The following is a 72,089-nucleotide window of genomic DNA, read 5'->3' on the forward strand; positions in this document are numbered from 1 at the left end:
AGTGAATCCAGACTTTTGTGTGAGAGTTTTATTTCTGACATTCCACGTTCTGAGAGATGGTCGTAGGTGAATAATTCTTCTACTCTGTTAAGAGATACATAGGTTTAATTGAATGCATTTCTGCAAACAGATTCACATTTGACACCCCACCTGCAGTGCCGCATCCAGCTCTGGGACCCCCAGCATAGGAAGGACATGGACCTGTTGGAGTGGGCCCAGAGGAGACCCAAGGGGATGATCACAGGGCTGGGGCATCTCTCCCATGGAGACAGCTGGGGGTGTTCGGCCTGCAGAAGGCTTCAGGTAGACTTTGCACCACCTTCCAGTGCTAAATGAGGTCTACAGGAAAGATGCAGAGACTTTGTACAAGAGCACGTAATCACAGGACAAGAAAGAATGGTTTTAAACTGAAAACTAGCAGGTTTAGGCTAGGTATAAAGAAGAAATTCTTCACTTATGAGAGCAATGAGGTACTGGAAGCCCAGAAAAGCTGTGGCTGCTTAAAGAAAAGCATCACTGACTGGACATGAAAGAAGCTCCACCTTCTGCTTTCAGAAGGGAGTAATATTCTACTGTACATCTTCCACACCTAAAATTTATCCAGTTTTTCTCCTCTCATCAATGGAGGCTCAGCTCTGACACAAAAATTACCTGTGCTATGCCTCTGGTCCCAATCATATTCGTAACAAGTCTCTAAAGCCTGCCATTCTTAGTCCATTCTGAACATACAGAGATTAAATATAAATCACCCTGAACATCTGAAAACTTCTCATTTGTGCAACTTTTAAGACCTCCCTGAAAACAGGACTCTAAAAATGCAGAAAATGTCACTTTAATCATGGCCAGCAGCCACAAGCTGTTTTCTAAACACCAAACCACAGGCATGAAAAAAAGTCTGTTATGTACCCCATGGTAGAGAAAATTCTTCCATCAAAATGCTGGTTTATGGTGATTCAGCTGCATATAAGAAGATAATACATTTATCTGTCTGTATAAAGAGGGAAATTTTTATTTCCAGAAAGAATTCAAAGTATAAAAAGCATTTGCAATATAAATTTATTTTGAAAAAAGTTTTATAATCTAGTGTGTGCGCTGAAGGCTTTTATAGCTCCTCAAGTTTTTAGTGTGGAGAACACACACTGGGAACCTTTATGAGACAACACAAACAGAAATGTAGCTGATTAAATCATTCCCCTGTTCAAAATGCTTTTCTACAATAAACAGTTTTACAATTGCCCTCAATTTAATTAAGCTTAATTTAATGATTAAGCTACTGCCCCAGTTGGAGCAAGCTGGCCTTGCCTTGATACAGTGGCAATGCTCAGTTAATACTTTCTGTTTGGTTGCCAGGACATGGCCCCAGGGCACAACACAGTAACAGCCAGTGTATTTCTTCTGAATTCTGTAACTATACAACACTCTCTCCCATACCAACCATAATTAGATATTTTAATATAGAACTAATAATATTAAATTTGAGATACCAATGTTACTGTTAAGTAGAATCAGCACAGTTGAGTTGCCAGTCACCAGCACCATGACCTGTTTGCCTCAGCAGCCCAAATTGCCTTTGAAATTAGCACCCTTCTCTTCTCACCTCTATGAAATCTGGTTGGCAGGAGTTAGAAGAGTGCTGTCAGCAATGTTACAGGCCAGCTGGACAGTAAAAGAGCTAAGGTATGGAGAGTCTTCAATACCAGTGAGTTATTCCAAGCATAGAGTGAGAAAAAAATGGGTACTTTGTCTTTTCAATATCCAAACCGGAGGGGAAAGAAGGGAAGAGAGAAAACAAAGAATGAACTAAATTTCTCATATAGATAAGATCTAATGGAAGAGAAGATCTAACTAGCCGTAACACATTTCTTAATTGTCTTAATCTCAGAAATGGTTATAGCTTAAACTAACTAAATAACAGATAATCTCTATTTTTTCTCACAAACATACATAGACTACCATAAGTAATTGCAGAATGTTAACTCACTAAAACTTGTGACACTTGTTAACATTTAGTTTAAGAACATTTAACTGAGTCTTTGACACGGTTAAGGAGCTTGAGTGACAAGTTGATAAAACAGAAGGAAGAAAAAATGAAACAATTCCCTAAAAAAAAAGTAAACATTTACCTTTATTGACATTTCAGAAAAAAAATTGAGGCCTTGAATGTATTCTTAAGGAAAGACTATCATTAAGTAAGTGCAGTTTTCATAAGTGTAGAATGGCAAAACACAGGCTATTATTTAAAAAACTCTTCCCACTGGGAACCAGCCTGAACCTCCACCATGCCTCCTTTTATCCCAGTTCCTAATTCTAAAGAAATATCGAGGATGAGCAGTAACTTCTGAGTCTCAGCTGAGTCTCACTCAGAGTAGGGATAACCTGTTAAGGATATATTCCAGTATAAACCATTTACTTTGTGTAGTGACCATTTTGAAAAGACATAGTTCTTCAACAACTGCCTCATAGAATTTCTCCCTCTTCTAAACACATTACTATCTCAGACTCCAAGGCTTTAGGGACAGGTTTCCTAAGTCTGAGGAAAGTAAGAACTAGAGAATTCAGGCTTCTCAAAGTTTGATGGGGGTGTGAGTTGTAGTCTGTTGCTCTAGATTTTTGATTCTGTTTTACAAGGATAAAATTTCACAAGAAAACGGTGAGCAAAATCAAAAAACAAATGCAGAAGAATAGACACCTTTAGCTAAAAGAGTTTCTGAGACAGAGATTATTTCATTCATGGGTGAGGATGTTTGGGGGTTGTGTTCTGCTTTCTTTAAGTAGCAGATGGGGATTCCTTGGGAAACAATGGCACCCCTTGGCACTTACTCCTGAAGGAGTGAATCAAAAAAAAAAAAAAAAAGGAAAAAAATCCAGTGAAATCCAGTGTATCTGCCTACCTTTTGCTGATGTAAAAAGCAGCACTACAGGTGGATAGTGTATTTATTTTGCTTATAGTTGGAAATACCTGCTAAGTATTATATCTTGTGTTTACCTCAGCTGATACCAGCAAGGTGCTAAGTGCTGTTATAATGTATTTAAGGCGTTTTACAAGTCACCTAAACTTTACATACATGATGACCACTCAAGCCATTCCAGTTTGATGACTCTGAATACCCCAAATGATGTATAACTGCAGCAAATGGCTACTAAAGAACAGTTTCCTCCCTCTCTCCCCATGCCTCACACACAACAAATTCCTTCTCCACATCACAGACCTGCCTCAGGACTCCTCAACCTCTGACACCCAGAGAGGATTTTTAGTTACATAGGGCCTGCCTATGCTAAACACTAAGAACATATTTCCAATGAATGTAGAGATACACCAATATTAGACTAAAATAATTATGGATATGCTGGAAATAACTGTAAGAATCCCTAATGTTATAAACACCCAAACTGCTGGATTAACCTTAAACTTACAAATAAACAGGCTTTAGCAGCGTGGAAATTAAGTGGCTTGGTTCACAGAGAATATTAACTAAATCCAGTAGTGTGGGTTAAAATTTTTGGAGCCATTAGTAGTGAAATAGAGTTGGTGGCTGTTTCAGAAATGGTTTCTGTTAAAAACAAGAAAAACAAACCACCACCCAAAACCTTTTCATCCTCCTCCTTTTTCAGACCCGACCAGAAGGGGATGGCAGACAGCTGAGAGGTTGGAGGAAAGTATTTTTACATAAAATTATCCAAGAAAAGAATTCTATTGATTAAAACTGTGCAGAAGATGAAATCTTCAGTTACTGGGACCAATCCAAAGTTATGTCCTTTGTTCCCTGAACAGCTTGTAAATATTATCATTTTACACAAAACAGACCACAGGTTTCTGTCCTAAAAGAGATAAGATCAAGACTGCAAGGAGAGAAAACCATTTGACTTGGGGAACTAAATATTTTGAAAAATGTGCACTTAACTAGTTTTAAATCTATAGTCTGAATTAAGTCTCTATTTAAAGGGCATATTCTGGAATTATGAAAACACAGTTTTATTCACAGCTAAAAAAGAGGTTGGTCAACCTTAATTTACATGTAAAACTCAATTAATTCCTAATTATGAGACAATGACCAGTTCTTAAATGATATATTTTCTCACACCCCCCAATTCAAGTACACCCTTGTAGCACTTGTTTCTTTTGAGAAATAGATGTAAACCCCTCTCTGTGCACTTAACAGCAGCTAAAAGAATGGCTGCATTCAGACACTGCCAGTAATGAGCAGGATTTAAAACACAGGAATAAAGAAAAAATCAATTTCATCACAACTGTCCTGTAGCTAAAACTACAGGAGAGGTCTGTACTTTGACCAAGTAATTAATATCACTGTTTGGTATGGGTTAATTTAATTTCAAAGTTTGTTCTATTTATTAATTTAATTCCAAATACTTAATTTGTAACTGTAGGAACTACTGGGAACTGGTTAGCCTTTAAAAAAAGGTCTCTGTGCTCCTCTGACTTGTATTGGCAGTGGAAAGTAATGCAAGGTGCCCCCTCTGTGAATCAAGAGGCCAAACCACCATACCTGGCCCCAGGGAAATACCAGTGAAACCACTTCAGGGACCATGTGCCCAGCCTGGTCAGCCTTCTGCAGCCACCAAAGGAGCAGGTTCAGACAGGGAGTTCATAACCTTCATGCCATTTTTGTTAGGATTGATTTACCAAACTGAGAGACCCAATCCAACTACATTGAATCTAAAGAGCATCCTCCCTCTGCTTTATTGACACAGTTGTTTAAATCTAAATTATAGTTTTAGAAATTCTTCTTGAACTGTAAAATTCTGTCTTCATTTTAATATAATTAAGAGATAATGTCAATGGAACAGAACCTTGCCAGGCGATAATGAGCTCATGCTGACAGACAAATATTAAGGTGAAAAAAGCATTTAGTGAAAGCATATTTTTTTAATCCAGTAATTGAAATTCCTGCTATACCAGCTGATCAGTGTCTAAGTACAACAGACCAACAGACTGGTGAGGTGACGAAGCTGGTACCATAAATGTTTGTTGATCCACATTCTCATTGTCTTTGAAGATTATTTGTAGCAGCCAGGAATAATGGTTTCCTCCACCTTGATAGAATGTTGTTCCTTTGCACACAGAGGCATCCTTTAGAACACTTCCTTTTGTAAACCTGGCAAATACCAAGAAAAAATCTCCTAGCTCAGTGCTCACTATTGTTCCTCGTACAGGGTCAGTTCTCCTGCAGCATCTGATCCACAGTACTGTCTGTGCAATATCAGCAGGATATTTTTTAATATCCTGGTGGAAGAAAGACTCCAAGACCTACCATTTTACATTGAATATTCAGCATCTATCGTAAAGGACCTAGCAGATTATAGAAAGCAATGATTCATTCCTCTATCTTCAGCCTTTTGTGCATAGCTTGCAATGGCAATATCTGCTCCTCAACTTATCAAACCTGTGGTCAAAGCAGCGGTTTGCCAGCTGAATTCTTAGGTACTATATCCAGGTATTTTTGATAAAATTGCTCTTTGTTTTGAGAAAAGTGATGTTTATTGGTCACTACAGAGGTCATCTTTCACCATCTGTGTACATAGTGGATCCTACATATTGTCCACATTCAGTCAGGCACAAGATGGCCTAAAACACTGATGATTAAGGTCAACTAAAAAAAAAAACTTTAAAAAAGAAACAAATTTGTATAAAAAGCAAATTGAGACCAGTAAGAAAAAAAATGCTTACAGCATAAATCATGAAATGTAACTATAAAAGTAGAACTAAATAGCACTTGCACTTTGCTCTCTAAGATACCCACAAAGGCAGAAGTGAAAAATTTACCATTTGGCTGCAGTACACAAAATGGGAGCATACAATATTATGAGCAAGGTCACAAACTAGAATTGATCTTGGATGAGTTAGAGGCAAAGTGAATATTTAGTAAGCATTAATAGCATTTCCCTGCTTAGCAATACACTACAGCTGGCTCAGGTGCCTGGAGTTTAGGAAAAGTGTTTAAAATATTAGAAGAAATACAGAGAGGCAATAGAGGAATTAGAGGGTAAGATGTGTGAGGAGAGACTTCGGGAGCTAAACTTACATAGTCTCAAAGAGAGAAGACTCAGGGGGCCTCAATCACAGTCTATAAATACCTTCAAGGTAATAATATAAATGAAGGAAGGGAATTCTCCGGTCTCAGAAGATGGCAGGACAAGGAGCAATGGCCTGGAGCTAAGGAAGCAGGAGCGTGGGGTAGGTTCCAGGGAACAGTTCTTCACTCTGGCCTCCGCTGTGCCGGATGAATCCACTGCAGGGAGGAGGAATTGCTCTCCTTCCCCCGGCTCGCGGGCACATTGCCCACACACATGCACACGCGGCGCTCCATGCATCCGAGACTGCTCCAATCAGCCAGAGCCCCCCAGCCCGTGCAGCTCCAAGCTGTGCATCGGCACGGACACAGACACACGTGCCGAGGGCTCCCACTGTCTGCATGGACCCACAGGTCTCACAGACACAGAGTGATTCCAGAGTGAAGGCTTCCATTAACCCAGCACCACTTCTGTGAACAGAGGAGGGACATTGGGCTTCTCCATGGCTGGATTTCACCACCCTGGGATGCGTCTGGCTTTAGAGCACTGTTACAAAGGTTGGGTTTGCACATTCTGCAAAGGGTGAACAAAGCTCAAATCACAATATTAGTAAATGTGATGGTTTCACTTTCATTTATCCACTTGGTTCGGTGGAGAACAAAAGCTCACAACATTGCACCAGTTAAACAGAATGAAATCTTGTGGCACTTGTTTACTCCTAGGATATATCCATGCCCTCAAACAGCAAAAAACTTTCCTCTTTCATTCTTTCAGGAAAATCGTTTTGCCAGGAGAGAAGACTGTCCCAAGATTTTCATCTTTTGCACTAGTTCATAACCAAATCCCAACTTCAGTTTCACTGGCTATCTTCTTATCCTCCAGCCTATCTGAAATTGTGATGGTGGCAATTCAGAAGCCCCGAAGCAAAAACAAAAAATCAACAAACAAACAAAACTGAATTCCACAGATGCAGAGAGGCACCTGTATCCAGCAGAAGCCAAAACACTGAGAATGAGGAAGGACTGAAGTGACTGAGACCATAACTTGAAGTTTCTGAGGTGGCTTGACTGACTGACATGGCTGGTGGCAGAAGAACACAAGCAAAGCACAGTAAAAAGTAATCATAGTAGCAGTCTCAAGTATTGTGCAAAGAGTTCAAACCAGAAGAGTAAATGGACACACTTCTTACTCCAGTGACCCACAAAGAAGGGTCACTGTTGTTCTTGTACACTAAAGGATGGCTTCCCAAAAAATTGGCTAATCAGCTTCTCTTCCAGGGACAGGAAGAAATAAAGCTACTTCACTTTATAGAAAAAGCCTTTCAGTTTTACTGCTGTCCAAATGTAACACTTAAACACAGAGCAAAACAAAGGCTCTGACACTTTATGATATCTTGACTGTCCAATCCATGTATGCTGCCCTTGCTCTGATCACAGGGAAGAACACAAGCAAAGGGATGTGATGTGTTTGCTGAAGGCACTAAGAATAATGATTTTATTTAACAAGCATTTCTCTGGTTCAGAAAAGATCATCCCTCCTGCATCAAGCTCCCCATCTACCAAGCGAGCATGTCAGCTGGGTGCCAAAGAGGAATCCAGGTTGCAGCTACTGCATCATGGTTTTCTACAGAACCAGATCACCCACCTGTAACCTGGTAAAATACATTCCTTTTTAAATCAACAGTAGAAAGATGTCAGACAATGCTTTGGATTTGTATCAAGCTGGCTTTTCAAGCTTCTCTACATTTTCTAATTCAATATGTCCTGAAATTGTGCTTTATGTTTGCAACCTTGCTGGGAGCTTGCATCTTGCCTCAGCCCAAGAGCCACCATGCCTGTTAGCACAGATTTATGTTTGAAACCACCTAAGCTGTTATTAACATCAGACAGCTTAATTACATTTGGACACTTCACATATGGTGCTTGGCACCTCTAGAAAAAACAGACCTCTCAGCAGGGCATTGACATACGTGTAAAAACTCCACAGACAGACTGTCCTGAAATGGTAACCTGTGAAAGACTCATTGCCTTGTTAAACACAATCACCTCCTTCCAGGAGGAAGTTAGAACTGCTGTACAGAGATCTATTAGTTTTAAAAGGTGGTGTTTGTGCTACTGCATCCTCCAAGTAAACACTGTTATATAAGAAAAAGATTTGGGTTTCTGTTAAGACAGATATGTTTGAGAGTTTAAAAAACTGTTTTCTACATTTATAATGGAACATACAAAGCAGTATCAGCTCCAGTGAGGGCTTCTCAACTCATATTTGCATCTGTGAGTTACAGCTTAAATGTACTAAAGCATACATTTGTGTAAGCTACGATACCACATATTGACTGAAAGGCTAGGCAGCTTTGTAAATACACATTGCAAAAATTATCTGTCTTATTTGTATGTTGTCAAGAGACTGGAACCACTTCTGGGTACATAAGATACATTTTTAAAACTATCTAATTATGTACAGTATTTAACTTGAAAGACCTGTAGCCATTTTGGCCTCTTAGGAAAAAGAACATACATGTTTTATAACTCTAAAATAATGATTTCTAATAGAATATTAGAAAGTATTGCAGCCTTGAAAATCACACAGTCCAAATTAGTCTACATCAAGCAAGGCACACATAGCATCTATAAGAGTTTAGTTGGTGACCAGTTTGCACTGTGACTTGCCTCTGCAGTAGCAATTCCTTTCCCCTATCTTTGTTTCCTTTTAAAGGTAGAAAGTAAAGCAAAATAATTTTTGTTTTATATATTCAAAAGCAGTGGAAGAAAATCTCTATTTTAGTATCTATCAGAACACAGTATCAGTGACCACAGTTAACATTTACACTCAGCAACCTCCAGAGATTTCAATAAACACAGAACATGTAACTCAGTAGTAGCTCTTAACAAAGGGCAATTTTATTTTTTTCACATACCAACCACTGAATAGTTGTCTGTCTTAAGTAGGTGTTCTGGAAAAAAGATAGCAAGAAAACAAGCATGCATTTCAAGGCAGAGTTCTTTGTTTTATTATTATACAATCCTGCTTCCGAACAGCAGGGATCCAGAGGCTATTGAGTGATGCAAACTGATGCAGAACTATGTCACTGTCCTTTGACATCCATTTCTATCCATCCTTCTCCTTGGAGTGGTACCCTCTGTGTATCCAGATTGGATTTTTATTTAAGACACATTTCTAAATTGACATTTATAGTCAGAGAGTATCTGTGTCTACTCTCTACAGAGCAGGGCACATTTCTGAAAACTGGGGGGCAAAAAGAAAAAAAAAAAAAAGGAGAGGAATGAAATGGGGGAAAAGGGAGACACAGAGAAAAGAATATGCCCAGTAAGTACTGAGGGAATCTCAAGCTCTGGAGAGATGTGTTCAACTCTCTGCTCTGCCAAATTCCCTGCATAAGGCGAGGAAATCAATTAGTACCTTATCTGTGAAATGGGGATACTCAATTACACACAAGGGGATTATGAAACTAAATAAATAGTCACAAATTTCAAGTGATTTAGTCAGTATAGAAGTAAAAGACAAACAGTACCAAGAGAGAAACATATTAAGATTTCTATTCTACACACATACGCACAACAAAATTACTCCAGTGATTCTTCCCCCTGCAACAGAAACAAACTCCTCTACACCACCAGTTTCAACCAGCATTTCCAGCGGCCCAACAAGCATTCACATTGTGTCCCAAATGGCCTGCACCTCAGGATGGGTATCAGCATCAACCACTTTGAACATGGATAAGAGTAGCTTACCCAAGCAAGAAGCTACAGCAATGTTTCCTTCCTTGCAAGCGTTACCAGAAATGGGAGAGAAGCTGTTGTAACCTCAGCTCCCTAGGCATGAACAAGCTTGCATCTCCAGGTGATGAAAGCTGGACAATGACCTCTGAAAGTGTTTGTAGCAAAGACAAATTTCAACAAAGACTGCAATCTGACCTGGAGAACTACTGGGCTGCAGATTATACAATTGTTTCTGTACAAGTAGAACATCTCAAAGATTTATAGTGAAAAAAATAGGTATAACGGGTGTCATTAACAACTCATGAGTTCCTAACTGAGCACACAGTGTCACATGAGCTACTGTATTTAGCTTCTGGAGTTAGCCTCAGAACCCACACAGTGCCATGTGCTGCTGCTGGCAAATGATCTTTTAATGGCAGCAGCTATATGGGGCTGCTTCCATTCAGCTACTTCACTCCAAGATGATGATTAATGATAATGAGAAACTATTACTATCAGAAGTATTAGTAAATATTCCTACTGCTTGGTATTATAAATCTAGAGAAGTCTTTGAGACTGATGTCAAACCACATGATACACACCACACATTTAATTTTACATTTGATAACTTGAATTTTAGGAGCAAATTTAACACTACTGGAAGAGTGTTGCTGCTGGACACAAAATAGGTCACATGAACACAGCTCGAGGTGTGGTGAAAGGAAGAGTGAACTTTATTTCTTCTCACAATTTATAGGTTTCTGACCACAGCCAGGGACTGGATGGTCAGGATAACACCTTCCCAACTGCACTGGCCATGAGAGATGTCCATCAAAAGATGTGTATCAGAAAGAATGTACACATATCTATGTTTACAGTTACTGTCCTGGGAAAGTCTTTAGAAACTATGTCAGCAAGCTCAAAAAGCTGAGTTTTCAGGGTGACAGAAGAGTAATATATTAATTCTTTAAAGTGTCATAACAATATTTAATCTATTACTAAAGAAACTTTAAATATGTGATACAGTACTCAGTACTATCTTGACAATAAAAAAATAGTTAAGGATTGCTGCACGTGCCAACTTTTCTTCCAAGCAATTTTTGTGCCCTTGTTCTATCACTCCCCCTCTGATGGCAGAAGCACACCTGTATTTTCAGTGACAGCTTTTAAAATCTTAGGAACATTGAATGATTTAGGTTATAATGGAACCCTAAAGAACATCTAGTGGGAGACAAAAAGTAAGCACATGAGCTCCTGTAAAGATTAAACTAAAAATAACAAACCAAGCACTTTCTAGACCCTTGCCAGCTCATGGATTTTAGGGAGGAACAGTGGGGACCTGGCCTGGTCAGTGCTGCTTCCTGCTGCAGCAGAGCCATGGAGAGAGAGCGCTGGCCCTGTGCTTGCCCAGCCTCTACTCACACCCTGTGCTCTTGGGGCACACGTGGGATGCAGTGAGAACACTTTCCAGATGGCTGAAAATTGTTTCCCTTAATAGTGTTGTCACTATGGTCTTAAATTTAAAGAGCCACTGTACAGGACTTTTACCCACCACGAAAGGTCATTTATTAGGAAGAAATCAAGGAATTATATTTTGGGGTGTTTTTGTTTTGCTTGGTGGGTTTTGGTTTTGGGTTTTTTTTTTTAAGAATATGCCAAATCCCATTGCCAAAATGTTTTCTTTTTTATTTGTATGGGGAGATACTTTTTCTTCTTTTCTTCTTCTCTTTTTCTTTAGTCAGCTAGTAAACCTTGAAGGCTTTTGGGGTTTTTTTAGTGATCTGATTACTCAAATTAAAATAATAAAAAATATAACCCAGCATTTTTGAGCACAAATAATTCAATTCAGGCATATTAATAGGTTACCTTTTTCTCCAAACACTACTCAGCATGCCGTAGGCAGTCATCTACTTGAAATTATTTTTGATAAAGAAGGATGTATGTGCCTACAGCACACAACTCAAGAAATGTCTCTAATGAGGCAATATGAAACCATTTAGTGACAACTATGTTTGAAAAAGCAAAGCAAAAATTAAAAACTACTTGCAAGACACTTTATTGTATTTTCTTGAATGCAGATATCTGGACCTATTTGAGAGCAGTATTAACGCTGCTCGAGTCAACAACAACACTACTCTCTCCTCAATACCTCAATAGCTTAAATTCTCTCAACTGGCATTTGCTGTCATTAGATCAGCTTTTAATTATCTGAAGTTATGACAACATATTAAATGAATTCACGTGTCTTTTGAGTCTTGAAAGGAACTCATGTTTTGATTGCTCTGTTATTTTAAGAGTGATTACCTCTTGGTCCATTACTACAGGGCTCTGTAATCATTTCTTTAATCAGAAGAAGCTGATAAATTATGTATTTGGTAAACACTATTCTTACAAACTAAATTTTCAACAGATTTTCAAACTATAATAATTATTGAAAAAGGGAAATGTCCATTTAGACTGGGATATTATATAATTAGCCAAAATTAGAAATACTTTTTGTAAGACTGTTTGCAATTTATCCCACACATTTAAAACTAATTCTTGAAATTGTAACAAATTTGAAATCAGAAAAAAAATTGGAACTTGTTTATACTTCTTTCTGGCCCCATTAAAAATAAAGCCCAAACAAAACTAATATAAAATAAATCTAAATATATTTTATATATATATGTAAAATAAAAATTATATACAAAATATATAGGTTTGTGAAAATTTTCCATTTCAATAAAACTCCTATTTTCCAGATAATACAGTTTTGATGAAAATCATCTTGCAGGGAACAATTCAAAAAAGCTAGGGAGTACACAAGGATAAACTGTTAAACTTTGCCATCCCTCTGTATACAGTGCTGCATAATTTGTCAAAGTTTTTATAACTTCATTCTGGTTATACTCAAAATACTCTAAGCCAAAGACTTACTCTCTGTAAAGTGTACTCTATGTGAAGGTGCATTATTCAAACTTCAGTGCCCACTATAAGCCATCAGTGAGATTTGTGGTCTGTTAATGCTTCTGTAATATTTCCATTGTTCTCAAAAATCTAATTCAACAGAAGGATAATTTATCCTGCCTGAAAGATGACACAGTGATTCAAGTTTAAATATTTTTTTTGATTTCCCAAACCACACCTTCCCTTTCCGACAGTCTAATTCTTTTCCTGCTAATATAACATCATCATTTAATTAGTTATTTCTTCTCTTAGACTTGATTGCACCCACTCTACTACTGCCCACCCATAAAATTTCTTTAAATACATGCTGTTGCTGCTGCAAAGCAACTTCAGTTCCTCTTCTACCTTCAAATTTTCTCCTGGCCATGGGTTACAACCACCTGGTGTTTCACAGCTCTTTGCTGTTACAAAAAGCATCTCCAGTTTCAACTGCTATCAATTATCGATTCAAAGGCAAACTAAAACTTAATACACCACTGATGCATTTACTAAAGTCTAAACCAGAAGTGGTCAACTTTGACCCCTAGGAGAGACATTGGTGTTATTTTTATTTTTAGACCTAAAATCTCAATGAAAAGCAGCTTTGATTACACAGTTGTAACCACCACAATTAACAGTTCATTAGCAATTCCATTATATAAAGAACACCGAAAAACTTCCACTTTCATTGCAATCGTGTTGGGTTTGCATAGCAAGGTCAAAAGAGAACAGTAAATACAGACATGGAAATCTCTGTGAGAAATGCTGAGTACTGCAGTGTGGAATCATTTCACTCAGCCTAGTCAGAGTTGAAAAAACAGCTTCCACAGCCCTCCAGCAAAGCGGGAAAAGGGTTAAGTTTACACAATTTGTACAGTGCAGGAAGGTAGTGCTGAAGGGAAAAGAAGGATCTCATAAAATCCCCATACACAAAGCTTCATGAAATAGCTTCTCTGCAGAGATTCACAGCAAATTCACAGCACCAGACAGCATTAAATGGACTAAATATTAGTTCAAGCGGGGGAGTGAAAGCCATAACTCAACATTAACTTAGCCATAACTCCATTTCTTGGCCTTTTAAAATGTTCTCAAACAGACAACCCCTTCCAAGTTTTTCAGAAGAACACAATGTGCATGAGAAGAGGCCCTCAAATTGGTGTTATAATTAATAAGAAAAGATGAAAGCCACGCAGACCATTACCAAAAATTAGAAGAACATGATTCAGCAAGAGCTAATAGAACTGTAATGGAAGATCTGAAAAAAAGAGCAGCTGGTACATTACCAATTAAGACTGTATGCCCAGCAGATTTCCCAAAATTTTATACAGAACTCAAATATGTAGCATCCTTTTCCACCTTGTTGCATGAATTCAGCCATACCTGTCCCTCTAACACATCAGGGGTAAACACAAAAGAAAAGAAAAACTCTGAAATAATCAGGCTCAGAAAAAAAGAATGCTGTATTGAAACAAGCAAAACCACAAGTGCGATGTTAACTTTAACCTGGTGGAAGAGGCACAACACACTAACAGCAAGTCACAGCCCCATTCAGGAGGGGGAAGGCCCCCACAGCACCTGACCTTCATCCCAGTGTTGAACACACCAACACAGTTCAGGCACTCCCTAATTCGTGTCACAACACAACAAACTGGAGCACTCATAACTGTAATAAACTTACCAACTTCATTTATGAGAACACAAAATAAAATAGATTTACATTAGGTAACACTAAAACCAATGTGAGTCATACAAAGCTGTGTAGCATGTATAGAGCTATAAACATCTGAACTTGAAAAAGGATATAAAAATATGCATATTTTGAGAAATAAATAAGAATTAAATGCCTACCAGTGGAATAACAAAGAACTGAAACTGATTATTTTGGATGTTTAATCTCAACTCAGATTTTTTGCAGCTAGAGAAGCTGGAGCACAGGAGCTCTTAAACCTCACACACCTAAAGTTTGTTCCTATATCCATTCCAGCCTTGCTTATTCACTGGTTTAAGACAGGAACGGGCAGACCTCAGTGAGCTGGCCAGCTGCACTCCAAAACCTGCCTACAGAGAGTGCCTGCTTTTAGTCTACAAGCAAGAAAAGGACTCTGGAACCTAACAGCCTGGTGTGGTGTATGCCAAGGGTCACAGTGGGCTGGCTCATGGTGCCACACAGCAGTCCCCTTTGTCCAGGCTACCCCAGCAGTTCTGTGCCAGCTCAGCCCACTGCAGCCAGGGCCAGCTCCTGGGAACTGCCCCTCTCTGAGCTTTTGCTGTGATGGGGAGAGTCCGTGCAAAGTTGGAAACCAAAATGTTTTCCAAAACCCACCCCTGGAGTCACAGCAAAACAGACCCTGCTGAGACAGCCCTTAACTCTTTAAGGATCACTATGAGCAACAACCTCGACCAACACCAGAGCAGAAATACAATGGAAATGCCCAATTTGAATTTCATACACATAGAGACTGTCAGGGCTTCCTTTCTAATTATTCTCCTTGTCCTCATTAGCTGGTGTACTGCTACTACCTTACACAACAAAACCAGAGGAGCTTTTGGTAATTAAGTTTTTTCCAGGAACTATTTGATTCAACAAACAAAAGCCAATTCAATATTGTTTTTCTAAGCTAAAGAAACTGTTGATGTTTATTTGAATCAGAAACGTGAAAAAGCTAGAACACCACAAGCATTTGCATGAAAATTCAATCTTCACAAAGGACAAAAAACACAACCTGTCTGCAAACTTTCCAAAAATACTTTTTTCATTCTTTATTAAGATATAGTGATTATTTTGTGCTGCAGAGCTGAGTATTTTAAAGAAGTGTCGTGATTAGATTGCACCTAGATGCATATATATAATTTATATACTTAAGGCCTCGATCTTTTGCAGAGTTTCAGAGATTTTTGTGCATCTTTTCCCTGCAGTTACAACTTCAGTTGTTTCTTTACATCACCAGCAGATGGGGCTCACTTATAACTGAAATCACTGGACATTACACAATTTTATATTACAGACACAAATTATGTTGTACACACACATATTTCTACTGAATGCACTTTCATTTTCACGGTATATTTGCACACTTTTCATCTCATGAGAAAAATCTATATTTTTAATTTACTGATACAACTGGTTATGGATTTTTAACATTATTTTTAATAACTGCATTAATCTCAGAACTACTTTTACATTGTAAGCCCAGTTTAGATCAAGTTGATAATATCGAGAAGAGAGGATCTATTGCTAGACAATTAGAGTGCCAGCACTGTAAGTAGTTATAGGTTCGTAGGAGCTGTGATGGGGACTATCTCCCTGAATGCCTTAGAATCAGAGTGCTTTAAAGCCAGCTGCATCCAGTTCCAGTGTAATCAACAGCAGCAAAATCAAATTCAATTTTCTTGGGCAGTGCTTCAATCTATTAAGAAACCTCCAATATTGTTTTGCCGTACTGACATCCTTCCCTCCCCTTTTATTTTTTTTTAAGGTCAAAAAAGGAGGAGTGAAACCTCTCGCTGTATAGCCTGGAAATTCAGTCAGGGAAATGCCCTATTTTTATCACCTACTTTCTCTCTTTCTGAAGGCTTTCCTCACTACATTATTTTCTCCCCCCTTCCCAGTTATACATGAGCAGTAATTCCCCTAGAAAATAACTGAGCTTCCATTTTAGCTATTCAAATTTCTCAGGACAGATTTTGTGAGTGCAGAAGGGCTTTAGCCTGCTCTCTCAGTCCAAGTAAGCAGCCCTGGGAACTCTCTGGTTGATGTCAATCAGAAACATACTGTGCTCAGGTTAAGCAGCAGCAGGGACCCTCAACTGCCTATTTGATAGAAAGATTCCATAATGGAAGACAAATAAAGGAGATAAGAATTGCAAAATGCAAGAGAATGACTTTGAGTCCATCAAATGCTCACCATCACAGTGGTGAGAAAATAAAACTAAAATTAAAACAAATGCAAATCTATTCATTATTCATAGTTTAGACCCATAGAAAATATATTTTAAAAATTCTGTGACTTCATCTTTGAAGACTCCAGGGAGATTACCAGACCTGGCTTCTGCACAGGCTAATCCTAATTCTGCATTAAAAACTGTATCTTAAACAAGAGCACCTCTGGCTACGTGGTCTGGCAGCACCCACTTGATTTACATGGTGCCTACTGCTGTAATGCCCTATCGATATTTTTCAACAGACATAATCACAAGAGTATCTTTTCAGACAGTGAAATTTTGGACAGTAATTGATTAGCTATCAAGACTCATCTGATTTTAAATAAAACCTGTATGCAGAAAAGAATCTTTCACACATCACTAAAACACAGTGACAGAAGTCAACCCTAACCAGCAAATTTTTGGTGCCAGTCTATTTCTTTAAATGGGTGACTGGACTTAAGATTTTCACAGTTTTAGGACTTAAAATCCCTCAGTCCTAAGACAGGACTCAACACAGAGTTTTCAAAACATATCACTTGTTAAAGAGTCTGAAAAGTTTATACTGCAAATAATTAGGTATTTTTAAAATATTATCCTGCCTCTGCAATATTTTCTCTTAGTGGATGCTGAATCTAACCCTGATACTTTAAATTTAATTTCACACTCGAATACTCCTAAAATAATCTCACAAACTATAACTATGGAAAGCAACTTAAGACTTTGTGGTGATGCTTCTTAATTTCTGCCTTTCACAAAATGTTGTTAGAGTTGCTACATTTTTAGAGATCTTCATTTCCTTCTTGGTACTGGAGAGACTTCTCTGGCTGCTGCTCTAGGAGGGAGGTGAAGCAGTTTGCCTGGGCAGCCCCTGGTCCCGTGCCCAGGCCCTGCCTATAGGTGGGACTGCACAGCCCCAAGGAGGAGGAACAGGAGCACAGTGGCCCCAAGTCACCCGGGAGAGGAAGCACACAGCTAAACAGGCCCAGTCTGTCACAAACATCACCCACTCACTCTTGGGCTACAGCTACAGCTGAACAGAGGAACAAAAATGGAAAATCAGAAACAAAACTCCTTAGGAAGAAAAGAAGAGAACTAAGGTCTGATCATCCAAAAGATAGGAGAAGGAGGGAAGAAAAGGATTTAGAACCTGTTTAGCCATGTCTTGCAGAAGGCTGAAGAAGTGAACACAACTACTTCCACACAAAGAGAGAACAAGAGCAATGAAGTGCTGGGACTTGTGTGAACAAGTAACAGACATCACCATGTACAGTATTGAAAGATATTCAGAAGCTTCAAGTCCTCTGGATTGCACTTGCTTTTTAGATGTTTATATGAACCAACCTCAGTTTTCCAAATCTTCCAGGTTCTTCCACTATAAGACCAATACCTGGCTTTGTAGGGTAATGTCTGGGCTAACACTGACTCACAAATATTCTGTTTCTCCCAAGAAATCCAGGGTAAGGAGCAGAATGATTTTAAATGTCAAAAGTTCCTGTATAATTCCTTGAGAGGCCAATTTCCATCACATTTCAACTCAACATAAGCAGGTGGTTAAAAAAGCTTAACAGTGACTGTCTCTTTCACTAGGAACACCATTTTAATGAATACATTGTTATTAGAATAGATTTGGATGGAAAAAAACCAAAGTTATTTTGTAGGTAGTACAGTAACAGAAAAAGCTGAACACATCCAGTATTTAATATTCAAAACTGAGACTAGCACCAAAACAGCTTCTATTGAGCAACTTGAGAAGCTGGATGAATTCACTCCACTGAACACCTTCGACACATAGCCCAGCTGATTTACTTCTGACTTCAACTACTGAATACAGCAACAGAAGTACATTTTTTTTCTTTCATGCCCCAGACTGGCATAAAACAGACCCCAAGGTACATCCTTGAAATACAGTTTTTGTGTGTTACTGGAATGTGCCTGCATGGTCATCGGATCAAATTGCTCCCAATTTTCATGACATATATTATAAGCACATTTTTCAGCTTTTTTCATGCTGATTCTATTGGTTCCTTAACCCTATGAACAATCAGAACCATTGCATGCAATGCAATCTGTCACAAATTTTTGTTTCACATATGCATGACCAAGACATTATTTCTGCCTCTAAAGGCTGCAGAGTCCTTGTAGACTGGGTGAGATCCAGGCAGCCCCATCTGTGGCTTTCAGAGTAAGGCTTGTGACCCAAATGCATCTGAAAATGTGTTGGCTTCTGCTGTAACAGCCCTTTGGTAAGGTGACCACCAGGAAAATGTTAAAACACTGCTGGAATAGTTTTACATTGCATTCATAATTTGGCAGTTAAAGCTTTGACATAAATCTTTGAATTTGCTCATTCTTGTGGCTCCAAAGTGTAGAAGAATTTTGGCACATCAAATAAACTTTAGTAGACTGATCTTGAACATTCATTTATTCTTACTGTACACCAGCAGATACAGAGAAACATATTTAAACATAAAGCCCTTCCCTGAAGAGCTTCCATTTGAATGCTTGACAAGACCATGACGAGCAGTAGGAAGGCAGAGGGATCCACACTGAGAAAAGGAAGAGTCTGTAATAGGATCACAAGACAAGTTCACTTAGCAAGGGTACAGTTTGCACGTTTGTGAGGTTTCCAAGAACTAATTGCTGCTCTTGTGGGTGAAAAAAATAAAAGGGAACACTTAACAGTTTTAAATGGAGCTGAATAAATGTGGAGAAAGAAATAATGTTTGATGCAAAGTGTGAAAAGAAAAAGGTCTCAAGGCTCATATAATTTACAGAGGAGGCAAACAAGAATTGACAGGTCACAGAGATAGGCCAGGACATAAATGTAAATAGTTCTGGAGAAGCAAGAACAAGATTCAGCGTTTTTCTTAAGCAGAATCTGAAAGGGTGAGAAAAAAAGGGTAAAAAGTTAATTTCAAGACAACATAATAAAATATTAAAAAGGCAAGTACTGAAATGTGGCATTTGTACTGAACACACTTGGTTGTCAATGCAAATGCCATAAAGTTTAACATTTTAGTTTGAACAGATGCTTAATTGTATGCACTTAATGAACCATCATAAACCAGGAAGATTCCTGATATGGTTGTAAGCAATGTGTTACACTGCTTAATCGCAGGGACAGATACAGGAATCTCAGCCTGATTACAGTGAATGGGGTATGGCAGACACAAATAACCAGAGCTGATAAGGTCCTGATTTTTAAAAAGCCTTTCAAAGTTTAAGCAGGCGAAATAATTTTGTCTGCAAATGACAGCGAAGGTTCTACAGTTCAGAAGACAGCACTGGCCTTCACCAAGGCAAGAAAGGGACCCAGGGATAGTTATGGCACAGCAGAGTGGTGCAGAAAAAGTAGTAACCCTAAAAAAGAATTTTCTAATGATGAAGAAATTATTTTCATTTCTGTCCCTTTCACAATGTGAATCATAAAAAAGGCTAATGACACTTAGAAAGAGACCTAGTATATTCTCAGAAAAATACGATTTATCACAGATTATATCAAGTTCTTTACATACCTATCCCTATCAACTTCTGGAACAGTTTGTCCTAAGATCATACCTAAAGAAAAAAATGTTATGGCTCAGAGGCTTCTGTCATTATGGGCTGCAGAGCAAAAGAAAGCAAGGGTACAAACAGTCATAGCCCTTATCTGCAACTGCCCCTTCAATAGGAAGCCATCAAGCAGCTAAACACAGTAAAGGAAGATGTTTTAAATGTATGGAAGGAAAACCAAGAAAGCCAATAGCTGCTGCAAACAAGAAAATAATGGAAAACACAAAATCAGCTGCTAACAGTGTATGAAAAAATAGGTACTTGAAAGTCTCGAGGGACTTAAACCACTGTGCATCACAATACTATTAATCTTTGTGAACAAGATGTTAATGAAGTTTCAAGGGCAATGGATGAATGTAGACATCTCTGGCTCTTTCTTTCCCAGAGTTGTCTGCACTGGGGAAGTCAAAACCCACTCTAGAAGTTCTTGCCATGGCACAGACAGAAAGGCACCTGCCTGCTCTGCCCCTCCCTCATGCACAGCTCCTGGATCCCAGCACTGCTTGTCCTCTCCACACATCTCCACTGCCTGGAGCTTCCACACACAGCTCTGCTCAGGCGCTTTTTAAGGGAGATGTCTCAGCAGCCAGTCAGGAGGAGAAAGAGTGCAGACAAGCAGGGACAGCAAACACAGCAGTCCCAAAGGCTCCACTGGCCCTCAAAAGTATGCAGGGAACTGGTGGGCTCTGCTGAGCACCCCTTTTCTTTCCTCTACTAAAGGACAGGCCATGCCAGGACTCTCAGTTCTGCGGAAGGAGGATGCACAAGAGCCAAGATATGGTAATACTGAGTAATGCTAAAGCTCAAGAGAGTCAACTCACAGGTTTCCCAGACAAGCAGCTATTACTTTTGGTGTTACCTAGAAGCTGTTGTGATATCAATATATTGCAAATTGCTGCATGAGGACACTACACAGCACCTCTGGGCTCCATCAGCAAAACCTTGATTTTTCCAACCTCTGTTACAGAAAGTAGTAGATTTGTATCATGAACACAAGCGCATTATGAATAACTACATTAATTATCTGAAGAGAAATTAATTGAAAGGTTACACACCACACTCTCACTGACATTGTTTAATTTTTATGTGCAGTATGCATGCTAAACAAATCTAAAGCTCCCACACCAAACAGCCAGAAATCCAGGACTCTAAACACAAGACTGCTGAAGTAAGATAATTTCTCATACTTGAGGTTCAGCATCTGTGCATTGTCTGAAATCTTCTATTCTTTTTTTTTTTTTTTTCTTTTTTTTTTTTAAAGAATCCAGCTATGGAAACACAGTTTGTCAAAGGACTATTGATCTGTATGTACACCCCTCCTTCAACTTAAATGAGCAGCAAGGGGGAGCTGGGGTGCCTGTTAAACCTAAACCACTTACATCTATTAAAAGGTAGCTTGTGACACGCACTTGAAGAAGGGCTGCTCTGCATGTTCCCCGGCCCGCAGCTCCTTGATGCTCCCGGCCATGCTGCAGGAGGCATCCAATCAGAGCGGCTGCCACTGGGGCCAGGGAGGCGGCCGGGAGTTTGATTTTCTGTTCCAGCGGCAGTGCAGGGGATGTAAGGCAGCGAGTGTGTACGGCACGAATAATGAGTTGTACTAATTCACAGAAATTCACTTTTTTTCCTGTCACACACTGCTCCTTTTTCTATAGACCAAGACTTTGAAAGTTCATTTTTATGTGTCATTTACTTCCCCAGGGTGTAGAGCCTGCTAAAAATATCACCATTTCTTCTCCTCTGATAACAGATTATTTATGCAAAGGCAGAATAATTATTCTTGACATACTGGAAGACTCCCCCTGCTCCCCCCAACTACCCCCAGCTAAGGTAGTTTTAAATGATACCTTCATGAAATACAGCAAAGGTCAATATTGTCAGCTAAAACTCAACATTGAACATGAGTCTTCCGAACTCAGGATGCTGGAAGGCTTGTTAAAGGAAGGAAATTATTTTGCAGCTGTACAGGACATTTGATGTGAAAGCATGAAGGGAACACGACTGGGACAATGAGGTTTCTGTAACCAGTTACCCCATTCAACCCTGAAGAAAATGAAGTAAGATCTGTATGGTGTAGAAATACAGTAGCAATTAAACCAGGCAGAAATATAAATGGGGGAAATCCTGACAACTGGCATCAAGAGGTTAAGTCTTCTTTTCTTTTTAATCAGTAACTAGTTCTGTCATCTTTTGGTTCAGTGCAAAATCTCCCCAGAGAAGCGCCTCCATTCTTTGAATGTCCATAAGGCAATTAGGTTTTACATTTTTAAAACTGAAGGGTTTTACAGGATGAGCCAATTTATATGTTTCCATAATAAGAAAAGACTCAGGGCTACTGAAGTATCTATTTCAAAATGGCTTAGGTGGTGCATTATTGAATCCTACAAAGCCAAGGGGCTTCCAGGTCCCAGAGTCTTTAACAGTCATTTTGAAAGAACTACCTGGGCAGAATACAGAACATCTTCATTTCTGGAAACCTGTAAAGCAGCTATTTGCTATTTGGAGTTCCTTCAACATGGACAGAATACTGTGAAGAGAAGCCCTGGCTTGAACACAGGAACCCAGAGGTGGAAGGGTGCTCCCACAGCAGTGGGTAGTTACATTTCTTTTCTCAAGAGCTTTTTTATTGTCTCAATAAATGCTGGTCGAGTCCCAGTCATAAAAAACAATTGGGTGGATATAGCTGTGAGCAAAAATGGGTGATAGCTTTCAAACTGGAATAGTGTAACAGCTCTATCTACCAATTAAAGCCATTCAGTGAACAAATCTGATGATTAACTGGATATGTAATTAAGCCTTTATTATTAGTCTAATTGGATGGTTAGGGGAATTATTAAAGCTGTTAAGATTCTGTGTAGCAAGCTGACTGTGCAGTACAGGCAATATGAAATTCAGCTCATTACAAGCAAGGCCAAATGAACATATTTGAGTGGAAATTTGAGACAGCTGCATCCAAGCCTTTCAAAACAAACCCAAACAAACCTTAAAGTCATGAGTTCAGTTCAGCAGAGAGAGATATAATGCCCTGCTCAAACATGCATGGCAACAAGCCAAGCACAGACCCATTCTCAGGAGGCTAAGGACAGGGGAGATCTGTTGGGATGTTGGCTAAGGTATCTTCCCTCAACTCCCATTCCCATAATTCCTGACACCAGGAGAAGGAGGAAGCCTTGCAACAGAGTCATCTGACCAGCCAGGCAGCTGGAATACAACTCCTGAAGTGTCACGAGGAACGGAATTGATTCCTCAAGAAATTTGGTGCTCCAAAATCTGGTCTTGGGAACGTAAAAAAGAGGGAAGGAATGTATAGAGCACTGCACAGCAAAACACTGAGATTTCTGTGAGCGCTTTGTCCACGTTCCACCTGTCCCAAAATGCACTCAGCAATAGTAACATGCTGAGATGAGAGTTGAGAACCAAGCCTTTCATGACCCTTAGCAACAGCAAAAGTCACTCTTCCTCGCCTATCCTTGCCACAAAAATTAATAACAAGGAAACTAATAAGGAAATTGTCAGGCTTCCTTGGTGACTGAGAAAGTAATTTAAGTAACATGAAGGCAAGAGGAATTATGGTTTTTGAAGAGTTATCTCCACTGGCTGGCACAGTTTGTGCCAAGGGAAGCCCTTCATTCCTGTGCATCAGCAGCCCAAACACAGCAAAATTCTAAAGACAACAGATATAGACACCTCTTCTGTCTGCAATTAACGTCAGTGGAGAACCCCACCACCACACCCCAGTTGCAATCAAACTGTTTTAAAACTGCCAAAAGCAAGATGACACACGATCACAATGATCACAATGATCACAATGATCACAATGATCACAATGATCACAATGCTGTTGCATGCATCCAGAATATATCTAACTCTCTGTGGAAACTGGTGATAGATCTGATATGCCTGAACACTCTGGATAAGATAAATCTTGTGACTGTAAAAATTATACAAAATGTTACAGAACTCACAGTGTGTGTTTTGAGTCTCATTTAAGTTCTTCTCTTCCCTGGTATGAGGTACACAGTATTACTGCTATAGTAACAATAGAACAATTTTCATTTGGGGTGATTTCCTTTACTCAGAACTGTACAACAAATATTATTCTGTGTGACAAGTTCTGTTATGGACCAGGCACCCACCTCCAATTAAATAAACATAACAGAGTGAAAGAAAACAACATATGATTCTATTAATTCAAAAATTTGTTTTCTAGAGTAAAACAAAGAAACTAAAATATATGGTAGCCACAAATAAAGTAGCATAAAGAGCATATGTTAACATTAATATTTGAAATCTAGAGATTCCATTTTAACTTTACATGTGTATATAGTTTCCTGCTGGTAAAGATCTCTTAAACTAAAATAAAATAGGAATGTATAAATAATTTAATATAAAAGGGGATGTTAGAGATAAAAAAACAACAAAATTTCAGTTTGTCTTTGCTATAAAGAATTGTATGGCTACAGATCTTAAAAGAAAATACCTTCTGTTTTCTGTCAAATTACACCAATTTCTACTTTTGGATGTCAAAATGTTTCCTTATTCTGTAGACTATTATGTCAGTGTTTAATTAATATACAAATAAACTAAAAAAAATCATTTCACAATTTGAAATAATTTACCTCATGGATTTAAAAGCACTCTAAGAACAAGTAAGTGAAAGATTTTCTCAAAAACTCCATTGTAATGCAATTTGAGGTTTTGTAACCAATTTGACATAAACATAATTAAATCTTCCACTTTGAAACCAGAACCTGTGATACAAGAAAACAGAAAGGCACTTAGTCACAAAAATATATACTAAGAGAACACACAGTAGAAAGAACCTTGGAGTAGCTGAAGTTAGAAGAGCAAATCAAAAGAATGTGCTTGCAGGACAATATGGATAGAGCATTGTTTAGACAGAATGAATCTCTTGCAGTCAACTAAATAACGTGACACATAAAGCTCTTCAAAGGTATGTTCCTCCTGTTGTCCTCAGTAAAACCTGGTGCACACAAAAGAGGTGGAAAACCATAGTGCACACAGCCTTAAACAGGGGAGAGTTCATCTGGGCCAGACCTCCAGATGTACCTTGTGTTACCAATTTTCCAAGAAAACACTGGAAAAAATATCTCCTCCAAGTTATTGCAATGTTTCAATTTTATTTATTTTTCCAGTAGTTAAACATTTCATGTTTATAAAATCCTTTGAAGTTTATATAAAATAAGCAACAGACTTGTGTGAAAACCACTGTCACAATGTTAATTATAAGCAGGCACTGAGCTTTTCCACAAACAAAATTGTTTGTAGTTCTTTTAGGCTCTGACAGGAAAATTGTAGGCTGATGAAAACCAGTTGGTAGCTCATAATCCCTAATGGGTTTGCAAATCTGTACTGGTGTGTCTTTATAGATCACAGTGTCTCTACCCACAGCAAACTGCTAAAATTGAACCTTAAACAGCTCAGAGAAAAACACCATCTTGTAGAATGAAAAGAACCAAAGGAAAAACAAGCAAACCAACTAACCCCACTAATATTTACATTTTGGTGATAATTCATCCTCTCTGGGTTGAGGTGAGTGTTTCTGAGGTCAGCCTTCCAAGACATTAAAGCAAATAGGAACACTTCCATATATTTTCATAAGTTGCCACATAAACTTCTTATGTTAGGAGAAGAAAAAGAAAAAAAAAAAAATCCAAGATCATTGGAAAAAGAAAATAACACTGGAATAAAGATGACATTGTGACTTATTGAATTTATTGCAACATCCTTCAAGGAAAAGGTGAATCAAACTCACTATTTAACTTCTTTCTTCTCCTAGAGGAAAGATGAAGACCTGTCATTCATCAAAGTAGGCTACTTTATTTTAAAGGAAAGTAGAGAAAAATCCTATCAAAAATATTCCAAAAGCAAGAAACTTTCCAAGTGTCATCAGGAGTTTTTTCCAAGAGTCATCCTCCCCTTTAATACAAAGAACACACAATACATTTGTTTAACAAGAGAAGCCACCCCTTGGCATCCTTGCACAGCAAGGGCTCTGCAGTGTCTGGTTCAGGGACAAGCCCACACTCTCTAAGCTGACCGTGGGCTCACAGACATGGGCAGCTGTGTGCTCCCAGATCCAGAAAGGATTTTACACTGGGCTGCTGCAAGTACACATCATGGACAAGCCTGGGTGAGTTCCTTCTGCCCCTCTATTCAACAGTCTATAAGGGACTGAGACTCCATAGTAAACAACAGGTTAATTAATTCTATCATCATCGTTTAGGAAACAAGGATTTTAAATTCCATTGTGCATCTTTTGGCTTAAACCTGATTTGCAATATTACACAAAATCTTTCTGAAGTGGAAAATAACTACATTAAAAATAATATCATATCTTCAATGAGGTAATAAAATTTAATTCTCAATAGAGTCTCTAAAAATACATTTGGTAATGCAAATATCCATGGCAAATAAAGTATACAGAACCAAAATTTCTAAGGCTGTGCAAAATATTAGGCAGGGTACAGGGCCAGCTGAAGAATGTCGTTCATTAAAAAATGTATGTAAAAATTCCCTGTCCCAAAGGCTTCTCATAGCACTTCTAATTTTATTAAAGTTAAAAGAGATTTCATTCATCTCAACTTTTGGAAGAAAGCTGTAGATGGAAGCAGTGCCTTAAGAGAAAAAGATAGAAAATATTTTAAAAACCTATTTTCATCCATTCATACTAATTCTAATTCATCTTTTTCCACATAGGAGTCTTGGAAAATCCAAGAACAAAGAGTGACATCCTTCTGCTGTATATTGTTCTGCTTTGCTTCCTACGTATAGGTATGGTCTTTAACTGATTCCAAACCTGCTCCTTTAATTATTCCCAAGAAAGTCTAATTTCAAAGTTTTGCTGTAATGCTTTGAGAACTACATTAAATGTCTTTTTCAAGCAACTTGCCTGTATTTGTCCCTTTACACTGCAAGGAGAGAATTAGTCATTATTGGCAGATATACAGGGCTCAAAAATAGAAGTATCTCAAGTACACAAAATAAAGTTATTTCATCAATGCTCGCAGTTTCCGATTTTCTGCAAAGTCTGACCTGCACGGTATGATACAGAAAAGGTATTAATATTTGAACTCAAAAATGACAAAACGAGATCTGTCTGAATGAAATAATCTCTTTGGTAACAATGCATTGAGAGTATAAAGAAACAGGATTGACATTGGGAAATTTTGTTACTTGGTATGCAAGAGCAAGCCATTCCTCAAAACGCCTTCCTTAAAACCATCAGTTTAACAAGAGAACAAGCAAATTATCCTTCTCTGTTAATTTTATCCGCTTGATTAGTAGGCTACTAGAACTTTTTGTATTTGGAAATCACTACTTGCAGCAATAAAAAAGCATAAATCTTACAGAGCTACAAAAAGCTACAAAAACGTTGAATGAGACACAATAACCTAACAAGTATCCTGAGGCACTGATGAGAGCTGCTTCCAAGCTCATACACTTTATACAGCCCAGTCTCTGTGCAGGACAATTATCAAAGCTCCCAGCTTCTTATTCTTTCCCAAAAAACATGAGAAAATAGCTAGTGAGAAAGTAAAATCAAGCCTGAAATAGGAATGCACAGTTCTTAAAATAACACCTTAAACATTGAAGACAAAATTGATTTTTTTATAAAAGAACAGAATTACAAAAAAAGAAACGTGAAATATTCATATATTTTAGCTGTCCCTCAAATATATTTAGAGCACTGCTTCCCCCTACACCCATAAAAATAGGTAACAATAGTAGTAAAAGATGAAAATACAACTACTGAAATAAAATTATGTTGTTGAGACACTATTAAACCCATGGAACATTCTTCACATAAGGAAGAAGCTTCTTCAAGCTCCTTCTGGGAGCTGTGACTTCCATTGGCAGGACTAGCCAAGCCTCCTGATATGTGTCTGCTGGTAGATGAAAAAGCTCTCATTACATCCCTAAAATCAAAAACAATACTAGTCACCCAGAGTATGACTAAAGAGGGATATGACAATCCAACCAGTTTAGAGATATTTTGCAGTGGAGAAACTGAAAAACCTTTTCCAAAATAGCACAATAGTAGTTGTGGGAAGCTCAAGGTAGGGTTTTCTAGCACATCTCTGGCTTGGCTATGTCATTCTCATCCCACCCTCTGCATCCAGCACTCTTCCCAGTAAATTTCTTCTCAGGCTGAACTCTGGAAGTAATTACACTTCACCCTTTCTATTCAGTGTCTTCACTGACTAAAGCTAGAGAAGTCTCTGCCCTTCTGTCTCTTCCATATCAGTTTTACAACCCAAGATCATTTGATGCCCATTCTTGCAAGAACACTTTTATTATTTATTTATTATTAATTAGACCAAACCACAATAACCCTCTGGAACACAGTTCAAGAATTTTGGCCAAACCTTTTCAGCTCTTACTTGCCATCTCCTAATTCAAACATTCAGCCAATATGTCAGAGATCGAAAAACAGTCTATAAGAAGAGACACGTACTGAAAAGTTTCTGTTCTGCAGTGTGGGGTGAATACTAAAGAGGTGCCGTTGGAATAAATAGTTCTAATTCTGGCATCATGTAAAAGTGTTTCTGCTTTGCTGGCATGGATTTGTAAATCATGTGTTTATTGCAGTCGTTACTGACACGTGAACAGCTTTCAGGATAAACACTTCTGTATGAGTGTGGTCTTCAAGCCTTTTACTGTGAAAGAAAGACCTTGCAAGGTCAACTGTAGAGCAAGGGCAAAACCAGCAGCTCCATGCAGAGGCATCAAGCTGCAGTATGAGTGGTTCACGTGCAGGACTCCAAGGAAACTCTGAAAACAGCGGGTCAAAGGAGAAAAAGGAAGAAGCATTACAGCATCAGCTGGGTCATGGTCTTAGCAGCTGAGCAGCAAGAGATACGTGAGGACTGCTGCGAATGAGAGGGGAAAAAAACACCACAGCAAAACACAAAAAACAAGCTTTCTGTCAGCTCTTGAATATGGTCTCAAACCCATCAGTGGCTTGTGACTGATTTTTAAAGAAGGAGCTAAATGTGCTTAGCAACCACAACCACCAAACACAGCACTGAAAGGTCAAGAAACATAGCATAAAAATAATAATCTAAATGTAAAGGGCAAATTCTCACTTGTGGTTTTTCTGCTGAACAGACCTACCCCTTAATCAAAACAGTTCAAATAAATGTACAGATTAGCCTCGATTATCCAGTCTCAAGTTATTTGAAATTCCAGGATAACCAGGATATATTGCCTTACTTATTCACTGAAACAATTTTTACTGAGAAATCTATTTTCCTTAAAGATTTTAAGAAATGTGGTATGCAAAGGCAGAATAGAAGTTGGAGATATACTCTAGTGTTTATCAATAATATTACTTAATATTACTACATAATGATTTCCAGATCTGTGTCAATGTGTTTAGAGAAAGGCAGTGAAGGGCACTTCACTGTTGTGATGTGAGAAACGTGCTCAAGGCCAAACACAGGACCCAGGTCTCCTAACTTTCAGTGTGTTGTTGCATAGATCATGTCTAAGCTGTGCAAGAGAGGACAAAGTCTTCAAAAGAGCACAGAACAAGCTGGGTACAAGCACAAGACAAGAGCAGCACCTCGTCCTGTGCGAGGCAGCACGGTGCCCGTGGGGCTCAGTGCTGGGCTGGCTCACCTCACTGATTTGGGACTGGATCTACATGGCACCATACAGACACAGAATGCTGGGAGCCCTCTCCAGCCACACTGCATCAAACCACACCGATGGTCCTCACCTCCTTGCTACCCAACAGAGCCATTGCCTGCATTGCTCACACAGCTACAGCAGTTACTAGCCCAGGCAACTTCAAAATAGGAAACAAGCACACCTAAGAGCCTCCATTTGGAAAACCTAAGTTAAATAAGTTAATTTTTAATAAATTACAAATTACTTCACCATTCTTGATGAGTTCAACACTCCCTTATTAGTTCAGCAACGCTTACAGCAGATATTTCAAACCACAGGGTGTTTTATGCCCTGCAAATTTTTTTTTTTTTTTAGGTTTTGGTCATCTTCCTCCCTAGCCTTTGAGGTTAAACAGCTTAAATGCAGTGTTAATAATCTCACTTGATGAAGTTAATGAGTACTTCACATCCTCATCTGAATCCTGCCTTTTGGGAAGGAATCCAAAACAGCACCTAATTTAAGGCTGCCACTGTAAAACTACCAGATTTTGGACTCATGTTAAAGTTCGTGTTTCAGTCTATGTACTCAATCTTTGCCTTTTCATGTTCTCACTCGATTTCTGCTACACAATTTTATGTGCAGAAATGAACTATCTGAATAAATCTGCAAGGCTCCTTTCACACACAGAACTATATTCCTCCTAAACCTCTATCCTTTCCAGGGAGACCTTAATCCATTTATATAATTTAACCTTACTTGTTAATCCAAAAATACCTGACTTGTTACATGTGTAGTTGTGAGCTCAGAAAGCAGATAGTCCATTCACAAGAGTCAGAAAATATTCCAGAAATACTAAATAAACAAGTCATTTTTTTAAAATTCAGAAACAGTTTAGAGAAATTTAAATTCACATGGAAGTACATAATTCATTTCATTGTAACATTAGGGCTAAATAAAAATTTAAATTGTTTGCATTATGAAGCAGGTATAAAATATATGCAGTAATTACATATCACAGCAGCTTGAGCCTCAATTATAATTTGATAGTCATATTAAAAGAGAGGGTTTATCACACAGGTAAACAAAAATCAGTTTTGAAACCATAATCTGTAAACATAAACACATGCAAATGCACACAAATATGTCTATGGTATGACCCAAATCATTGCTAGTTGGGTGGGAGGGCCAGTGAGGATGTTTTCATGGGCAAGACACGAACCGTTTGCTTGCATAAACCTCACATAGTACAGTCATGTCCCTCATGTCTGTTAACGCATTTCATTTGGTGACAGGAATGGGTACATATTTGGAACAAACAGATTTGGAAGCCCAGAGGGTTTTTGTTAATTTATAAATCTTTTTACATGAGGTCAGAATTCCTCAAACATATAACTTTCCTATAACTAAACAGATTCATACACAGATTCATTTGATGACCTGATTGAGTGCCAGGGTTCACATACAAACACAGACACAACCAAAATGAAGATAAGGTAGATTCTTTTGTCAAAGATGTATTTGAGATTAATGGCAAGCTGACAGACTGAATGGGTTCCACTGCACAGAGGCAATTACTGCAGTAGGTAAAGCAAGTGATAAAGATTTATTTAGTACAAGGCTGATATTCATTAATCTCTTTAAACCCCATGTTAAGGTTGTTTAAAGTACTGTAGTTCTTCTCTGGAAAGGTCTGTTGAATCTATGACAGAAAAGGCAGACCTGCATAAATGCAGTGCAGGTCTCCACGGACTATGACATTTCTATACCTCCACAGGGAGGCAAGTATTTTAGATTAGTTTGGTTAGCACTGCAGATGCAGCATGCTGATTTACTAAACTCTGATGCAAGTTCCAAAAATAATTAGCTTATCAAAGATCCACTTTCCTTCCTCTCTTTTATTAGTGTGCTAAATATGGCATTATTGCAAGGAAATCATTTCCCGAGTATTCAAACACTAAGCACAGACTTGTCAAAACTGAATCCTTTTTAAAAAGAGCTCATTTTTCTCTTTTGAAAGATTTTCATATTGCATGACTATCTAAACAAATGTCATTCAGCTGTGTAGCTCCTTCCATGCTATTAGGAAAGAAAAGGAATTAGCAAGTGTTTCTGAAACTCAAGTTATTTTATTGATCCAACATCATCAGAGCCAGGAACAAAACAAACAATTAAACGGACACAAGCTTTTCATGAACCAGCTTTGAGGTGCCACATAAGAAACTTGTTGAATGGAGAAGAAGCTAAAATTTTGTACTTCAGTGGTAAATTCTCTTTGTTACAGATAGTAATTTTAGAAGGCTTTTTTTTATTCTCTAAAGGAAAAGAAATATCATTTTGATTTGTCATACAGAAAATACTCCCTTTGAAATAGGTTAGTTCCTTCAGTGTGTGAGCAAGAGTTGTTTCTCAACACATCAGTAAGAAAGAATATTGTTTCAAAAACCACGGTCAAGGCTCCCAGTTACTACTTGCGTGCATATAAAGAATCAGCAAGACACCCACTGCCCCTCCTAATTTTTTATCTTCAGAAAGCATATTAAAATGATTTATTTCTAGCCTGCTACTCATAGTGAATGCAAGTCAACCTCTCCTTACCTTGCCAGTGACAGGGATATCAACAGAACCCCAGGTACCAACTCCCTAGTGAACTGTGCCTGGGGCAAAATCAGCTGCAATAATTCCAGCAACTGGAAATAAAAAGGAATGTTAACAGTAGAAGCTAATCCAGCACACATTGAAGTTACATCAACTGCTTACACTATATAGCAGATAAAAATAAAAATCACCAATTCCAAATGCAAAAATGCATTCTACGAGACCACAAAAAACCAGTGAAACACATTTTAATAAATTCCAATTAGGAGGTATTTCAAGCCTGTATTAAAACTTTCTTAAACTAGTAGAATCAGGCAGAAATGGAATTATAAAAAACAGATTTGCACATAAAAGGAAAGCAAGTCAGCAGGTGCCATCTTCATTTCAATAGTAATATATTAAACATTTTTTGTTACTGCTTTTTTTGTGGTATTTTTTCAATAAGTTTTCATACTGTAGGGTTGCTTAAACCAAGTTAGCAAAAAAAAATAACGGGGTTGGCCCACTGTTTCTCTAGCATTTTTTCACCCACACACTTCCTTATTTCTTCCCTGCTCTCCCTCTCTCTATGTGGCCTCTACAGTTTCGTATCTTCATTGAAATGCCTTCCAGAAATGCCTTTGTGCTGACAGAGTTGCCTTTTCCAAAAGAGCAAAATTCTCAAGAGACTGGGGTTTCCAGATCTGAATGATTAATTTCATATTCCAGCCCAGCAAGGGCAAGGATTCAAAAATACTGGATCAGGTGATCAAACTACAAGGGCTAGTTATGTTGAAATATTCCCTTATTTTCCAATGCTGTTTCAATATTAACATCTATCAAAATATTTTTGAAGAGCTGTATTAACATTTCATAAGCTTAATATCCAGTCTATCAGTAAATCTACCCACAGAACTCTGTGCCAGATATTAAATAAAACTAAAAATAATGTTTTTATCATGTTAAATATCTGCTTTCCAAATAATAATGAAACCCAACAATCCACAACACTTAAATCATAAAACAAGCAAGCCCCACTGAAACACCAACACTTCTGCCTCTCCAAAACCAAACCCAAAACACCCAAACTTTGCCTGTCAAACGGCAACAAATATTTGATAACCACCAGTTTCTTTTATCCCAGTTATTATTTGCTTTCCTTTCCTTGTCTATAAGGTAAATAAACTATTTTTTTCAATATACAGAATTATAAAAACACAAAAAAAAAACCCAAAAAACCCCAAACAAAAAATAAAAACTAAATCACTTCATTCTGAACTTAAGGGAAAAAAGTATCTTTGCATTAAATACATCACACCAGTGTTATGGCTAAATTTCATTGGGACTTCAGTTTACATTCAGCTTGGAGTAGCTCTAATCATGATTTTTTCTCTAGTCCTCTATGCTAATTCTCATATTTGAAAGGTGTCTTTGTTAGTATCCAGGCCAAAATCTAGAAACCAATTTATCTGGCTGAAACAGATGTATAAAAGAACTATTAGGTTCTTGCAAACTTGCAAAATATGCAAAATACTTCCTCCTCTTTCAGGTTATTTCTTAAGTGCTCAAGTATTGACTATTTCCATAGAATGAGAATTTTGTGTTTCATGTCCTCTATCTGCAATTTCAAACTGTTTCCAATAAAATCATCATATAAATATAATTTCATAAACAAATTTTATACAGTGGAATTTTCACCAATTCACAAAATCTATTGTTGTCTGTAACCTGCTTGTCAGTAATAATCAATGCATGTAAAATTTTCAGTTGTCATTAACTTCTAACCAAATTTCCTAGACATTTAGTTACTGATCTGCACCACTTGGGTCACTTTCCTGCTGTTTCAATACCAGTCACAGAGCCCTTTTATTACTTGAAATATCTACAATATCATAATTGAGTAAAAGTAAAAACATCAAGGCCAAAGAAAACCAAAATTTAAAAAAAACACCCAAAAACCATAATCTTTTCTACTTGATTTTTTTTTTTAACACCAACACCAAACCAAAATCCCAAAAGAATGTATTTCATCCTTCAATGATGCTTTCAGTATCTGGTATAAACAGATAGATATGCCAAGAAAATGATTTCTTAGCATTGCACCCTTTCCTGACAGATATCCTCCCCAGCATCTCTGCACTAACAATTTTGTCTTTGTAAAGGAACATGGGAGGGTTCTCCTTTGCTTCAGGATGGATGGGTTTCACAGGAAAGGTGGTGAAAGGCATTGCCATGGAATGCACACAGCCTGTATGGCTTTGCTGTCTTTGGGGTTGTAAGACACGGGAATGAGACTGGGATGGTGGAAATCAGCCACAGGCCTTGGGAAGCAGCTCCTGACCTCTCTGGCCATTTCCTCCCTCAGCCAAACAGAGCCCTTGTCCCCCGAGCCCAGGGCCCAGGATGCAGGACTCAGCCCCAAGGTGCACGAGGGGCTGCACTGGAGGTCCTGTGTGAGAGCAGGGTTTAAGCCTGGCTAACAAGGAAGAAGGACTCTGGATCTAGAGTATCTGCATGTGGGAACAGAGCAAAGAGCAAAACCAGGACATTCTTCTTGTCCTGTCACTGGAGACCAGCAAAAAGAGCCTTGCCCTGATATCTTCACGCCCTTCCTTGAAGGTACATTGATAAAGTCCCCTGAATTCTCTCTCCTCCAGTCCCCCCTGTCTCAGACTTCCCTCTGGGAGCAGATGATACAAAGACAATGCCTTAATCATCCTTGTGGCCCTGGACTCTGTCCAGTTGCTCCATGTTTCTCTTGCCTACACTACTGGCTTACACAAGAATGGGAGAATTCATGATGCTGGAAAAGTTGTAATGACAATTTAAACCATGGTCATGTTACTCATAAAAGGTGAAATCGCCTGTGAATTTATTCATATTCATCAAGAGTGCTTGCCAAACCACAGCACCAGACAATCATTTTTTCTGTGTGAACCAAATCATTTACAGAAAAGCTATTTTAAACACTGCTTATAAGAATTTCCAATATTTTCATGTCCCAATACCTCTCAAGTCAGGCTCCCTCAGTGCCCTTAGTCAAATGATATCAGCCTCAGAATGAGAGAAAGATTTTAACAAATACATTTTAGAAATCTCAAAGTGATTAAAGTAGTTTTTCTATGCATAGTAATGAGGTGGTTTTCAGGTTTGCTCTTAAAGGGCTCAAAGCAAGTTTGAAGATGTGATCTCAGAGCTAAAAGTGACATGCTCACTGGAAAGCTGGTAGTGTCCCCTTTACATTATTATGCAGGAGTCTAATGTTTCTGACAGACTGGATTTTAAAATACCTGGCATTAATCTCATCATTATCACTAAAACTGACCTAGACTTCTGGCCAAGGTATTCTAGTTAGAAATTCCACTTAGGGAAAGTGGAAAATATTTACTAGAAGGGGGATTTAAAAAGACCAAATAAAAATTCTTCATTTAAAGGCAAAACTAAAGGTTAATAATAATTCTAAATAACAACAGCAAAGTCATCTCTCACTAATGACGCCAAAAGTATTTGAGAGTAATTTTTCCATATGGCTGTGTAATTAGCACTATTTGTCTGCTACACAGGTGTTAAGAATTATGCTATAGAGAGGTATCACTGTACAACTGTATGTAAAATATGCTCAGTCCAAAGATTCAAAGGAATTGCAGAGGCTGGTTGCTCAGAATTAACTATACCTTCTTGGTAGAATTTTTGGTATCCTACATTTAAAATGGATTTCTTGAAATTGCTGAAAAACTAAAATAAGAAAAAACAAAATAAGAGAAATCTAAAAGATCCTAAAAAAACAGGACAACCACAGGCTTTCAGGTCTAGCTGTCAAGGTCAACTGATATCATTAGACTTACATGAACGAGTTACAGTAGGGAAATCATGCTAGGAAATATGGGTCAAGTCATCATGCAGTAATAAAGCTGTTACCTCCAGACTCAGTTTTTGAAATATTCTTTAAAATCTGTCATGGTTTAGCGTTTCTAAGATTACAGCCATAATTGAACAATGAAGTGTGCCAATGTTTATAAAGGGCCACTTAAATATTTATTTTGATGTTTAAAGAAAAAACCCAAACAAACAAAAACAGCCCCCCTTCTCCAAAAAAATCCCAGCATGTAAATCCAAAAAAATATCAATTTAGTCCACATTTACTTCGTTTCTAAACATGGAGAAATACAAAAATAGAAAAAAAATTATATATATATACATACACGAAAGTATACCATGTTTATGTATACTGAAACATTTAGGGTAAAGAGTTTCTTAAATGTTTGTGTGGGTACAGTGTAGAGCTGGACTCAAAAGATCATTACAATAAAAATACAAAAACCAAACAGACAAAAAGAATAAATCCCAGGTAAATAGGAATTACAGTGCCAAATTCAGACAAGGTGGCAAAGTGACATAATCAAGTAGATACAGCACTAAATCTAGGGCACTCTGTTACTACCATCACAAGCTCAGTCTAAAAATTAGGTTGCAACATTCTCAAATGTATATTCTCATTTACAGTTTAGGGAGGCATTTTCAAAGCACTCCGTGTTGGCGTAACTACTCCCACTGAAGTCACAAGGACCTTAACAATTGATTTCTAAGGAAGCAGGGTTAGGCTGAGCCCTTTTGAAATCCCACTGTAAATGATTTACATGGAGAAAATCGGAGCTTGTATGGCATCCTTAGGATTATAAGCACCTCCAAGGGCTTGAAAAAAAATGAATGATTAGATACAACGTGCTCAGTATACGCCGAGTAAGAGCTCACAAAAAACCCTTGGACATTCAAACCTGCTTAGCTAAGAAGAAAGCATGCAGATAAACTACCCCCCATTTTTAATAACTGCTGCTCACATGAGCAAACTGGTAGTTAAAGATTATCAAAAGACAGCTACAGAGGGACAGCCAAAAGCTCTATACGCCATCCCCACAGATCTTCATTCCCTCCTGCCTATTCCCAGCTCAAACACGCCTTGCCCCCCCTTGAAAATTCAAGCTTTAGTTTCTTTTGTCCCCTCTCAGCCCTGCGTGGGGTGGACAGAGCAGAACTGCCTGCAGAGGCAGATCAGGGGACAGGCAAACAACCCTGGGAGGAGGACAGGACAAAATATGCTTATACACTGTATTGCCTGGCCACAGCGTGGGTTTAACAGGGATGCAGCCCCAGCTCAAGTGTACAGAAAGATCCTGAATACTTCAAAATTAGGTATCAGAAATGCTGACATCATTTCAGTGGATCACAGCAATTAGCTGAGTAGATTTACCTATTTTTTGTTTATCTTTGAACTTTTGAAGAAATGTCAAATGTAAGATTTTTTTCCAAGTTTAATATGAAAGTACACATAAAAATGTTTTATATGTTGCTTAAATTGAGGCCTTGAAATAGTAGTTTGATTTCTTTTTCAGAAGCTAAATACAATGGAAGCCATTTAAATGAATAATGCATTTTTTTAATGGAACAGAAAAGTAATATAAGTGGGGCATGTTAATTCCCAGGCATGCGAAATTTATTGTCACTTAGGTGCCCACTGGGAATAATTTATGCATCCTCGATTAAGAAAATATTTTTAATTTGAATTTGCATATTTTACTCATTACAACTAACCTTGACACAGTCCTTTTTCGAGGTGCCATGCCCTTAGGTGGGAGTTTACAAAATGTCCACTTACCAAGAAGAAATAATGAAACAAAGGTGCACACTTGTTTTCTAAGGAGAAAAATAATGTGTGTCTGGACAATAAACACCCTTGTCTTGCAATGGTCTTTGCCATTGCGTACTACAATTAAAACTGGGTTAGAATTTATTCTTCTTTCTTTAAAGGAGACATTTATTCAAGACCTCAAGCTCATTTATTCAAGAAATCAAGCTAATGCAAGGATAGTATGGTAAATTCCAGCACAAAGCAAAAACTTAAGAAAAAAAGAAAATCAGAAAAACACAAGGATCAAGTAGAGAGAGAAAAAATGGAATAAAACTAATCTCTCCATCATCTGCCATTACAATGACATACACACACCAGAGAAGAGTTTATGGAAAAGCACTGGGTGTTCACAGCTTTCTTCTGATGGGTCAGCAACTGTGAAGTTCTAAGATTTATAAAACCAGATTTTAAAAGTGTTCCCATTAAACCACAGTCAAAGTCACTCTTAAAACTCTTGTCTCTAAAACTTTCAGAAGTACTTATACTAATTTTTAAAAAAGTCCCAAAAAGGCCAATGGATAACAAACACCTTTCCCCTCCCCACCTGGGCTCTGCTCCTCTCCAGATGAGAACAGCGCTGGAAGCTGTTTTCTGGGAAGTAACGATATCCAGTTTCAAACATGCAAGGAGGTCCTGCACATCCACAAGCATTCCTGAATAATCTCACATAGTGGCATCCACACACAGCTTTCTAAAAGAAATTAGCCCTATTTTAACCACAGCAAAGAAAAAAAAAAAAAAAAAAAAAAAAAAAGTAGGAAAAAACTGCCAGGAAAAGGAAATTAAATTAATTAAATTCCTGGACACCTCCAAGTTCACAAGTTCACATCCTAAATGTTTTTTACTATGAATTTCCTACAGAAAGATGCTGTAATTAAAAGATGCTGCTACATTCTTAGCACTAGATCAAATGTGTTATAATTTTACAGGCTTATAGGATAGCTGTACTAGACTGAAATGAAGCTCTGCAAGTGACATCATTTATCAGATCTTCACTCTTAAGAAAACCTGTCACTTTAACAGCTTATTTCATGGAGGGCTGCAGATTTCAGAACTACCTACAAGAAACACAGCTGAAATGTCATGTAGGTTTCAAATATGATTGAATTCATCTTGATTACCAGAAGGTGTTGGCATTGTGTTGGTTACAGGGTGAATGCTAGAACACCATTTAATTTCCAGGCTGCAATCAGACCCATGCTGGTGTACTCCAGTGAACACAAGACCCCACCATAGCTGCTACAGATGAGCCTGTCATTTACTGGGTGAGATCACAGGAATCAGGGCTGACTCTCAGCAAATTAACTAGAACCTCACAAATACCTCATGCAATACATTTAAAAACAAAGTTGAAGAGTGTCTTTTAGAGGTTTCTGAGAATTACCTAAAGAGCACACGCTGGCCCTGCTAAGATGCTGTAGTTTCATGGCCACAGTGAGACTCAGAAAATCCGCTTTACTGTCCTCACAGCTGTATTCTTACAATTATAACTGCAGCTAGCCCAAAACTTTCTCTTAACCTCCCCACAGGCCACATCTCCCTTTCTGAATTAATTTCATACTGAAGTTCATGAACAGCAGTGTTTCCCGTAGTGCTGGGTCAGCTGCTCAGATCCCAAAAGGACTTGTATGGCACAGAGGGATTTCTACTGAGTCTGAGCCTAACTATCCTAGAACCACAGAATGGTGTGGGTTGGAAAGGACCTTAAAGCTCATCCAGTTCCACCCCCTGCCATGGGCAGGGACACCTTCCACTCTCCCAGGTTGCTCTAAGCCCCATCCAACCCCCCTTGGACACTTACAATGACGGGACAGCTGCAGCTTTTCTGGGAACCTGTGCCCAGACCTCATCGCCCTCACAGGGAAGAACGAGATGAGAATATCTAAGCTGTGAACTTCTGTAGTTAGTTTGGCTGGATATATTCAGATCAGAATGGCAAAGCCGGGGGCCTTCATTAGAGGCAAGCAGCTGCTTCTTTTGCAGGACACCTTTCAACCTTGGGAATACCTCTGCTTGTATTACAGGTTCTCAGTTGCAGTTTGGGAGCTAAAAAGCTCTGCAGAGTTAATTGGCTGTTTAGAGGTGGAATTTTGGAGCAAAATGTTCCTCACTTTTTGTTTAAAACAGAAGAGCAGGTGTAAAGGCCTTATTTCTGTATATGTGTGTATGTTTTATACATACATTGCTGCAGTTCAAAGCTTGCTTTGCTTATCCATAGAATTTTTCAGTTTCCTGTAATACATACCTAGCCAGGATTTCTTGTAACATTTGTAATAAATACTTAAAATAGGATGAAATAGATATTAGATGTACTACTAAGCCATTTATAAAGGAAAAAGAAGCCAGGTCAAAGCAAGAAAATAGCTCATATAGGATCAAAGGTATCTCTGCTTTAACCTGACAGGCTCCCCACACCACAAAAGGGTAACTGCTGGTATGTCACAGATGCACACCTGAGATGGCAGGGAGTGAAAAAAGTGACTAAAAGAGGGTGTGATAATCAAATACTGTCCTTAAAATGGATATCCCTAAATAAATGGATATCCCTTATACCTGCTACACACAAAGCCATCCTTAGGAGTGCAGTGCAGAGTTTAAAACAAGCATTTTCTCAATAAAAACTCACATATTACACCACTTCTGCTCTAGGATGAAGATATGTTCCCCTCTCCCCCAACATGCTTCTTATAGCATGTTCATGTGCTACAAAAATATGATGTTCCATAGGAGAACAATTTCATAAGATCACTGCAAATATCACCAATTGAAAAATGCTGTTGAAAACAACAAATATTGTACATATTATTTCATATGAATAACAAAAATCCAGAAATCGTGCCTGATTTTTCCCGCAGAGACACAAAACATAGAGGTTTTGCTGAATCATTATGCTTGATTCTTAGAAGTCCTTTTAAAGAGGGACTCTTTCTAAAAATGTGCAGCTTAACCTTATTTCTGAAGTTCCACATCTTCTATACCACCCTTAGAGTATTAAACGGCTTAACTAGAATCAAAATAAAATGTGTAACATTTTCCACATCCCTGAAAGACTGAAGGATTCAAAGCACTTTTGTTTTCATATATTCAAAAAATAATGACTTGAAATATTTACCTATGCTTACTATTTTCAAAATATAGTCTCCTGAAAAATGTATTAAATAGAAAGGTAAGTTAATGACAATGAATAACAGAAGTACTTTTCTAAAGTTTTTTACCAAAAGAAAAAAATATTTTGTAAACTGAGCTAAGGAAAGAAGAAAAGAAGTCCTCGTTTTGGCAGGGATAGAGTAAATTTTCTTCGCAGCTGGTTCAGTGCTGTGTTTTGGATTTAGTATGAGAATAACATTGACAACACACTGAGGCTTTAGCTGTTGCTAAGTTGTGTTTGCTCTATTTCAGTTTCTCATGGTCTCACAGGGAGCAGGTGCACAAGAAGTTGGGAGGGAGCACGGTTAGGACAGGTGACCCCAACTGGCTGAAGGACACCACAGAATGTCATGGCCAGAATATAACCTGGGTGCAGCTGACTGCGAGGGGCCAGCTGCCCCTTGCCCCAGGAGCTGCTGTATGGCCACAAAGAGCCCATGACTCCCTTCAGGGCTGCCCAGCAGCATCCCCAAAGTGCCCTGCCCAGGGTGTCCGTGCACACCTCTCCCAGGAGCAGCTCCTGCTCACCAGGCAGAGCCGCAGCATCGGTGTCCTCGCACTCAGCTTGTGCCAGGGCACGACCAGCCCTGGGCAGAACAGCAGCGTTCAGTCTGGCTGATTGGAGCTGGCAGCCAATTCACCCTTGTAGCAGCGGAAGGGATTATAAACTTGTTTAGAAGCCTCTTTGAAACCATTTATGGCTATTGTAAAAGGCACAACAAATTTTAAAACTGAAAAAACTCATTGGCCCAAAGCCAAAGCCCAAAAAGTTACATTTTTAACATTTTCATCTAATTCTCACACAGACTCAGACAACAAACTGGAAGCACAGGGTCCATCTCTTCTAATTAATAATTTATAAATTCTGATGTCCCAGACAACTAAAATTCATCTTTTCTTTTACCTCCCAGAAAAAAATCATCTCACCTGCTGAGAGGACAGAAAAAGTGAAATATTTCATCAATTTCAGTACTGGCTTCAGTAAAGAAGCAATCTAACAGAAGTTATGTTGTTCCAGACTGATTTCTTAAGAATATAATTGTTTTAAATTATTCTCTTTAGAATGAATCTAGTGGTTTCAAAAAATAATACCTAAATAACTTAATTTTGAGTTTTAATTAACCCAAATCTTTACTGTAATTTTCTTATTTGTGTATGTGGACACATTGTTTATAAATAAATTATAAATCACCCCAGGACAATTGGTTTGCTACAAATCTACAGGGAATTTTTACAGGGAACATAAATGAAGAGGACAACACGGACACCAGCCCATCTCCTTTCCCAGGAAAGTGGGTGGGAATCCAACAACAGTGCAGGACTGGTCCTGGCTCAGCAGTTCAGTGAATTTAAAATGTCAATATTGCATGTGTTTTTTATGAGAAACAAAAGATTTTAAATTGTTTAAGGAGTCACAAGCACTTTAGCATTGCTACTGCCAGTCTTTTAGGTGCTAAAACAGTCTGGACTCAGTCTTTGGTACATGTTACATCATTTGAGAGATTTGGAACTAAGCTCCAGCATTGCATATAGCACAATATTAAATCACACACAATGCACTACAAGCAATCCTCTGCTGGCCCAATCTACTAAAATGATTTATTCACAGAAAGTTTAACTGTACAATAGGGAGACTGCAGCACATTTGCACCTTCACAAAGAACCCTTGTCAAGCAAGTCACCAGTATAAATGCCATTTGGGCAGCTTTAGACCAGAGAGAGATTTAGAGTTTTGAAAGAAACCCACCTTCTTTCAATATAAAAGGACAACCAACATTTTATATGGAAAGGATGCAGTTTCTTATGCACAAACATATAAATACATTTTATGGCAGTCACCTAACAAAAAAAAAACCCCGCCAGCATTAAATAACAGAGCTGCCATAATGCAACCTGTTGTTACTCCTTGGAGTGATTAAAATACAGCTTCACCATGCTGAAGTGTCTCTCCTCCCCCTCGCACCAGCAAACCCTTTCTTCTTATGCATTTGTTATACATTCTCATTTATATTATCTGTTTAGCTGTCCATCCTTAGATTGGAATCTGCTTAGAACAGGCACTTTTCCTTCTTGACCATTCAATGAGCACTGCAGTTGGTGATACCATGGACAAATATTAAATGAACTCTCTGAAAAGAGACAACTGTAAGAGGGAATTCTATTGTGTAAAACAACCGTTCCCACAGAAGAGAGCTAAGGTACTTAACTGAACTAGTTTTTACTCAAAAGACTATTCAAAATATTGAAACACTCTTCCGTACATTGTTTGCTTGTATGGAAATATGCACAGGGCAATTTTAGGGGACTCATCCTGATCAACTTTTGGAAGCACAAACTTCTGTTGATATTTTAAGAGGAATTGTGACTGTTTGGGGAAGTTTAATCAGTGCCTTTAAGTCAACATCAGAAATGGTAGTTGGGTTAGCTTAAAAAACTGGTTATGGAGTAAGGGAAAGATTTTTAAGCAAAACCACATTTCATCTTGCAAAGGGAGCAATGCATGAATGCAAAATGGGGGCTACAGGCTGACAGTACCTCTAGAGCACCTGCATTCTGCCCTGCTGGAAATTTAAATAACCTTGCAGCATGAAGTAACTGAAATTAGAAGCTGTTAGAAAATACTTTCTATATTATTTGTGTTATTACTTGAAAGTTCATATTTTCTGATAGATGATTTCCATCTAGTTTAATAAAATCTGTAAAAAAAAAAATATTTTTGAGAAGTTTCACTTAAGTGGAAAAAAAATTCCACAATTAAAACACTCATGAAATAATTTTTTAAAATTACATGAGTTGTATTCAGGTACAGCTGTGAAAAGGGTATGCACAATTTGCTGCAAAGATCCACTCAAACCCCCTCCAATCCTGTACCCTTTTGCCCTCAGCATCCACCTTCTCCCCTGTTGAAATCAAGAATGCAGAGTGGATATTGAAATTAACTAGTACAGTAAGTGAACTGCAGAATTAGTACCAGTCTAGCAAATTAAACAAGGGAATAACCTAAATTTTTTTCCATTTTCCTTTTTTTTATTTCCAACAAATTAGAGGGCTCCAGTAGATTTTATCAAATACTGAGCTCCCCACTCTCTTCCTCAAACTGTATAAATGCCTTGAACTCCCAAAAGAACATCACCATTCCTTAGCCCCATGTAGTTCTCTTTCATTTACCCACTTCCACAGCACCATTTTCAAAGACTTATTTTAGCCAAAGGGAACAAAAGTGGATATCCTGAAAGGAGATCTGCAGATTTTTCCAGAATTTTTACTCTGCCCCCTCCACCAACTGTCCACAAGACCTCAACTCCCCCACTGGGATATCCTTTATGGATGACTCCTGAGGCACTTAAAGATTAAAACAAAGGACGAGCCTCACAAGTCTTACACTGCAATGCTGGCCACAATAGTTTAGTCACCCTCTCTGAACACAAAAAAGGAGCCCAGCCTCACCTTTGAAGTTGTAAGCCTTAGTCAAATTCCAGAAAACAACAGCCAGACATGGCTATATATTATATAATTGATTTTGTGAACTACACAGAGGCACACATACACTTCGTGATCTGATCGGACACAAGTGCAAAACATAGGTATCACCTACCAGGTTGAAAGTGTTTTCTTTAAAATGTAGTACTAAACCAAACAAAATTTGCAAATTTCCTCATGGAACAATACTAAACATTTAGAAAAATAAGGAAAATGTCTCTTTAATGCATAAGCCATTCAAAATTGGGCCCCAAGTGTTGTGTGAGGCAAACTACAATAGAGCGCCTGCAGGCTGCTTCAGAACTGCACAGGCACTGAATGCAAAAAAGAACCACAGTGCTTCCACGGTGGCATCAGCTCCAATTTAAGCACAATAATAGGGCAGAGCACAGTATTCTGCACTTGCATCACAAAAGGAAAAGACCAGCAATCTCAAATTTTGTGTATAATCCCTAAAACTGATGCTTAAAATCCACAACAAAACCCCACGATCCTATTTTACACTAAGTTCCTCTCACACAAATTACGAACACCTACTTTACATATGCAACTGATTAATTCATTGCAAATCTTGCTTCCCTAAAACATAAATTTTCTTTGCTTTCAAATAACTCATAATTCCCAACCACTCCCATGGCACAATTTAACCTAAATAAATCCATTCAGGTATGCTCTTCTCATCAGTTATTTTGCAGAGTAGTAAATTCTAACTAGGTATTAGGGGGTGAGTTTTGTACATAGATATGGCATTAGTAACATAAATGGGCCAGTTTTTGTGATGAATTTCTTCTGGTGAACTGAAAGCTTTACCTACAGCCTCATTCTCCAGGAACAAGACCATAGCTGTGCCACCAACTGAGCCCAACCTGGTACCTTTAGAAGGGGCCATCACTGGTACCTGCTCTGTTTTGGTGATGCAGACACACAGAGTATGTCACCCCAGAGTACTCTGCTCAGGTAGAAGAAGAAGATTTAGAAAGATGACAAATCCAACCATGTATCAAGCTGATCCTAAAATAGCTTGCTAAGTCATAAAAATGCAAATCTTGCCAAGCTGGCGAGACTAATAAATAATAGAAGTCTTTACCAAGTCTAAGCTGTGCTAGGCAGAAGCAAGTAAGGTTTGTTTTGTTGGGGTTTTTGGTTTTGTAGTTTTTTGCCTGCAGAAAAGGTCATGTTTGTGAAGAAAGAGGCAGAGATGATTTTAAAGAAGGAAGCAAGGAGACTACTGGAAACAGAAGTCTAGGAAGACAACTGATGAGATAAAGCCTAATGAAAGCCTCTGATCATTAATCTGCAAAGAACCCAGTACCTTGTTTTGCAATACCTGCTAAGAAAAAAACATTTCAGTGACATGTTATCTGAGTGAAACAGATTAGCCCATGGGATGTTACCTTGATATAGCCATAAATGTGTTCATGTGGTTTCTAAAGCTAAACAAAAAGGGCATCTGGACTATTTAGTCTGAGGTCTCAGGTTAAATAGGATGTAGACTTCCACTCAGTAGCACCTCTCCTGAGCTCTCTAGATCTTAGATGTATTAGAACATGTCTCTCAAGAAAATTACAGTGTTTAAATCAAGACTTCAAGTGACAGAGAACCTACTGGGGCAAGATGTTCCAATGGTTAATTATACTACATTCATTATGGTACATAGGGCAAAACTGCTCTGCTCAGGAGACATATCAAAGTCACCAGAGGACAGCAACCTCATCTGCTAGCTCCAATTTACTCTGTGAAAGAGATTGCGGCTAAAAAGACAAGGCATACACACCCTTTCTTAAAGCAGGATGTGGCATACTATATTACACAAATGGGCATAACCCCCTCTTATCTCCTTAATGCAATCATGTCCATCTCTGTCTAAAATACATACCCATTCCTATGTAACCCAGTGTGAAGTTTCAAGTTTGAAAATACTCAGAAGTTCTTCATTTCTGACTGATTGAGACAAGGAAGGAGACACAAGCAAATGCTTTTCTTCAAAAATATTAAATAGCACACAAAATAACAATCTAATAACTTAATGCAATGCAAGTCTTTTGGAGCTGAAACACAGCAGCTTTATAGTAACATGAGCTGTTTAGGACAAGAGGAGATTAATATTTTATCCCAACTGAATTTCATGTGGAATTTTGATAAGAATGTAATTTCCCGAGCTGACTAAGAAGCTAGGCCTGTGAGGAGGTGTAACACCCCTTCTGTACATGAAGCAGCCTCAAATCTACAGTTATCACACATGTTACAGAGTTTACTTTCCTGTATCACCCAAAGTCAGCACTCCAGCTGCCCACTGACTCCTAAAACTGTTCTTAGCACTGTTTATAAGCAGAGTACTCTTCAATTTTGTCTTGAGCATCATCTAAATTCTTTGCACAGCACATGTTTCCTGAGGAGCGTCCCAGATAACTGCTCATCTTCTAAAATCTGGCAAGATTACAGAAGAACAGCATGTAGGATATACTACAGAAAAGAACCCCTTCAACTATGGGTAAAACATCTATTCAGACTTCTCCAGGTCTAGTTTATACACATTGCATATGTATTAACTGAAATATTTATCAAGTCATCTGAATTGTGTTTATATTATAAGTGGGCCAGTAAAACTTGACACAAAAAGGTATTTTATATATTTCCATCAGAAAAAAAAACCTCTTCAAACAAAAATGAATACTTATGCGGAACAAATTAAGTGATTCACTCACATCAGTAACATCCAAGTAACACATTTACTTCTTCTGAAGCTTATTTTTAATAGAAATCCACTCTCTGTCACATGCAAATGGCTTATGTATAAACACCTATGAAAAACTTCTTTTTTATTTTATTTCTTTGTAATCATGATATGTGTGCTCCTTGGCTAGAGACCGAAAAAGTTTTAATATTATGATTACAAATGAATATTTAACCTAATATAGTACTGCAATTTCTGAATTCTGAAGCTTTTTTCTACTTAAAAACATTTACAGTGATGTAGTGCACATTTTAGGATATTCAGGATGACATAAAAATCACTTCAGTAACATGATGTAAAGCACCGTACTAGCATCAAATCACTCCAGTGGATCAATATAATTCAAAGAATTTTTAAGAGGAAAACCTCACAAGGATCATGTAACTGCAGTATTCATCCTGTGCATTTGTATAGCCCACATACAGCCCACAGCTCTTTGCATCAGTTTCTTCTTATCCTCTTCTCACTATTAAAGTTTCCAGACCATTAACAGGCCCCTGATGTTCTCTCGGTGTAACCACCCTGGGGTCTCCAGCATTCCTCAGCTCTCTGCAAACCACCACAACACCAAACAAAACAGCCTTCAACAGCTCAACACCAGCACAGCTGCACTGACCAAGCAAAGGTAACTTTAAGACAATAAGAGTGACCTCTGAGCACAATGCTCAGTGTAATGAGGATTCTGGCAGAGCATGATGAGCAAGTATGATGGTTTTCTCTAAAGGTGACATCTTAACTGTGCTGCCACCGTTGTGCAACAGGACAGGCCCCTTCCAGCACAGTGTGGGTGAGAGATGGGGGTGCAAAGGAAAAAAGACCCATCGCACATGACTGCCCCATGTGAGATGGGGACTGGCTGTGTGCCTGCAGCTGATGGGGAGGAATTTGTAATGCCATGGGAACTGTTAATGCACTGATGCTGCATTCCAGAGACTAAAGACATACAGAGCATGGATATGCAAACACTACCATGGGGTAATGATATGGACACACTTGTACCGCTGGGAACATCTACTGTATCAAGTGGTGGTTTATACTCAGGAAAAAACTACAGCAAACAACCCCATGTGAGAGCCCCACATACACAACACCATCCAGTAAGAGTCAAGGCAAGTCCAACAGAAACATTATGTGGTGGTTTTGAAGAGTATGTTCTGTTTACCTGCTCAGCTTTGCACAAAGGTCTAAATAACAGGCTGATTTCTTGGCTGGCCAAACACATTGCCAGAAGAATTCTGACCTCATGAAACAGATCCTCATGTATCTGGGATTCTAATGTATGTCTTTTTTCACTAGAAAAAGCAAAGTCATCTTGTATTCTAAATTCAGTCTAGATTTTCAGCATCCAGATAACACATTCCAGGAAAAGCCAGATGCACTCAGTTATATTTTGTCCTGGTGGTCCTGGCATGTGCAGCAAATCCAGCATAGCTGCAGCATACAACATTTCTGCACACAATCAGCTCATCAGTCCTGATTCCTACTCAAAGTCCTAAACACATGACAAGTTTTATTCTAAGCTGAGCTAACTGGGCCATCAGACTGAGACCCTCAGTCAGAAATATGGATGGTAAAGCCAGAATTCAGCTTCAGAGTGGGTCTTAAGTTAAAATGGAAATACCTTTGTGATAGGCATATGAAAGCTGAACAAAAACTTGTCTTGTGCATTAGAGATACTTAACACAAATAATACCATACACAATACCATCTGATAATGACACAACCTGCAACACTTCATATCAATCCTAGACACAATATATTGCTGATTATATCATAAACTATAGTAAGCACCATGGCAATTTTGAAAGTTGCTCAGCTTCTGCAAAACACACAATATCTGTATTAAATAAAAGCTACACAGTAAAATCTATTTTCAAAAGCATTTTCCATCCTCTTTGGTAAGTTCTCTTTTTCGCCAGACAGTAACTACCCACTATCCTTCTCCTCCCCGTAGCCCAAAACATAATGAAACAGAAGCTATAATGCTAATTGATAAATTATAAATTCTGCATGAAATACAATTCAAAATCAAACTGATTTCATTCTATCTAATTAAGAAATTTTCATATAGTTCTTTAACATGCATTAGCTCTTAAATCCCTTTCCATGTAATACACTGCAGTTACCAATCTAATGAACTGAAAGGAATGCTCAAAAAATCCCAAACCCAAGATTTGGGCTGATAACACAATAGCTCAGAATGTAAAACATTAAAATTATTATTAGGATTACTACTCTGTTAGCAAAATAGAGGTGTCACATCCATTTTGAATTATATGTCTTCAATATATGTATTAAATAAAAAGTCAAAGTGAATATAATTTTTTATTTTAATATGCTTACTTATACTTGCATAATTTTCAAACTTTAAAAAAGCCACAAAATAGGCGTCTCTACAGGAAAAAAATAAAAACAAAATAAAAAATCTCCATGGCTCAAACCCAGCCATCAGACAAATTCAAAGAATCAAAAAAACATGCATTTGAATTGCTCCTTTACAAGTGGCCAGTAAGGCACTTTGTGAAAATTACTGGTTTTCAAATGATATTTAAGTCTCACTTAGAGAGGAAAAACTCTTTCAAAGAATAATAGGGGTTTTTTTTTATTCTATCTTCAATGGTCAGATTTCCATAATATGAACTGCTTGATAGTCACTTTCCCTTTAAATTATTTTTTAACCATACAGGCAGTCACATCTGATTTCTGATTCTCCTTACCTTACTTTTCCTTTCAATTACTTCAGTTCTTAATACGAACAATAAGAGTGCTCATTGCATGTCCTCTGTGGGACTCCTGGAACTTAGATACTCAATAGACAGGTGCATAGATAAGGATTCAAAGTCTTTGTTCCACTGTCCAGACAGAATATGTTTAATCTTTTTTCTACCTTTTCTATGCCATTTAAACTTTAACCTAGTAGTAACTTTTACTGCCTTGATTCACAATTCAAAGGTATAAAGATGAAAAGTCCTTGCCTTGGAACGTAGCTTGAAAACTTCATTCTTAGTCTGTATTTCTTTTGAACTTCTTCTTGTGGTTTTTTGTCTTTATTTTTCCAGGGTGCCAACTTTACAGTATAGGACTTTCCAAACCTAACAGCAGGGCTACTTGGAAGGAAGAAAAGTAGAGCAAATTTGCCCAGAATCAGCTCACCTTAATGGAAAATATTTAAATTACTGACCAGGGTTGATTAGAGGACAGTCAGTTGACTTTCCCCTCTATCTTCTGAAATATGCTACTAGTGACAAACTGTTGTATATAATTGTAAACACACATCAGCCCAGCAAGCATGGGACAAAGAGCCAGTATAAAAGTAAAAGAAAAACCACGCTGTACAGCACAAAATACATCACATTTAATGGTACAGAGATAATAATTTACAGCCACAATCACGGTATATAACTAATGTATCTGTGTACTTAAAAGAAGAAGCCTTTTTCAATAGCTGAGATAGATGTTAAAAGCATGGATCTTTCAGAACAGATAAATATACACGTTTCTGGAAAACTCAAATCTCTTCCAGGAATGTGAAAGGTGGTGCTGCCGTATGTCACACTGGCTCAGTCACGACTCAGTGACCGTGCTGATCCATAATGCACCAAGCTGCTGAGTGAGGTGCCCGAGGCATGGGCACACATGCTGACCTGGCACCCTGCTCCAGAGGGACAAGCCACCAACAGAAGGGCGAGACACCAACCAGCTCAGCTTGCCAGAGGTCACCTGTGAGAGCCCATTTCCCTACTTCAAACTTCATGTGGGAGCTATCCTAACAAATAAAAGGTTTCTCTGATTCTTAAAATGTGCTGCCTTTCACCTCTCTCTTGGATTAGGGAAGAAAAAAAGCAAAGCTGAAAATGGTGTATAATGCCCATTATCTGAACTGCTTTTCAGAGCTAATAGCTGGAAGAGCTTTTGTAGCTCCTTTAGACCTTCCAACAGTACTGTCACTCAGCTATGAAAAGCAGCACTGCCTGCCCACTGCTCAGGGAAAAACACAGCAAGGCCAGGAGGATGCTCTGTGCCTCCCCCAGCACAGCTCCCTGGAGCCCAATTACCATATCCTGCAGCCAGGAGAGGGGAAGAGCACGCTGTGTGTCTGAGCATGGGGCTTGCTCAGTGACCACAGGAAAACAAAAACAGCTTTACAGAGCTAAAGCCAAGGAGTCTAGGGTTCCTTGGAATAAGACAATCTGCAGAAATAGTGATCCAGGTTATCTGCAGAATTTTCCAAGGCCTTAAAACAATTTCAAAGATTGAACTTGATAATTTTTATCCATATGACACAAGCAGCATTCATATAATTACTTACTACATAAGGATTTTAATGAGTGGAAAGGAAAAAGATAGTTGTGGCCATCTAGTATCATTTATAATTACTGTATATTCATTTCAGGAAATTATATTCTATCCCCCTTCCTTAAGGAACAATCATTGAGTCTAAAAATTATACATTGTGAAAACCAGCCCAATTATTGCTTTGCATTTTATTAAAACTCCTACTTTGCAAAAACCCCTGAAAGTCAATAAGTTATTTCAAGAAAACATTCATTGCTTATAAAATGTTTGCACATCATTCAAACTACTTCAGAATTACTAGAGCACTGTTCTTTACTGAAGGTATCTTTGCCAATTAAAGAGAGATCAAATGAATACCCCCTTCAACAAGGTGAAAGCCATCAAAGAGGCAGGATTACAGCATGCAGACTGTCAGGTAGCAATGTGATTACCAACATAAAACCTGAAGCTATAAAAAAGCATTTAAAGTAATTATGTAAAGGATATGCCCTCACACTATCATTTAAAAACCATTTAACCCATTATTTAAATTTACTAACAGATGTAAACTCTTTTCAAACACAAAACTGATGTCCATCATTGCATTCTCCATGCCTTGGAAGAAATTTTGGTTTTAATTTATTGAGCCATACAAACTTCTGAAGTGCTTCATTCACCATTCAGTCTAGATTTATAACCAGGTTATAAAAAATTTAAAGGGCATACATATACTGTACTTACCAACTTCTTTCATTAAAAAAGCCATTGTTGAAGAGCTTCCTTTGCTGAAGTATGTGGTAATTGGGGAAGCACCACAGATCTGATTGCATCACTGGAGAAGTCAGAGGAAATATTCTTGCTACCTGAAAAATCCTAAAGTCCTCAAAAATCCATTTAGAACAATTCAGAGTATGAGTATACTCTGCCTTCAGCAAGAAGAGCTGAGTCAAAAGTTGTAAAGAAAAAGCATGAAAGATCTAGGACAATAACAGACAATTGAGGAATTGCCAAAAACATGAGAGGGAAGAAAAAAAGGAGGAGTAAAAACTTAACTGTGACCTATAAATTAAACTGCCATGGTTCTACAAAAACTTGTCATCAGTTTTATATTGCTTTCTTTCCATTTGTAACTTTTACTTTGAGTTCTTCACTATTCAAACAAATATACAGTCCATACAGACAGTACAAAAATCTGAATCTCTCTCATTTAGAGTTAGTTATAAGATTACCTGAGAAACACAGAAGTTTATACAAAAGTATTGAATGAATTCTGGAAAATGTCCACAGAGACATTTTCAATGCTCCAGGATGTCTGTAAAGCAGGCCTGACAGGTTTTAAGTTCTTCTGTCTATTTGATTCATAACCAAAAACTTATAAAGTATGTTAAGGCTATTCTTCCCTGTTTTTTCTGCTTGATTTACAGGTGATACACTTTCTAATTCAGGACTTCAACAAATACCTCTGTCTCAAATATTACCCAAAGATATGCTTAGATATTTTATGCACAGATACAAGTCAAAGAAATCCACAAAATTCAGATTTTTGAATCTCTTATTCCCTTTGGTATATTCAGTATTCATTTTTGTTATGCTCATGCTGGCATCAATTCTTTAATTTTCCAGCTTTCACACTCTGCTCCAGACCCCCTCAAATTCTAATAAAAAAGCAAAAGTATCATCTGTGACAAGTCTTATAGGAATTCTTTACTTCATAAAGAAATCATAAAAGAAATAAACTTATTTTAAACCTCGTTGGATTTTTAAAACTTGGTTACAGAGGATAAATAAAAAAAATATAAAAAAACTTCCATTAAGTCAGTTTCCATGCCATTTTTGATCCCTCTCTCCCATTCTCCTAGCAGCAGAGAAAATCTGCATGTTTTCTCCATGTTATGAATCACTCAAGTAACAGTCTTTTCTAAGGAAAGTCTGAGCAGTGTAGAAATTTTAAAGTCTATGTATCTAGTAGTAAACTGAAAGAAGGCAATCCTAAACCTAAAATATAAATATTCATTTATATTTAGACCCAGACTTGTCAATACTTTTTTTTTTTTTTAATAAATATGCTTTTATTTGGTAGTCTTGAGACAGTCAGAAATCACTGGGTTACAATCAAAGAGTACATATTTTATCTAACAAGTAGTTAAACAGATTTCAGTGCAAGTGTTCAACACATTGAAAAAAATTCTTCCTTCACTCTTCTTATGAAAGGAAGGGAAAATCCTAGCCAATAGATTTCCCCCCATATTCATCAAATCCCAGGCACTAATTATATCTCAGGCACAAGCATGGTGCCTTGAATGCAGAGCAAGCCTAAAGTGGCAGTCAATATATTGATTATTTAGTAAAGCAGGATACAGATATAGGCACCCTACAGTTGACAAAACTGTCACCAGTGATATTGATTTGCTAGATTGCTTCCAACAGGTTCTTGGTCATTTTGGCTTCAACTATGACTTTCCATGGTTTTTGTTGCTATAGACAATAAACTCACAAAACATCCCAGTTGGATCAAGGAAAACAGCCCATGTCCTGTACTCTTGATTCACAGACAGATATTTAGCGTTTTAAACCTATCCTCAGAGGTACAGCAGAATCACAGCTGCCCTATAAATTTACAACTGTGTTTTCTTTGCATCATGTTAGCACACAGGACAGAAGTGTTGCTCAGGGCTTAAGGTGTTGAACAGCAATGCATACAAAAAAATTGGGACAGACTGGCTTCCCACTTAAAGTAACACTGAGACAGCCAGACAGTGACCAGCTTAGTTTCTATATCACTGTCTCCAAAAACACCTTCATTAAACCAAGAAAATATAAAAGAAATTAAAACCATATCCTGACCTCCAGATGATTTGCAGCCCCTATGCATGCAGCAGAATGTTGTCAGTAGTTACAGTAGCTCTTCAAGGACAATCATCAATGTTTACTAGTGTGCTGAAATAAGTTTAAAAAAGAGATACTATTACAGAGAATCATGAAGTCATCTAAAAGAGACTGAAAATATACTACCGTTAACCTGGTTAAATTGAGCAAGAATTGTATATCAAGACACTTCAATCTCCTCAGAAGGGATCAGTGACCTGTAAAACTGCAGCACTGGAAATGGTACCTTCTGGTGTTCTCTTTTCTTTGGTCATGTATGCAACAAAACCAGTTAAAATTCAGTAGGCTTTAAAATATTCGCTTGGCGTAATATACCACAATCTGTGAAATGCAAACTGTGGGAAGGCAAAAAAAGGACATACATACCACCTTTATTTTACCCCCAAGCTACTGCTGCACCCTAACTCCTGGAACAGGCAGGACCTTTGGGCTGAAGATGTAACCCATTATATTCATGTTATTATGTCCATAATGAATGCTGAAACCAAGTGACAGTGTTGTTGCCATTAGCTGTGGCCTCTCTTCCTTATCCTACCCTTGATGTAACAACACAAGAGTAACCAACAGACTCAGGCCCTCTTCCCTGTTTGTGATGTTTGTGATCCCAATCACATGTCCCCATATCTGACATCGAGGCAGGATTTCCCTTAACAAAATTATAGCACTGATCAGTTTTTATTGAGTAGTTTCAACTGTGTTTTCCTGACTCATGAAGGCAGAAGCTGTGGGAGAAACTCTGCTCCATCTAAGGTTGGGTGTACCCTGAATGACAGCTACTGCAGGTTTACTGAGCAGAGGAAGAAAAGGAAAAAGTCAAAGGCAAAGGACAGATCTCCTTGCCTTGGGCAGCTTCTGATGGGTGGCATTCAAATAAAGCATATGGAAAATTGTAGAACAGTTGTGCAGAGGTTATAAAATTATGTCTGAAATTAAATTTCTCCACTACTACAAAATGATAGTCCCAAAGAACCCTATTGATTGCCATTTCTGAACCTAATGGTAGAAGGCAGCAACTTTTATTCTCTTGGTTAACGTGATCAATGTGTTTAATGCTTCTTAAAGTTTATGAATTGTAGCTGCTCTTGGAGCAATGCCAGACTGGTCAGTGTGGGTGAGCTGGAAGGGCTAGAGAGAGTTTGCTAAGATTTTCACTTGTATTTCATGGAGTAGTTAAAATAATTATATAGCTCAGGAAGGTTTTAGGATTAAATATTTAATACATCTGAAACAAGAGAAAAATAAATAGCACTTGCATCTAATTCTGGACAGCTTCTGAAAGGTTTCCAAGTGGCACTCAGATACAGTTGAGCTATCTCTATTTCTAATTTATTTTTGCAGGAAGTACCAGTGAGTATCCATTTTCAGGATTTAGATGTCCTGTTAAGTGAACTGCCCTGTGTCAGTGTCTTCTGAGTTCCTTGAATGACATTGAAGGTCCAGAAAATATGTAATGGGCACCTTTCTATAGCATTATAGCATCTGTGCTGAGACAAAATTTCTCTTTTTACATAGAATAAATTCTGTTTAGCTCAATGTCCTCTTCTAAGGTTGAAGCTGCCTGAAGCTTGGTGCTACCTACACCCAAGTAGATTCAACTGGGTACTGGACTGTTCCTTTTATGAATAAGTAACTAAATAAAAGCAAACAAAAAAACCTTTTTCAAGCCCTGTATTTTCTCTAGCTGAAACTCACTGCCTTAACCCATATTAAAAATAAGGAAAAAGGAAAATTAACAGGAATTCAACAAGAATTTCTCAAATCATCACCTCCTTTATGACAGATATTAATTTAAATCTTACTGTTGCATTCCGAAAGTATTTGTACCGTACCTCAGGTTGTATTGGAGACTATTTCCACGTTCAATTTAAAGCGTAACACAAATGTATAACTAGTGTTTAAACTTGGGGGTCCAGCACCTCTCTCTAGGTAGGAAGTCAATATTTGAGCACACATTCACACCTGTCAGCAGAAAGCCAGCATTGGCCATGTCAGCCAGAGCCTGAAACAAAACCTGAAAAGATCTTCAGCAGAAAACCACATGGCAGTAGCCCATTACATTCCTCAGGTGAGTAAGAGCTTCCTGCTTTGGGGAGAATTATCTGGGTATGAAACTACAATATTGGTGTAAATCAGATTTCTGAAGAATAAAGAACACACACAGAGTGCCCATCAAGCTACAGAAATCTTTTGCACATATTAAAAAAAGAACAAAAGATTGGTCTTGACCATACTACCTACACAACTTTGAACACTACAGAGCAGTTGTTTGAAAAGAAATCTGGTACTTGGCATTTCCTGGAACTATCCCCAGGAGAAACTTCCGATTTCTAGAAAACAGACATAAGCAATAGTCAGCAGCGCTTATTAGTGTAGCTCCCAAACATTAATAAACTTACACTCTTCTTTACCAGAAAAGATGTCAAACTGTCATTTTTGGCTGGTATTAAATGAAAATTCTTGATAGAGACAATCAGCCTGCTGCATCGCTAGTTGAGGATATATATAAATAATTACTTCTGCATTTCTAGGCATGCTTACTACTAGATAAATCCCACAGCTTTTTAACCATCACTTAAACAAGCCAGCTCTCTAAAACCTGCCCTGTCTACTTAGCACACCAGTTAGACACCAAATATTAAAGTCATTTACTTTATAGCTGAAGCTCAGCTGCTTCTGTCATGGATGAAGGACATGCTGTGTATGGGCTCACACAGCTACACAATTCCATTCTGTTCAAGCATAAAGTGACTGAAGCCACCTTAGGCCAGCAGCCTCTCTTGCCACTCCTGCCACACAAGAGCCTTCCTCTACAAAGAGATGTCAAGAGTTCCAACAGCCAGTGACCTCAGTTGTAGCCTAAAGGAGGTTCAGACAGCACAAGGAAAAGTAACATAAAAATCAAAACCATGACATCTCAAACCTGGTACCACATCTATCCCCTCCAAAACTCATAGACCTCTATCTGCTTAGTTCAAAATGGTACAGTCAAGTTAAATATCAGTTTGGTTTTTTTTCCTGAAAGGTAAGTGAAAATATAAAGAAAAAAGTTCAAGGTTCTTCTCAGAAAATCAGTTCCCATTTTAGGAGGATGGATTTATAGAGGATGATATTACTTAGGTTTGGTTTGGTTTTGCTTTTTTTTTTAAATTCGGACTTTGTTCTTTACCCACTTGTCACATAGCCATGACCTGAAATGCTGAGGAAAGAAATACCTCACAAATTTCTTTTTACTAATTAGCAAGAAGAAAATGCTGCAAAGAAAGTTCTACCTTGAAATACATAATTCTTTAAAGAAAAAAGTGTATGGACAGACAGCAGTGAGAATAAAACTGATCTTAAAGGAATATTCTAAAACTTCTAGAGTCCTGAAAACATAAAACAATCAGAGATCATAGAATACCAGAAGTATAGATAAAAAACACTGTGTAAAATCCTAAGCAAAGAGGACGAAGAAAGGTAAAAGATCAAAAACTAAGTTGAGCTCAAAGCAGACACCCAGCATAAAGAATAAAAATTTTAGAGTTTATGTAAAAGTTAGTAAATGTTCTTCTGAAGAAATGTTTTGGAACTTTAAGGAAGGTTTGTTCATTTAGTAGAAGCCTTTTATATGTTACTCCATTATTAAGGATTATCAAAGGAATTACAGCAAAAATGATCTTCCTCTAAGTTGAAAAGTTCCCATAGAACGTCCTTTAAAATTAATGCAACTTCAAGTCCTTTTGTGAAAGTTGAAAAAGATAAGCCTGAAAATAATACTGTATAGTCTCTATTACAGGGTGCATAAAAAAATAAACAGGATCTGTTTATATCTACTTTCTGTCTAACCAACTTAAGAGACACTGTAGGACCTGAACTAATTCAGCTTTGTAAATTTATTTAAGAAACACCGATAAAAGTTTAAAAAAAACTAAGAAAATCTCACAATAAAAACTAGTTTCATAAAATAAAAGCAACTTGTGTTTAACTTCAAATGCTCTCCCTTGATCTCTGCATTAGCAACATCACACTTCAGTTTAGTTGCTACTGCTGTACTATCACTCCAGATAGTGAGCTGCAGAATGCAAACAGTCTTAAATGTGAAATAGAGCTCTAAGTCCAGTTACTTGGGATGTAATAAAGAGCAAGGCTGAACTTCGAGAGGACTGGGCAGAGGTCTCTGCACTTGCCATACAGGACAGCAATCTGAACACTGCTTTAATTTTCACTATCTGCCCTGCACTGCTGCTGCTAAAGATGAAAAAAGCAACTAGGGAAGAACAAAGCCTATGGAAATGGTGCTTAGGCTTTTCCACACCACATTCCCCTACACAAACAAGAAGAGCATGCTGACTGCTATATTACTAAATAAAATATCTCAAGGAGTCTCTGGTTATCACCGTGCTACAGTGCAGCATGATTCCTCAGACTTTCCTTGGGTGACAAGCAATTTTCAATCATGGAGCTCAGTTCAGACACATGTGAACCACCTTCCTCTGAACCAAACCAAACCTTCCCATGGACAGCAGAGCCAGCACTGCACTACACCACAGAAGTACAGACACTGTCCAAGGCACTCAGAGCTTTGCTACCCAGCTCCCAAAGGCTGAGGCACCACCACTGCTGGAGACCCAGCTGAGCTTCCCAGTTCTGCTTCCTTGCTTTAAACATGCCACCACAAACAGGGCACAGAATCTCAAAATCAGCTGTGCATTTCTGTGTTTATTTAAAGAGCCTTTGAATAATAATCAAGAATATCCAAAGCAGCAAGACGACAAAATTTGTCAGCAAATGTTGTAATTATCAGTACAATGAAGAGCTCAGGATCCACTGGCACTGCACACCTATAATGGGCTGTAGCACACATTTCAGCAATGACCCACACACCACTCCCACCTCCATATTGTTCACAAGTCATTTAATGAGGCACCTACACCTACACTAGATCACAGAATGGTTATAGTGCTTAGGGAAGTGCAATGTCAAATTTAAGCATTTTGCAATTAAGGTGCCTGCTAAATCACTTTAATTCCAATAATGTCTCAAAACATCTTTCCTGCCATTCTCAAAGGAGGACTGACATATTTCCCATCAGAAAGCAAATTTTAAAAAAAAATCTCAAAGCTAAAGCAAGACAATGCACTGAAAAGTCAAGATTATGTAGGCAGAACCACAGAAGACTTAAACCTGTTCATACCCAAGTCTTGTTCATACCTGAAACTACTGCAAATGCTTGTTAAAAGCTTGGGAAAGATAGGTTAACCTTCTCATTTACTTCTTGTTGAAAGAATGCAACAATAAGAAGCCAAATGCCCCAAATCATAGTCCACTACCATAATCACAAAGCATTCTCATCTGTGATCTTCTGAATTACAAACTTAATAGCACAAGCACTGTTCAGGGGCACCATCCTATGCACCAAACCACACAGATTTTGGTAATAGTAACATTGCTGAACTTCAGGCAGTTTTCTGAAAGCTGTTAAAGAAAAAAAGAAGTGTTGCTTGCCACCAAGTTGCATAGTGGATTCTAAATTATTTTCTTGAGATAACTACACGCATACCCCCCGTCCCTAAACAAAACAAAACAAAACAAAAAACCAAACACCATCCAGAACACACTCAAAACTCTAAAAAGTCTGTTGAGCTCCAGAAAGGATTACAAAATTCCAGATCAGCCACCATGTACATGTTGTACATGTAGGATGAGGTCCTGCTGTTTGATTTACAAACAAGGGGAAGGGCAGGAGAGTGCTGGCTGTTAGAAGGGTACTTCACAAATCTCATATGCCTCTTCCTTGCAGGGCACTTCACAAATCTCATATGCCTCTTCCTTTCAGAGCCCCTCCAAAAAGGTACCCAACATGGCCAAGAAATCAATTTACAGTAATACTTGAGTCTGTACTGTAAAATGATTTGGTGAAATGGAAATGGAATAAGACTATAGCTATGCCAATATCCTATGTGTTTAAGCTGGGAAAGAAGGGGTTTATTTGTTTGGGGGTTTCATGAATGTTTGAATACTTGATAAAACAAAAGTTACTGCTGAAAATACCTTGTTTGAAAATGCAGTAGCAGCTGTGTGTTCTACATTACAGTGAAAGCTGATGATATTTTAAATGTAAACCATAATCCCCACAAGTAACAGAGCTCTCTAAATTAAAAAGCTTCAGCACTTATCTCAGCCAGGAGTGTGTGTACAACTGGTAACTGTGGCTGCTGTAGTGAGCATGTGCACACACACACACACACACACACACACACACACACACACACACATTGGAATGGTGGGGGAAAAAGAGCTAATAATTGTGTCCTACTGATTCAGTGTGTGAACTTTTCCAACCTCGAGCAAGATCTCCACAGGAGATACTCACTGCAGAGCCAGATCTGTGGACTTCTGCATCACAAAAGTAGTGGTTCTTTGCTGCTTAACAGAACTCAGAGAGATTAAAACAAAATGCTTCTTCTCTACATAGTCCTTTTAACAAATCAAGGATTTTGCATGTGACAATAGACAGTTAAACCATTTGTTTTCTTTTTTTATTTCTTTTGGTAAATTAATAGAATAATTTTAATATTAAAAAACTGTTTTACTTGTGAAAGCAATGAGTATTCCTGCTGTAGGCAGCAGCTTCTGAGAAAATAACACATGCAATTAGTGAACAAGCGATCAGTTGAATATACTCGCTCCTTACAAAAGAACACCAAGGAGATTGTCTTATTTTCTCCTCATACTCACTTGCCAATGCAGCATGTAAAAGCTTTCTCTGCTCAACAGGGTCAAGAAATCTCCCCTTGAAGAATTTAGTAACAAATACAGTGTGCCAGATTTCACAAGAGAATTTATATGATATATAAAGCAGTAGAAGATACACTACAACCCAACCCTTCTTTGAGCAGGGACATCCACTGGGAACACTCCGATATCTTGGGAGGAGGAACCTAAGGAACAGGCAGCCTGACCAGAGGGATGCAAAACCTTTGTCTCCCTCAGCATGAGTAGGAAGCTCCAGAAGTGCTGAACAACTCTGCTGGTCAGGTAGGTAGGCTGATCTTTATGATTTGATAAAGAACCTTCTTGTTTCCTCAAACTCATGTGTTTGCGGTTTTTTACCCTTTAAAGCAAATATTATTACAAAAACTCAGTAGCCAAGCCTATAATTTAAGATCCTGCATTCCACAACACACAACTGCTAAACCTAAAAGCTTTTACTGGAAATAGTCCACCTCCTACAGCTTTTTAAGAGCAGGGGGTTTTCTGGCCAAGTGAAGAGGATGTGACTACTTTCTGGTAACATCATGAAATCTTTATGTCAGGGAGCGTCAACATTAAAACAAATGATGAAAAACTTGAGAAGGAATAAATGAGATTCACAAAAGCATACTTCACTTTAACATACTTCAACTTGTGGCTTTGTATGAATGGTTAAAGGCAGTTCTGAAGGCAATGTAACCAAAAAATGCAAAACACAATGGCTGCTGGTAAAATTGGTATCTTCACAGAAAAATGAGAAACTACATTTCTGGACTTGTACTGTTTACCTGACATGGCTGGAACTGGAAGATGGCAAAAAAATCCACAGTAACAAAGCACACTTGGGGCATGAATGACAATGGAACCTTCATCCCCTTTCACCTTGATACAGTCAACATCTCAAATTAAAAAACAAAACGAAACAAAAAACCAAAAAAACCCCAAGCAAGCAAACAAACAAAAAAAAAATCAAAAGTGTTATGCTTACCTAAATCTCCCCATCCAAGGCTGTCCTTTTGCCTAGTTTAAAATAAAAAATACTATTTTTAGTTTTTTAGATTCCACTTGATTTCAGGCATCACAAATTCTGTGTATTTCAAAGGAAAACTTGATAAAACAATGTGAAGATTGGCTGATTTTCTTTTCTGTTATGAAAAATGCTTAATATCTCAGCCTCAGTATACAGGAATTTATACTATGCCCATCCTAGTCAATCTTAACTGTCCCAATAAAGGTGGCATCATCAAAAGAATGAAATATTAATTAGAAGATGTTTTTTGACAAATAAAAAGAAACAGCTCTCTTACTTTTATGACAGTACACCAAATACATCATGTATATTTATATTTGCATGTATTACCAAAAAAATGAAGCTGTTAACATGGAGAAAGATAATTGCATTTCTCTTTTAAAAGTACACATTAAAAACAGAGTCAGGTTTATGGAAGTGAAGAATTACATGGAACCTATATCAGCAGCAGAGTTTACCATCTACTAAATTAGCCCGAATTTAATTCAGGCACTGTGATAATAAGACAATCTACCTGCTCAGCTACCATGAGAATGATACTAATGGAATTACCTAGACAATCTGGACACATAAAATGTATTTTAGTGCCTGTTTCACAGTGAGGTCACCCAGTACTAAAGCCTGATGAACTAATTTTGCTAAGAGATTTCAGCGCTCTAGTTTACAGAAGATTGTGTCACATGAGGAAAATCTCCTGGGAAACTTGGCCCTAGGAAAGAGAATGTCAGTAAGTGAAGATTGCTAAAGCTGTGCAACTGGAAGCTCAAGGCACCACGCTGACAACATAAACAGCTAGTGAAGCAAACGTACTGCAAACCATATTAAAAGTCTTAAAAATTGCATCATGGTGGCCAGTAGATAGTTTTATGTTAACTCTCAAATCACAAGGTAACATGCTATCCCAGCCTTCCTCAGTAGCTGTGGATAACCAGATGGCACTGGCATTAAGCACTACAAATGGGATGGTCTAAAGGTTTTTCAGAATGGCTCCAGCAAGTCAATATGCAAAAAAAAAAAGGAAGAAAGCAAGCAAGATAACACAAAAACCCCACCAGTTTGCTTTAGTTGTTAGAGGACATTTTTAAAAGTCACAGGGAAAAAAAAAATTAGAAAAGCTATAGGAAATAACTTTAAAAAAAAGTCTGACAGAATCAGGGGACGCCTGTAACTAATGAGAAAATGCAGGCAAGCTAGAGAGGAAGATCAGGTCAGAAATGCCAGATATGATGGAAGAACTGTATGATGTGACAGTGGAGGCCCTGGAGACAACAGACAAAGACAGAAAAAGGAGAGAAAGAGAGAGTGCTCAAGAGATGGTGCCGAGAGAGAGAAAAGAGCAGGTTTTCTAGCAGAGAGAGGGAGGGGAAAAAAATCTGAGGACCCAGGGAGAGCCAACATATAAGAACCCAAAACTGTTTGCCAAGCCTATTTACACTGATTTAGTCATGCAGAGTTGACAGATCTCAAACTAGGAGCATAGTGGGGAGGGAACAGTGAGGATAAGAATGGGCAAGAAGGTAGATTGGAGATTGCTTAAGTTTTTGAAAGAGCTTTTGCTAAAGCAGTTTAAAAGAAAGGTGGTCCACCATATGCAGCAGAGATCTTGTGAAGGATGAAAGGAAGAAAGAGCGAAGCTACAGATCATGCTGATGCCAAACAGACAATGAACATTGAGAAAGCAGCCTCGGAAAAACTAGAGAAAACACTAAATCCAAAAGAGAGGGATAAGAAAGGCCACCCAAGAACACAAGGAATCAAAGTACTAAAGAACAGCAGATTAGAGGACAGAAAAGAGATTGTAGATCAGTGGCCAGACGCAGAGAAATCTCATTTTATAATCTGTGTAGCCTGAAGGGCAAACAGGCAATACAGAGCCAGAAAATAAGTATAGCTATAATACTGTACAAGAAGGAATCAAAGTACCATTAAGAATGTCCATGAAACAGTCATGCCACAAATTCCAACAGAAATTAATTAAAAAGTTACTTTAAAAAGGAGTCAGGTCTATCATAAGGAAAAGGAAAGCATTATTTAGTTCACTCTCCACATGTAAAACTATTTTTAATGGGGAAGCATCATGCTTTCAGCTTGTCTTCTGGACTTCAAACACTCTTGATTTTCTTCACAGACAGTACAGCATGTCAGCAGAAGTCAAACAGCTACTCAGAATTTAAACAGCACTAAAACTTACATTAGAATAACAGATACACTGCATTGCATTATACTTCACTAGACTTTTCTGCACCAAAGAAACCCAGTTGTTTAATGAACATTGGGTAAAAAATAAAAACAAACCAATCAATCTCCCTCCCTTAAATCCACAAAGAACAAACCCATCACAAAACAAACAGACAAAAAGGCCAACCCCAAAATTTCCCATGTTCAGATCTTACTGTGGAGATCCCAGCTTTGGAGAGAAAGAAGGGCTGTTCAGCATAGGGTCAGGAGGTCCCACAATTAAATAGGGAAAAGGACATACTTTTGCTTCAGAGAAGTTAGAATTTGCAGCAAAGGAGAAAAAATGCAAGCATTTCTCACAAACCAAAATTAATCACAAAAATTAAACAGAACTATATTGAAGTATGAAAATAACCAGGACCACTTTAAAAAAAATAAAAGGTTAAGGGAACAGCTGTAATATGAAGCTCATTAGATGATTCTTGAGCATTTGAATGAGAGGATTAGGAATCTAAGGAGTACACACAGCTGGTTTTATTGAGAAATGTTACCTCCTCATACATAACAAAAGCATAGTTAGTATATCCCTACAAGAAGGGGAAAAAATCAAAAGACTCATGACAGAGGAGGGCCACTTTTGAGCAACAAGTGTTTACAGGATTTAAGCAGTAACCACAAAGGAGTACTTTTGATAGAACTCAAAAGCCTCAAAGTGGAGCAATTCCCCCACCCTTGCTGTTACAGGGAGCATCATAAACTGTCCATTATCAGAAAGAAATCTTCAGTGTGAGCAAGATCCTTCTATCAGGCCTCTCCTGAATCATAATGCTTATGTCCCTAAATAATGTGAAGTATTGACTCAGTTGTAATTTAAAAATAAGTAACTTAAATGACAAACATGTGAGCATACAGAAAAGGATTTAAAAACCAGATGCTGGTGACAGCTACAGATCTGTGCTGCTAAAGCTCATAGCTGTAACACTTTGTGTGTGAGACAATGGATCTTATGAAGGGAGTAGGGAAAAGCAGTTGAAGGTCTGGATTCTGGCATGCATATAAGCTGAGTGAAGGAACACATCACTTCTCACCCAGTCCTACACTGGTGAAGACTTCATTCTGATAGACACCAGGAGAGTTTTATAACAGCTGTTTAGCAATGGGTGTAGAGCATTACTGCATTTTTAAAAAAGAAAAATAATCACCCATTGGACTGCTAGTTTTGTAACTAATTTAGCACATGTCTTGTCTTTCTTTTTATACACAATAACACACTAACCAAAAGCTAATTCCACCTCAGATTTGTTTCTAAAAAACTCGTTTCCACAAAGTCCCTAATGCAGACACGAAGAGCTGAGTGTGCGCCACCAAATGTGGATGAGTTCATACAGACCTGTCTCATACATTCAGTTGTCTCAAGAGTGACAAAAGACTTCCTAATTTAATCAACCCTGTGTAACTGCAGGCTACCACCAAAGGGATTGTTCTAATCCCACATTTTCCTCTCACAAGCAGCAGTAGATTTCCAGCCCCTCCCTCACATGGGATGTGGACACCATGCAATCATAACATGACTCAGTTAAGTTCACCTGCATGACAGAAGACTCTACTTCTGTTTAATTCTGAGGAGGATGGCTTTCCATCAGACCAGCTTGCTGAACCAATCTTTCTCCTTTCTGCTGCCACACCATCACTAGAGTTTATGCAAAGGGAGAAATGAGGCAAACAAGCAGAGTGGCAGCAGAAACAAGCAGTGCAACCCTTTTCACCAGGAGACAGCATTTACTCCAAGCAAGGTGAAATAAGAAATTACTCTGAAATACAGGTGCAAATCTCTGTCCAAAAATATCTGCCTGTAATGCCAGGATCTGCACAGTGAGTCACAGCTAAGTGCAGTATTAGCACACTTTACTCGCAGTCTCCCACTGAAACTTCTTTCCTCACTCATTTTCTTGAGTAATAATTCACAGTTTACAAATCCTGGTTTCACTTTACAGTGTATAGTTAATAGCATCATCAAATAAAAACTAGCAATGACATGACATCTGCAAAACAAATTCAAAAAGTGTGCTTTTAGTTTGCATTTATTTGTATGCCTCTGTCCAATTTCTACTCTGAAGCAGACACACTTGTGTGTTGCATGAATTACCTGGCACTGGCTATTGAGACTTGCTTTTATTCCCTAGTTTATAAAGGACAAACAATTATTTACAACTGTTGAGAATTTCTATGCTATCTTATAAACAGAATGAATACTAGACTAAGTGTTCCTATCACTGTTGTCACACAAAGCAAGAAAACTCATCTTTGCCCTGTAATATGGAAGTAGGAGCCATGTAGGAGCACGTTAAATGCTGTGAAGGCCTGTCCAGAGTTGAACAGAATTACCTGTGCAGAATCACCTGTCCAGAATTACCTCAGAGATGCAGTGAAAGACCAATGACAAAATACAAGCTACCCACAAACCAGAATCCAAACCTCTGCAAAGAGCAGGACCAGCATGCAAGAGACACAGCTATAAGATCTAGCTGTCCCTCACAGAAAAAGAATCTATGTGTGCACTGGAAATTCACACTACCAGCCTATGCACATCCTCAGTCGGTCTGCATTGCCATTCTCACACAGGAACAAATCTGTGTTGAAAAAAATGCAGCCTCTTTGGAAAGGCTGTTTTGTGTCACTGCAAACATCTGCTGCATATATTACTCCCTGTAGGAATAAGCCTCCTACAGGAACCTAAAATCACTGGATGAGCTGGAATAGCTGCAGTACAAAACACATGCAGAGGACAACCCCCTTGCCTCCTTGCTACTTTGGGGCAGTAGGGTTCACATGGAACCACCCTGGGGCTCAGGGACAGCCTCAGCATGAATATATACATATATATACATACATATACACAGGCACACTAGGACCTGCTTTTAATACCTAACTGCCAAAGTCCCAGAAAAGTTAATTTGTGGCTAATTGTTCCACATAGTAAACATTGTCCCTGTCCTAAGAAAGCTTCTACAAACTTTTCCTCAAAAAATCACATTTTGACCATATCAAGAGATCTTCACACCAGGTTGGTTTTCCTTAATCAGTCTTCATAACATAAATCCTTCCTTCTGTCTAAAGCAAATCTCTTATTCTAACAGACCCGTTTTTTTTGCTGTAAATTTCAGCTTTTTTCTCTCACTATATGTCAGCAGCACTCATGTTTTTCTGTATCTTCTCCTCCTTCCACACTAGTTATTAAGGCAACCTAACCCTTCTCAAGATTACAGATTTATTTTATTGATTCCTCTTCTCAGCTCTCCCTATCTACCTCTGTATCTCTGACACTTTCTGGCTCTTTTTTCTGGATATCCCACCTTTGCTTTCAGCTCACTAACTTAAAAATCAGAGTACTTATTCTATTTTTGCTGTGCTTCATTTACTGCTTTCCCTTACTGTCTGCCCTGCTCATCTTCTTGATTTCATTTCAACATTTAGAACTTTGCAAAATAGGCTTAGAACTGTCCTGCATTAACTATAGGGACATAGCCAACTATTTAAGATCATTTCTAAATCCTGGTTCAGGAATCTCACTCCCCATCCACCCTGCCTGTAGCTCTACCAAGCTATCCCTCATTTCTCTCTTTACAATCTTTTCCACTCCTGGTTTATGTGTCTCCTAAGCCAAGTACCCCCACCACCATCTTTCAAACCTCTCATCAGCATTTGCGCTGTCCTGAATTCTGAGAACCATCTTTCATACAGTTGACATTTACAACCTCTACTCTAATATTGGAGTATTTGATGCCAGAACTTCATCTTGCAAGGTGCTTTTCTACATAACAACAGTTCAAAGGTGAAAAAAGAAGCTGCATTTTTTTAATGTTAAAACTATTTATCGGTCCTTGATATATGGAGCAACTGCAACATACAGGTGAGGAGACTACGGTCTCCTCAGGCAAAGCTCCAGACAAAGCTGTCCTGATCCTAACCTGGAATTCCCAACCTGATGGCCTGCCATGTCTGCCATCCCCCAGGACCCAGGGAGCAGGATGTGGATCCTGTCACTAATTCCCTTATTCACACACAGATAAGTCAATACAAACTTTAAGTACCTTACATTTACTCCTCATCCTTGGGGCCATCTAGTACTGTGTCCATCTTACACATAACTTTTTATTTATAAGCCTTAAATATCCTTGGCCTTGCACTAACTTTTTTTCACTGTTACAGGCTGAAAACTTCTACTTTATTTCAGTGTCATAGTCCTCACTGTCACCACAGAAAAATGATACAAACAGTTTGAAAACTGATCATTAATAGCCCCTAATGCAAACAGCACTTTTCATCTCCTGCAAATATATTACTTAGTGTATTTTGGGATGCCAACCATATTTGGGATTCCTAAGACTGTATTTTGACCTTTTCCCAAAGCTGTAGGCTTCAAGAGAGAGGGCACAGTGAACCTCCATGTTCTCCAGTGTGCAGGCTGCACTGCCTGCCCTGCCTTGTTATTGTAAGGCTCCTTCAATTCCTGATGTTTGTAATTCTGTTCTCCATTAGTTCACCAACTGCCATACCTTCCACTGTAATCAACATCACTCCAGCCTCCACTTGCTTTCTTGGATTTCTCTGTCCCATTAATCTGAAAACAGATGAGAAAAAGAGTTAATACTGACACTGGGACCATCATATTAAAGATGTCTTTGGTCTCTATTTGCTTATTGAAACAAGTGACAGCTTGCTGAGACCTTACTGGTCACCTTTTCAGATCATCTTTTAATGATCCAGTGCCAAATCCGTTTTACCTGACAATTTTATTTGCCCTGAGATGCTGATCAGTCAGCAGACAAAACAGACCAGCAATATTACCCCTGGTGTGCTGTGGGAATACAGGCATAAGTAATGTTATAGAAGCCTGTGCAGATGTGGCAATGGTGGTTCAGCCCCAATACTTGTGTCTGTTCCCTGTGTAGAAGAAATTTCTGATAAAAGAATAAAATATATAGACATTAAAAAATTGTCTTGAATTTGACTTGTTTTGGATAAAATCATTGAGACCTTGGGCTGGGGTCCCAGCAGTCTGCACACCAGCCCTCTGAGCTGAGGGGGCTCTGTAGTATCAGGTTGTTCCCCATTCTCCTTCTAGGCCATTAGCTATTCCTTTGATTAGTTTGCCTTCATCCCTTGGGGCCCTTCCCTGCACATAATGTGGCATACGTTGTATTACTCTTAGCTCAGTTTTCAGAGCACTGTTGAACATATTTTTCACTCTGGGCTGGTCCAATATGAACTCATTTATTTCAGATCTCTTTTTCTTCCCCTGATTATTGAAAATAAAATATCAAAAGTAACCTAATATATTTTGGTTTCATTCAAATCTTCAAAAGCTGTGGAAAATCCTAATATCATGGAAATGGGAGAGAATTACACCCCAAGAACCCACAGAAATCAAATGTATGATTACATCTTTTGCAGTTCTGGGCTCCAAATTAGCCTGTCAGGTTTACATGTAGTGCTTCTGCTGACTTCTGTGGGAATTGCCCATATGAAACTAACAGAATAATCAGGCCCTGAAAATTTGAGCTTGTGTCCCCAAGCATAGCTGCTACATTTTTAACTGATTCAGTGTGAGCTGCATCTGTGACCCCACAGCAACAGCAACAGCTGGGAGTATGTGCTGGCACCCAGAAAGCAAGTGCTGCCTTTCCACATGGGATATACTGCACTCTCCAACCTGCCCTGCTTGTACTTAAAGCACAAACTTAGCTATAATATAATGGAAATCTTTCTGTTACCATGACATTGAGCAAGAAAATAAACATTACGCTCCCTAGAAAATGAAAAAGAAGGTATCAGAGCATTTTAGAAAGTCTAATGAAAAAGAAGGTGGAGCCATCACAGCACAGTACGGAAGACAAATGAAAACATTGATTTTGATAGTTTGAAATAAGAGAGGAAAATAATTATACAATCTGCATACAGAAAATTACACACTTCAGATACTCTTTGTTCCAAACAAGTATTAGAAAAGCACTATTTTTATTTACATTGTAATCCTAATGTTTTTGAAAAGCTGCTTCTGTTTTTTCCTGAATTCCCCAACCAAATGATAGGATTAGATGCAAAACTCACCAGGTACTTCCTAGAAAATTAAGAAATTAGATTATATAAATAAAACAAAAACAAACCCAAGCAAAATCAGAAACAACTGTAAAACACCAGGAGTTTTAGGTATTATCTGTAAGACATTGCATTATTCCTGAAAGAAATATGTATTCAAGTATTTTATACATGATACTGATGGTTCAGCATGCCAATTCTTCAAATTCAGGCTGACTAGCCACTTAGGAAAGCAAAAGGTTATGCAGATTACCACATCTGAAAATGAAGGGTACATTAGCAGTTAGCATTGCACAAGCGCACAGAAACTGGCAAGAAGAAAATAGAACAGATCCTCAAAAGGAAAACAAAATAATTACAGCATTTCAGATAATACACTTTAAATCAAATTTCCAGGATACATATCGGATAGCCTTTTTTGTTAAAGTATACAAAGGTGTTGATTTAATATTCAAATTCCAGTCTTTATTTTCTGTATTTGAAGTTCTCTTTTTAACAAACAGTAGAGAACTTCCTACAATAATTTGGTAGAAATCACTTCATTCAACAGATACAGGAGTTACAATGACTGCTGGGCTCAGAAATGTTGCACCATTTATATGCACCTCTCTTTAGGACAGCAGTAAAATCCTAATTCAATATGTGCACCTTTAAGGAGCTGACCTTCCACCAGGGTATTATTCAAATATATCCTGTATGTAAGCTCCCTTTTATACTGCTTTAATTTTGATTGAAATAGCATGCTTTCTTAAAAAAAAAAAAAAGTGAAAATGTTTCTTCTTTTCAGTTTAGAGTACATCTGTAGTACTGATGTGTTGGCCTGTTTGTTATGTTACATTTGGCACAGACATGGGGGCTTCTTTGCCCTCATTTCACAAAAGAACAAAACCCCCCTGCTACAGACAGGAGCCAGGCATGGTGTTTTCAGCAAGTCCATTACCCGCTTGCTCTGCCCAATTCAATGAAGTAAAACCAGGGCCACCCAACTTAATGTTAATAATTTATTTCATGAAGTTGTCCATTTTAGAGCTGAATTAGTGAAATGCAAGTGAATTGAGCCAAAGGCTCGGACTGGGCTGCCATTTTGACATTCTCATCAGGGAAATGATGCTGTAAACACCCATACTTGATTCACATGCATGGTCTCTTGGTTGCCTACAGTAATGCCCATCTGTTCAGATGGCATCATGCCCACTCAAGTTGCTCAAGGGAATACATGCTGGGCAGTGATTGGCTTAGGTAAGTATTTTTCAAACTGGGTCGGTGTCGACCTCCTTTTGGGAAGGCCCAAGAGGAAAAGGAAACAAAAAGAATTTTCATTTTTTATTTTAATGGATTGTTTTCATTTAACATTCAGCAAAACCACTATAATCTATAAAACATTCAGTAGATGGTTTTGCTAATTCCTTGGTACCTGTGACCCCAGCGAGGAAACATAAATTCAATTGTATTCTCATTCTTTAAATAAATGAGTTTAACC

The sequence above is a fragment of the Poecile atricapillus genome, chromosome 10 (genome assembly GCF_030490865.1).
Source record: "Poecile atricapillus isolate bPoeAtr1 chromosome 10, bPoeAtr1.hap1, whole genome shotgun sequence".
NCBI lineage: Eukaryota > Metazoa > Chordata > Aves > Passeriformes > Paridae > Poecile > Poecile atricapillus.